The following is a 71,061-nucleotide window of genomic DNA, read 5'->3' as shown; positions in this document are numbered from 1 at the left end:
AATAATAATACATTTATTGGAAAATAAGTAGTGAAAAATAAAACTATTAAATATAATATTATTTTTTATAAAAATAAACAGTAAAAAAAATATTTGATAAAATAGATAAATAATTAAATAAATAAATAAATAATCATAATACATTTATTGGAAAATAAGTAATAATCAGATGATGATAGTAAAAAAGAGTAGTAAAAAATAGTATTCTATAAAATAGATAAATAATTAAATAAATAAACAAATAAATAATCATAATACATTTTGGAAAATAAGTAATATCAGATGATGATAGTAAAAAAGAAAGAAAATTATTTTATAAAGAAATTGGTAAATAGATAAAAAAGAAAGAAAGAAATAATTAATCATAATTGTAACACATTTATTGAAATGTATAATAATAATAATAATAATAATAATAGAGTAGTAAAAAATAAAAATAGATATTTTATTATTTTATAAACAAACAAAAAAAGATAATAAAATAAAATAAAAAAGAATAAATAGTCAGCTATTGTAGGAGGGGTAAGAACACCGCAGTTTTACTTATTTCCTGAAACCAAATTTCCTATTTCATAACTCCACTGCAGCACGACCGGCCTTATACATTCTGTTTTTAAAGAAAAAGTCAGTTTGTGTAACAGAGATTTTTACTTTGTTGTATTATGACTTTTATCCCTACTGGTAATTTAGGATTATCACTTTACTTCATTCATCACTTTGGTTTAAAAAAAAATCCATTCACTGTCTCTGAGTAGAGTCATGATAACAGCACAGACTGCTGTGTTTGTGCTGCATCATAGACTTCAATGAAACTTGTGCTATTGTCATAATGTTCAGTTATGACAGATGTGATCACAAAGGACAGAGTTTAGATGTGTCTTCTACGTCCAGTAGAAACAGTTTGAATGATGATAAAACAAAGCTCTCTCATGTATCTACAGTTCTGACATGTTCCAAACTTAACTTATTCATATCAGCTGTGCCGTGCTTCACATTTACAGTTTAACAGTGTCCCCACAGGAGCTGCCTGTATTTCTATTTTATGAACAGGCTCATCGTGACGCAGACCTAACAAACTGTCCTCCTCAGCAACTCTCCCTCTCCAGAGCTGGCTGGGTCGGTCCCTGTAGTGTCAAAGCTGAGCCCCCCTATCATTAGCATGCCAAAGGTCCCAAGGTCTACTGTAGGGCACCTAGATGAGGGCCGGTGGGGGCCGCGGGGGGGCAATTACTGTCCCCACTAATTCTTTTTATCCCTTTCAAAGGGACGGGTGATTAGAAGAGGAAAGTTTAGATTTCCTGAACTTGAAGTGGAAACGCAAAAGTGACAGACGAAGCTCGGGGCTCAATCCACATCAGGGAGGGCTCTGTGTGTGTGTGTGTGTGTGTGTGTGTGGCTGCTGGCTGTTTCTCTTGCTGCTCTTGCTTTCTGTTCTTTCCATGCTCACAATGCTACAACTATAACAACAGAGTGACATGAAACACAACACAGAGTGAACATTACTCTGTATTAAATATCTGAAGGTCAAAGGTCAGATGTATTTACATTTACTTAAGTACTGAGCTTCAGTGTAAATGTACTCTACTTGTTCTTTACTCTAAATATTTCCAGTTTATTCCACGTTATATTGCCACTGCACCACATTTCAGAGGGAGTGGTACTTTTTTTTTGCTATTATTTTATTACTTATGTACCAGAGTGAGATTCTGAATGGACTTGTGATGGAGTGTATTTACACTGCGGTATCAAATCCTTTACTTAAAGCAAGACTGTGTCACTTTTAATATAATAAAATAACACAATCTTCTTCGATGTGGAGTCGAGTCACAAATTTGTTGACTTTAGACTCTTGAAAAATTGTTCCACGATTCATTTAATTTACTTTTATTTCCTGAATCAATTAAGGTTAAAGCTGTTTCACTCCAAAAAGCTCAACATGTAATTCCCAAGACACACTGTGTTTAAAACACTGCGACAGCATCAGGTCAAGTTGAAGGACAGAACCATGAAGTACTAACACTGCCTATTTTGTTTCCATATGCAAAATGTGTGTGCAACAACCTCCAACCTTGCTCAACATTTGGAGTTGCACAAAAAAAATTAAGTTGAGACTCATATTAACATAGTTAGCGAGCTGATGCTAAGCTAACGTTAGCTGAGCAGCGAAGTAACTTTTCAATAACTTTTTTTTAACGAATAAATACTTGTTTTTTTTGTAAATTTAACACATTATTACTCTTTTGTCAGTGTGGCACATTACATTTGTTGAAGCGTGCATTATGACTTGTTCAGGATGCCAAACTCAGAGTTTAGGATTTGATAAGATAAGATATACTTTATCGGTCCCACAGAGGGAAAAATCAAATATCACAGCAGCACAAGACAAAAACAAACAGACATTAAACAGAAAAAGATAAAAGAGAAAAATAAAAATTAAAAGTAATAATAGATAAATAAAAAGATAAAATAATATGATTTGGGACTTGAGCACAAAGACTCATCACCTCTGGTTGCTAACGTGCACTAACCTTAGACACCCAAGATATGACTGTGTCACTGTTATGTTTAAATCTGGTTGCTAGACTTTATGGCTCTCCTCTATCTGTGCTACAACATTTAAGCTCAGTCAGGTCTCCCAGTAACGGTGTCTCTGAGGGGAGACACTACAGTAAAGACATTTTCCTGCATTAGTCAATTTTGAGATTTGGGGCTGTTTTCCTTCCCTAACATTTTATCTTTCAGACTAGTGGAAAGAAAATACACATTTAGGTGTTTATTTTAGGCCTAGTTCTGATTCCTGTACATGCAAAAAGCACATATCTAATTAGATAATGCCTCATTTGCTCATTTAAATTTAATATTCAAGACAATTTCTAATACAAAAAATAGAGAAGAAGTTAGTAATCTGACAAGGCTACTAGGCTACTTCAATGACTGTCTTTGAACTAGTAATGATCATAGTTGAAGGGACAGAAAAGGAGACATTAGTATTATTATTATTTTGACATTCACATCTTTTTTTATTGTGGTAGCCTTGTTGAAATCAAAAATCTCCTCAATTTAATTCAGTTTTATTTATAAAGCCCAATATCACAAATCACAGTTTGCCTCACAGGGCTTTACAGCATACGACATCCCTCTGTCCTTATGACCCTCACAGCTGATCAGGAAAAACTCCCCAAAAAAACCCCTTTAACGGGGAAAAAATGATAGAAACCTCAGGAAGAGCAACTGAGGAGGGATCCCTCTTCCAGGACGGACAGACGTGCAATAGATGTCGTACAGAACAGATCAGCATAATAAATTAACAGTAATCCGCATGACACAATGAGACAGAAAGAGAGAGAGAGAGATGCAAGACAGACGGTAATATGTCAAAAGATCAAAATTAAACAGCAGTGTGACTAAAAGATCACGAAAAAACTGCCAATAAGAATCATCTAACAGACTGTTTGTCTCTCACATTTCCCATGAATCACATTTCACATATATCATGAGCAGAGGTGGGTAGTAACTAGTTACATTTACTCAGTTACATTTACTTGAGTAACTTTTTGGATAAATTGTACTTCTCAGAGTAGTTTTAATGCAAAATACTTTTTACTTTTACTTGAGTTTTATCGTTTTAAAGCAACAATACTCTTACTTGAGTACAATATTTGGCTACTCTACCCACCTCTGAGTACATAATTACATATATATATATATATATATATATATATATATATGTACAGTATATATAAGAATACATTTGTGTTTCTTGTGCCTTGATTTATGTTGTGTTTATAAAGATTTAATTTATTTTTGTTTTAGTTAAAGGGGTATCGTTTAAAATACATGAATTTGCAGATTATTATTTCTGATTGATTGATTACGTTCATGTTCTTATTTTACGAATAAATCAGACGTTACTCAACAGTTACTCAGTACTTGAGTAGTTTTTTCACCAAATACTCTTTTACTCTTACTCAAGTAATTAAGTAATTATTTGGATGACTACTTTTTACTTTTACTTGAGTAATATTGTTCTAAAGTATCAGTACTCTTACTTGAGTACAATATTTGGCTACTCTACCCACCTCTGATCATGAGCTTTAACATCAGACACATCATTAGATGTCTGTGTCACTTTCAGCTGCTCACACCTCTGAGACTTTATCATTCTTATCAGTCTACCTGCTGCTCCAGTTGCTGTGTTGTTTTGTCCAGTGACCAGTTATGTCATAATTCATGAAAAATGACTTTGTGAGTGTGTTTGTACGTGTGTGTGTGTGTGTGTGTGTGTGTGTGTGTGTGTAAGTATTTTTTCTTCCCAGGGCTGACTCATCCGCCTACTTGTGTTTACTTATTTAGGCCGGCGAAGTCCTCTGGAAAATATGCATCGTTATAACTGTCCCTTTGTGAAGCACCAGACCTCTGCAATATTTCTCACCTAGGTGAGTGTGTGCCGATGCCAGAATAGGGCCTGCGCTGGTTAACCCTCAGCTCGCCGGGCGGCAGCGAGTGCATGAGGAGAGAAGCTGTGGGAAAACTCCACTGGCTTTTCAAGCAAACTTCATATTTGAGAGCAGACGTTCGCTCACCATGTGGGATTGAGATGTTCCTGCTGTACTTGGTTCGGCCTGTCAGTCAGACTGTGAGGATGTTTTGTGTTGTTTTGGGGCTTAAATAATTCTCACCAGGCAACACATGACGACCACAACACACAGCTGAAGTTCAGCCAAGAGAGTGTTTTGTTGCTGCAGCTACAGACGACTATCAAACAGGCATGATGATGGATTCAACCTTAATTTGGAGTTATTAGGCAGCTGAGTGTGACGGTGTGCCGGGGGTCAGCAGAGCCTATAGGCCCGGGGTGTGTGGGGGTTATTACTGTATGCAGCCACTTCTTAACACTCTCTGTCTCTTTCTCTCAGCCTCCAAAATTTAAAAAAAAAAAAAAAACACGGGGGGAAAAGGAAGAGGCTGCTGAATGATACTGGATGGAAAGGTGTGAGAGAACCCCTTTACATTTATGGCCTCTGTAGAGCTGGAGGAAGTGGTGTAGTAAAGTGGAGTCACGCTCCAGAGCCCTCACTCAATTCCAAGTACATCACAGACAGTGGAATCAGAGGCGGCGGGAAGGAGGCTCACATCTGAAGCATAAAACCTCTCTCAGGATCAGCAGGGACAATGTGAGCGTTAGAGTGAATACTGTAAGTCAGGTGACGGCTGTATGAGCTCACTGTTAATACACACAGAGGCCTGCAGGAGCTGGAGGAAGGATTTGGATGTTGTCTTTAAAATAAAGCGGCACCACTTTGTAAAAAATACTCTGTCTGACAAAGAACTCTCAACTTTATAGTTTCTGCCCCAAATAAACTCCTCTCTGTGGTGCTCCTTTCATAAACTCGCACAATTTGCACATCTGATTCTCCTGCGTTACCTCACTGATTCTTCAAACTTCAACTAATGTGCACACTTATCTAATTAGTATATTATCATATGTATAATATACAGTGCTTATGCTGCATTCCTTGTATGAAAAGTGCTCTATAAATAAAGTTTATCATTGTTATTATCATATATTTTATGCTTGAGTAGTTGTATCTTACTATATGTATTGTGTATTCTAGATGTCTTATACTAATGAATTATGCAAAGCTTTGTTTGTCTTGTATTCAGTATTACAGTAGGCTACTGTAATTTATTTTATTTGCCGTGTTTATTTTTCTGTCTCTATTTATTTCTCTCTCCGAGTGTTAAACTGTTTATTAACTGTATATTTACGGCTACCGTGAAAAGCCTGACTGACCTGTCAATGTGCAACACATGAATCTTACAGTCTGGGATCAAGAAAGTACGTCTGTCTATATTTTTCAGATAATCTGAGCAATTAAACTTTTAGATTTTGTCATGAGAAAATGATCTGAAAGTTGCACTGTAACACAGTGTCTCTGACAATTTGGAGATACGTTGTTTTATAGTTTGTATAGCTTGGTCAAACACTGACTTTTCTGCGTTCTGGTGAATTTTTATGCATCAATTTATAGTGTAAATTTCTTTAATTGTGTCAAAATAAAAGTCCTCTGCTACTTTCATATTGCTATGGGGGGAGAAATGCATATGTCCTAAATACTGAGAGGAACCCCACCCCTGAAATCTACACCTACATTTACTTTTATTTATCTCATAACATAATTAATTTGACATATGAAGAAATATGAGAAACAAATGAACTTCACTTAACAAACATGTTAAACATTCATCATGAAGCATAAATGGCCTCTTTCAATGTTATTATACTTTAGCATTAATTTGAAAGTAGCATGCTAATGTTAATTTTAACTCATTAATACTCTGCTTGATCCTTAAATCTGTAGCAATGTGCCATGTAATAATAATAATGTTCCTGTGCATCTGTTTAGCTATAGAAATAAAATGTTATTACCCTTATTTTTTACTTGATTTGTCAAATATTTGGAGTTATTTCTGTATAAATAAAAAGGCCAATATAAGATGTAAACTGTTCTCATGAGCAATACAGTTGTTAAAAGTCCAGTATTTCACTCACATCTGGAGTAGAGGAAGTATAAAGTAGCATATGTTGCAAAAAATACTGAGAAGAAGAAGCTCCAAATTGTACCTAAGGGCAAAAGAGGAATCTATAGTGCTAATGTTCCCACCACACTGCTGAAGTTCAGGGACCTCTTTCTGGTATTGTACCACTCTGAATTATATTTCACCAGCCTTCACTTCTGTCTGTCCTGAGTGAAGCCAGTAAACAGCAGCAAATTCTAAAGTTTTGCTTTAGAAACTTCCCACAGCTTTTGGTTCAGTAAAAGCCTCTATTTGAATATTAGAGCCAGCCTCTGCCGAGCACTCAGCCTCCAACTGGCTGAAATATTTAATATCAGAGTCTCAGAGGGAGTCACGCAGGCCCATTATGTAAATCCAGGCATCACTTGTGGGCCGTCCACACTTTGGCACAACAGGAACACAGAGTCTGCCCTAATGGCCCATACTCAGTAAACACAAGCCCTCTCCCATGTGGATTTGAGACAACAAAAGATTAGCACTATTTGCAAATATACAACTGAGTTCAAAGGCACGGCCCAGTTCCCTCCTTCCCTTCTTTTGTTTGAAGACGCAGCTTTGAATGTGACGGGCATCCGCTGCAATGGACTGTAATAGACTTGTATCAAAGTGTAAATCCCAAACTTCACTCTGAAATCATTTTCTTTAGCGAAGTCATTCTTTGCGCATCTAAAGAAGCTGTAAAAAAATGAGTGTAACTGAGGGAGGCAAATTTCACTCGGGTCAATTTTGATTTTATAATTCTAAAAACAATCTGTTGTGTTGCAGAAAAAGTTGCAGTCTGGTGTGGGGGCGGCGTTTGGAGACGTTGAACCCGATCAGAGATGCGAAATGTGAGCGCGCAAACCACGCCCCACATCCCCATGAGGTCCCTGGGGGCCCTTAAATGATGAGGCCTCAGGATTTTAGAAAGCAGTATCACTCGGGCCTTCTCCCGCTGTTAGTCTCACAGTCAGCAAGCCCCTACACTAAACGACTTGGAATTTGGGCCTGTCTACAATACTTGGAAATATGTCTTCCTCCAACACTGACCAGCGCCTGGAGCATCTCCTCAGCGCCGTGGAGAGCGAGTTCCAGAAGGGCAGCGAGAAGGGCGACGCGTCCGAGAGGGATATTAAACTGACGCTGGATGATGCAGACTTATGGAACAAGTTCAAAGAGTTAACCAACGAGATGATTGTCACCAAAACTGGAAGGTAGGTCCAATGAAGCAGTGGAAGCCGCGCTGGTGGCTTTTGCGCACGGGACGGGCGCATTTTACGCACGGGGTTTTCAGTGTGAGGGAACATGTTAGTTTGATTTTTATTTGGCATCAAACAGGCCACACAAGTGCTCTGTCAGAGGTGCTGCTCATGAGGCCTCAGAGGCCCTTGGGTTCATAACGGTAAAGAAACCTGGTTGTGTGATTGCTCTAAAACAAAACGGTATTTTTCCACTCACAAACGCCTTAAACAAATTCTTACAAATTCCATACTTGTTGTTTTCCAGGAGGATGTTCCCGGTGCTGCGGGCCAGCGTCAGCGGCCTGGACCCCAACGCCATGTACTCGGTGCTGCTGGATTTCGTGGCCGCGGACAACAACCGGTGGAAATACGTGAACGGGGAGTGGGTCCCCGGCGGCAAACCGGAGCCCCAGAGCCCCAGCTGCGTCTACATCCATCCGGACTCCCCAAACTTTGGAGCGCACTGGATGAAAGCGCCCGTCTCCTTCAGCAAAGTCAAACTCTCCAATAAACTCAACGGGGGCGGACAGGTGAGAAGAGTGATGCGTAAAGATTATCATCAGTTATGGTGACGTGAAAACAGATTCCGACACTTTCTATACTTCTTCTGCTGAGACCCACAAATTAATTCACTCCAAGAGAGTGAGTAATATTTTTTACTTAACCACTTGAATATCAAATGCACACTGAATTCCAAAAATCCTTTCACGTATTTTAGAAACTGTTGGATTTCACAGGTATTGTGACACATGACAAAATAAGACCTTTCACTTAAGGAAACACTGGATTACATCACTTTAGAGCTGTTCCTTCATTTGATCTAAGAAAAATATAAAATCCAAATAGCAGTCATGCTCTTTTTATAATATAAAAAAGTAACATTAACCGGATTTTTCCCACAGATTATGCTGAATTCTTTGCACAAATACGAACCAAGGATACACATTGTGAAGGTCGGAGGCATCCAGAAGATGATCAGCAGCCAGTCTTTCCCTGAAACACAATTCATCGCCGTCACCGCTTACCAGAACGAAGAGGTCAGAGAGCAGGAAACCTCATTAACACTCACTTGTCTTCAATATTGAATGAAATGCTCACAGCTGTCACGTCCTCCTCACAGATCACTGCCCTGAAGATAAAGCACAATCCCTTTGCCAAGGCCTTCTTGGATGCCAAAGAAAGGTACAGTCTTAAGCCTGAAGTTATTCCTCAAATTATGAAGTGAGTGTTCTGACTGTGTGATGTTAAATAATATTGTTTTTGATTGCAGGAGTGACCATAAAGACGTCCCTGATCACAGCGCAGACAACCAACAGTCTGGCTACTCTCAGCGTGAGTTTCATTAATTTAATACATTTTTGACGTGGAATAATGGTGTTTAAAATAATGGTAAAATTGTATGTTTAATTTTGTTCCTTTAACTCCTCAGTTGGAGGTTGGTTCCTCCCAGGCCAGAGTCCTATCTGCCCCAGCAGCAGCCCTCCTCAGTTCAGTGGCACAGCAGGCCACTCCTCTGGCTCCTACTGCGAGCGCTACTCCAGCCTGAGGAGCCACAGAGCGGCCCCATACCCCAGCCACTACCCCCACCGCACCTCCAGCACGAGTAAGACCCTCAGACCATACACATATAGCACACTGATCATGTTAGGAATCCAGATTAATGGGAGAATCGACATTTATTTGTGGTCTATGCTTGATTTTCAGACAACTACATGGACAATGCTTCGGGGACTCTGCCCACTCATGACAGCTGGTCTGCTCTTCAGATCCCCAACTCCACCGGCATGGGCACCCTGTCCCACTCCACCAACTCCACATCTAATTCCAGGTACGTGTCTTAACCATATACAGAAAGCAGATATTCGTGCACGTTGTTTGATTTAAAGTTCATCAAAAAAAAAAAAAAAACGCGATGAGCTGGGGTGACACCAAATGATCACCATCACGTTAATAAAATCCTCTTGTCCCTTTCGTCCACAGTCAGTACCCCAGCCTATGGTCAGTAGCCGGCACCACCCTCACCCCTTCAGGCTCAGCCTCAGGCTCCATACCCGGAGGTCTGACCTCCCAGTTCCTGAGAGGCTCCTCCTACACGGGCCTGACCTCCTCACTGCCCGTCTCCTCGCCATCCTCCATGTATGACCCCAGCCTGAACGAGGTCGGCGTCGGAGAGGCCCAGTTTGAGAGCTCCATTGCCAGGCTGACCGCGTCCTGGGCGCCTGTGGCTCAGAGCTACTGAACAGGAGGCATCTGTGGAAGCTTTAGGAGCACGATAAAGACATATATAAAAGATCCCGAAGAAGACGAAGTGTGACGAGACCTGCGAGGATCTGTTCTGGTTCCTGTTTCTGAAAAATGTTTCATTCCAGAGTCTCTAATTTAAATAAAAGTGTAAAGTTAGGCAGGAGTCACGCTGAACAAAGTCGATGTGTGTAAAGACAGAACTTGAAAGACAATCATCTCCATCCATGTCGGAGAACTCCGCAGTAGAATAATAAGCCTTAGAATAGCTGCGTGGTCAGAACTCTTCTCTGCTCTTAGCAATTCCCTCAATGCCTGTTGCACATTTATGTTTATGAGGTGTCGACATGATTATCACACTTTTAAAACCTCCCTTTGCTCCACACGATGAACTGATCACTCCCTGATCTTTTTGTTTTTATTCTTAAATATATAAGACGAAAGAATTCTGCTAACAAAAAGGTGTATATGTGTGTAAATAGAATAAATTAACGTCCAGTGTTTTCCATATAAATGTGCCTTTTCTGATTGCAATAAATGTTCCACACAAGTGCCTTCTGCATCCCCCCTCCTGCACAAACAAGTGTACATAACTATCTATTTGTATTTGAACTCACTGTGAGTTTTATTTATGTCATTTAATAATAAATTAAAGATTGTTTTCTCAAACATGGGTTTCATTTTGTGTGTGGTGCGCGTTTAGTACATCGGCAAATGATTTTAACCCCAGGAATGTGTTGTATCTCTGCTTTAAGTACTGAAACACAAAGCTTTTAATATACAGCAGGAAAAATTAAGCACACAGCACCATCTATATTAACACTTCAGTCCGGTAATCTGTGAGGTCAAAGGGCAAACAAGGGCCGTTGTGGGTTAATCAATGAGAAAAACATCAAGGGTCACGCAGCAGACAGCTTTAAATATTCTCATTTTGAACCCACGAGTTTCGAGTCGAGGTGTAACTCTCAAGTTGCCCTCGTGCATCAAACCACAATCATCAAACTTTTGTCCCCGCAGTATGAGCTTTCTTTTAATAACAGCGTCCGCACGGCTACGCTAAGTGAACGCGGCGTCTCGGGCGTGTAATTGAAATGACGAGGTGGTGGAGAAGTGTCCAGTTTAAGAAATCTGTCGGGGTACTTTTCCATCACTGGCACCCTTTTGTTACAATCTGCGTTATGGTGCGACATACGGCTAACACATTCAGATCTGCATGTGAGGAGAGTCAAAGGTACAGAATATGGACCCAAAAAGCTAACACGATAAACTGTGGCTCCAAAGTCAGCTTTGCAGTATTAGAAGGAACAGAGAGGACCCAAACCGAACACAGTGCAGGTCATCAACCTTTTTATTTGCACAACTTAACCTTAAACACATAGTTATAAGAAGATAATTTAAATGTAGAAAGAATCTTTAAAGGAAACAAAAGGTTTTTAAATTAGAAATTATTCATAAAAAGTAAAGTATTTGGAGCCTATAAATGTATTTGGCATTACAGAAGGAGGCACAAACCCCACACACAATTAAAAATATAAAATTAAATACAAATCATAATTTGCAGTACTAAGGCAAAAGACACTAAAACAAAAACAAACAAGCAAACAAAAATAGTCTTCTGGATGACTCCGCTTCAGGCCTGGCTCATACCTGCGGCCAGTGGCATGGCCGTGCACTCATGATGTCAGTGGTGTGATGTGTGTGTCAGGCCCACGGAGGCTCGGCCCCCGAGCAGTGATGGAGTGGTCCTCACCCAGGTGCAAATGAAGGCAGGCGGGTTACGGGGCCACGGGCAAACAGTAATGAAGCAGCAATGTGACCTGCAGCTGGCGGGGCCGATCACAGCGGAGCAAAGGTCCCCTCATGAAACGCTGACATCTCTGAAAACCTTCACTTTACTGCCTCTTCAAAATGTAGGAATTTAAATCCATTAGCTTGGAAGAAATACAGAAGTTGTTTTTGTAAACTATAATACACCACTTTCACTTACTGAAGGAAAAGTAAAACGCAGCCGAGTAAAGTATCAAAAGTATCAAAAGTCACTATACCTACTTGGAGAGTTAATGTATATTTTATAGGCTGATTATATGTTTCACATATAAAACGTTAATTTGCAAAGTGACTGAGAGGCTCTATGTGAACAAAGTTGAGAGTGCGTTAATTGGGTGGAATCAGTTTTCCACGTGGTTGAGATGGTGGCTAGCAGCTAACGGTGCTAACTCCATAAACAGCCCTAAACAACAGCAACAGTGCTGAATGAGGTAATGGTGTTAACCCGGCCTCACTCCAAAGTTATCAAAATCCAGCGCTTGGTCGGTGACTTCCAGCATCGGACACCGACAAAAAAGCTGTCCTTTCATGTCAGCATGATACACAGCCGGCACCTGGTGGCGTCAGGGGGAATGCGGTGGGACAACAACGAAAGTTAAAGCGGTGGAAGTCCAAGTAGGGTGGGCAGGAGAGGTGGTGGATGGGTCCAACAACCACCAACTTTCACCCGCGAGGTCGGTATTTACTTCCTGTAGGACTGTAAAGCCAAACCGTGTTCTTTTTTCCTAAACCCAACCATATGCGTGTATTTTGAAAACACATAATGCATGTAACAGGCTCAAGTTGACACAGTGTCCCAGAACGCCAACAACCAATGCACCCAGGGTACCTTGCACGTCATATGTCGTCATGCAAAGTCAATGACCAAGCAACGATATGTGACAAGGTTGGATTGAGAATGTGTTAGGGAACCAAAGGGTGGGCACTACACTTCCATGACAACGCCATCCCAATATCAGCACATGTGAGCACAGTGCAAAGTGGAGGCGATGTGCTAGCCTGTGGCATATACACACGCAAGCGTTCGGACCAGCTACCACAAGAAACCACAGAGAGGCAGCGTAACTTCATTCTCTGTTGAGGATACCATGACTATAGAGTGCTGAAGTCACGCCCCTTCCGGTGAAGCTCATGGGACCTTAGATCGGAAAAAATATGAATGGCAGTGAATGGGGAGAGCAATATTATCTTTTGGTCCCGTTTGAGTTGCGACATGAAATCCAAATATGTTGTTAATGAATTTAAAACATAAGTTTTAAGGTCAAGAAAGTCAAACTTTGTGGTAAAACTGTTGAGATATAAGTTTTTTAATTAGAAAGACTCAAGAGTACACAGGAGGAGGTCGCGTATGTGACGTCATAGCTTTCGCTCGCTTCCTGCAGCTTGGCCTCCCCGCTGAAATTCCACTGTTTTATGATTAATCGATTTATGATTGAAGATGTCTGTGTGTTTTGTGCCAGGTTGCAGTCACTCCAAGCTGCAGGAAGCGAAATCTGATAACTTGCATCACGTGATGTCATTTGATGTCACCTGAGTCAGCGTCAGTAAGGTACAAAGTCTATGTCAGTGTCCGAAATCACTCACCAGATAGTCATCTACATAGAAGTCCCTCGCTAGTAGCTAGAGGCTAACAAAACAGGATGTTTGACTGAATTGTTAGCAGTCAATAGGTAATGTAGGCACCAGGTTTTTGACGAGAATAAAAAGGACGACATCTCTGGTTCTGCTGCATCAGTTTTGGATTTTGACTTTCCATCACGAGTCCAACAATGTTTTCTTATGAGGAAAACACTTTTGGCATTTTGTGCATCTGATGCTTTTAATCTGAGCGTCATCAATGTTGTAAACATCCTGTAGCAGTGAGGTCAAAGGTCAGAGTGGTATTACCTCATTTGTGTGATCGTATAATTGTTGACAATTTTTTGTAAAGAAAATGAGGAAAGTTAGTTTTTGAAATGTTTACATTCACATACAGTTTCTGCACATTATTCTAACTTATTTGTATTTAATGTCTCCCTGTTTCTCACATGACATATTCTTAATATATGAGTCAGCAGACCAATGAGCAGCTGACATTATTTTGATATTAGCCAGTATTTGTGAATCACGCTGGGCGATCACTAGTATGTGACGCTACTGTGTCTACAATCTACCAAATATAGTCCAGTGAGTTCAGCCTGTTCATTACAGCTATTATTCATAGAGAGTTGGGAAGTGGAATAAATAGCCAAAATTAAGAGTACTGAACCCTTGTGTTTCATCTCCAGTGTGTGTGTGTGTGTGTGTGTGTGTGTGTGAGTATGAGTGCCTGTTTATGAGCAGTTGCCCAGACTTAGTGGGGAGGATGTTTGCTGATGGTCTTTGCTCAGTCTGGAGCGATAAACAGGTCCTGCTGGGCCCAGAGTCATCTCTGCTGGCTCACTTGCAGTGTGTGTGTGTGTGTGTGTGTGTGTGTTGATCTGAGGGCCCTGAGCTCACTGAAGCTTTTGTTCTCCAAGATGGCTGATCTGCTCTGTACACCACAGCCTGCAGCCTGTGTTGGCCCTCACTAATTGACAATTACAGCTTGACTTTGCACACCGCCTTCCTCTCCACCCCTGGAAGTGTGTGTTCCAAATACGCTTTACAGAGTGTGCCCAGCACCCAGGTGTGGAGGATGGAGGACTCTAAACAACAGATGCAGATGTTGGGTTGGGTCACTGGTGCCTTATGTGACTATAGGTATTATTTTTTTGTTGTAGCAGAGGTGTAGTGGTGGGTACAACACACCGGAACTACATTTTCTATCTGACAAAAATTGGAGGTTATTAATTACAGAAACTACGAGTGTATCAATTGTTTAAGGAAAGGATGGACACACCAACAGGGACTGAAGTAAAACTCATCCAATGGGACTGATCTGAACCTGACAGATGAGACAGATGCCAGTCTCCTGTCTCATCTCTGTCCTGGTGTCCCCTCACGTATCCCTCCTCCACTTCCAGGAATAAGCCACCGAGCAGCCTTACGGAACAAGACAGAAGGGCGAAGTGGCCTCCGCAAACACCACGATTATGATGGTGAGTCACATTGTGCAGGGCCTTGCGGCTGATTTACGAGGGGCCGCTGCCAAAAAACAAGTTGTCAAGTCTGGAACAGCGAGTCAGCGCTGCGGACGGGAGGTGTGTTTGCAGACCGCCCCCTCGTCCGCCCCCAAACCCCAACCCCGTCCCTCTGATGTCTGTGTGTCTTCGTTAATGAAGAAATTCTGGTACCTTGGTGAGACATTGCTCTCAGCTGAGCAGACTCTGCCTCCTCCGTGCCCTCAACCTCTGCGCAGTCACACAGCCGCCCCACCATTCCACAGTCCCATCAGGCCTCTGGCTGCACCTCCCTTGCAGTTAGTAGAGATACTGGACGTCGGGCTGCTACAGTGATCCCAAATCTGTCGCAGAATCCTTGAATTTTGGATGTTTTACCACGATGGTTTCAAACGTTTTCGAGGTCTGGTACTGAATTACTAGCAAATTCCAATGAATCCACTGCGATGATGTCTGCTACAAGAAAAAAAATTGATGATATCTTTCTGTCTAATTCTTACTAGAGTTCTGCAGTGGCATCAAACATAGAGCCAGGCGAACTGGATACTACACACCAAGAAAGAAAAACACACCTACACAGAAAGGCATACTCATCTGCTGCAGAGCCATACACACAGCTGTGGTCTACTGGCAATGGCAAAGTAGTCTAATGCTTACTTTTAGTGGGTTTACCCATGTTTTAAAAAAACTCTCGTACACATGCTAATTGTGGTAGAAAAGGGGCAAGCCTAAGATACCCATTTTCCAAAAAAATTAGCGTGTGTACAAGGGTTTTAAAACACAAGTAAACCCACTAAAAGTGTAAAGTTGACGTCACAGACAGGCTGGAGAACAGGTATACTCACACTTTAAAAACCCCAAACTGACTGAAATCTATATATTTTCTTTACTTAGTCCATTTTTTGTCTGTTAGCTTGCCAGGCTAACGCAAGACATTAGCTCTCTGTCTCATTCTAGCCCCTTTTACACTGCCAGATTTTCACCGAATGTTGGGCCGTTTTTTGGAGTGTTTAGACACACAGAGCCGAATTGGCGAGTTGATCCAAGGTGCCCAATTTTCTGCCTCGTAGGGTAGACATATTGGTGGAAACCTTTTAGTTTAAAAAGACCGAAGCGGCCTTCCACAACGGGAGGAGCTGTTGATGACTTGTGGGAGGAGCTGTTGATGACGCTGCACGTGCGACCCACTGGCGGTGGATTAACAGGAAACAGCTGATAGCAGAAATTAGCGAGCAGCTAGTAGCAAGAGGGAAACGCAAACCTGACAGACACTGTAAAGATGAGCAACTGAGGAGACAAGGAATTGCGCGCCCTCCTTGTTCTCGCAAACCTAAGAGGCCATTAACTGTCAGATGACGGGAACGGTGAAGGACGGGCCGACTTACGAGAGAATCGCCGAAGAACTGACCAGCCGCGGCTTCCCTCCCACGTCACTGTTTACGTCACACGCTGAGCTACACGTTTTGTTACTTGCTCACGCCCCCCATTGTCCTGAAAAAGGCGCATTCTGTATAAACAAAAGTAGGTAGGCAGCATTTTGCTGCACTCCCCGATTTAGTGTTTATACTGCCAATGCTGAAAGAAGACTGATTGGGCTTTCCTGCAAATTTGCACAATTCCTATCTAAAAAGGGCTATTGTGTTTTATCCTTATTAGCCTGCATGGGAACACTTAAGGAAGGCTCAAAAACAGCTTTTTTGGTGTTTTTATTTCCGGTGTGTAAAGGTGATGTCACAGACAGGCTGGAGAACCGGCATACTCACACGTTAAAAACCCCAAACTGACTGAAATCTATACATTTTCTTTACATCATCCATTTATTGTTTTTTTTTTTTATCAATTAAGGCAACGCATTAGCTCTCTGTCTCATTCTGTCCCTTCTCCTCTCCCTCTGGACTTTGCAAATCTCCTTTGACACATGATAACCACAGATGCAAATGACTGGCACAGTCAGTGAGAAATGGAGAAATGTCCTAAAAAACTACATTTGAAAATAACACCTCAACTCAAACACAACAACTGACGTGAAATCTGAGTCTTTTTGGGACCTGGCGTGTTCAGAGAAGGTTGGCAGAATTCTTGCAGGCTGCAGGTTAAAGAATTTAAAGTATCTACATTATTTAATGAATGGTCGGATTAGAAAGTCGTGTAATTTGTACTAAGTCTGCTGAATGCAGAAAATTTAAGACAAATTCAGTGTATTTGTAAACATATTTGGCCAATCCCAGGTTAAAAGGACACTTCACCTGCAAAATGACCATTTGTATGTCTATAACAAACTGCCTGTCACCTTAAAGTCGTGTTTTGTTTTTATTGCATGCCTCCACAGTGAAGGGAGAATCCAAAAAAGGAAAAAAATCTTCAAGAACTGAAGTAAACAGGGACAAACACTCACACAACTCATGCAGTATAATCCAAGTCTCATTTATCCAGTCATATGCTCAGTAGAGAACCACTGCTTTAACTATAAAGTCTGGTGTTCTCCTTTTTGGCTCTTGAATAAAATCAAACTTGAGTCCGTTCAGTTTACAGCCGTCACATCTGCCCTGTGATATTCTCTAATCACATTTCAAACACAGCTCTGTAATCAGCAGGTCAGCCTTTGCAATAACACTATTGTCCCGATTAGACAGATGTCTGAGGAGTGTTTTTGAACTACATGAGCAATTTCACACATTAGGAGGACTTGCTAGCCAGCATAAGCTAATGTATGTTTCCTCCGGTCACCACAGTGATGGTGACAGCCTCTCACCATCCTGACAGGCCAGTCCAGTTAGCTGTGGACAGTCACACAAGCGGGGAAGACTTGTAAGCAAACTGGTCCTCACTGAAGTAACATTTAGCAGAGGTGCATGATATCCAGTGTGGTCTGAGTGAGAAACCGTGTCTTTCACTCATTGGTAGCTGCGTGCTGATTATCCCCGGGGTTCAGACAGCGTGTCGATCACTGCGCTCACACACAGTGGTCCTTTCTGTCAGTTTGGATTAAAGATAATAGTAACATTCCTTACATTTTACTCCCAGTCAAAAGGTAAATTACACATTAAAGTCTGTATACAGGTGTTGAGGAGGACAACAACATGTGGAAAAAGTTGTGTACAGACTTTCATATCGTGGGAGCTGTGTGAAGTTTAATAAGTTGCCTCCAGTGATGTCACTTGAGTCAGTGTTGGTTGGGACTGACACTGAGGGCGCATTCACACCAGGATAGTCTGGGGGACTCGGTTCGATTGGGCGGGGAATGCCGATAAATTTCATACCTTCATTTGGTTCGGTTCACTTTCACACTGCACTTTTTAAAGTGGACCAAACCGCCTGGACAACGTCACGCAGTTACAACAGCTGCTCGTCTGGGGGCGGTATTGCCTGAAACGACCACTGACCACGAAGAAATAAAGCATGAGGAAGAAGAAAACCCGGCTCATTGAGTGGCCAGGACCAAAGACGGATATATTATAAAATATATTGCTGTCGCAGTTTTTTTTTTTTTTACCTTGGTGCGATACTGATCCACCAACCAATTAAATCCACGTGCTGTGATCCTCTCGCTAAACAATTTAAAAACTTCTTCTCCCTGTTCGCGCTGTTCCATTTGTTTTTTCTACCCAAAATGCACTGCACTCTTTGTCATTTCCTCTCTTTGGTTCACTGAATAGTCAGTTTGCATTTCCCACTGTAAGCGAACCGCACCAGGATTCACTTGCAAGTGAACCGACACCCCCAGTTTTCAAGAGGACCAAGGTTCGCTCATTTGGTCCACACCAGAGTTCAAATGAGCGCTCACACCACTCCAAACGAACCGAACTATCCGTGGAAGCGGACCAGGGTTCGTTTAAAGCAGACCAAATAGCGCCAGTGTGAATGCGTCGTAAGTTTCATTAACATCGAAAGTCAGAAGCCGTTGAAGCTTGGAATGACATCACACCCGAGGTGACCGCGTTCCAGTATATTAGTACAGCTTCCCACTACTGTTGGTGCACAGAGCAGCCATCTTGGTTACTGACGCCAGAGTTGGTGAGGTTCCTCCCACTGTCTGTCTGTCTGTCTGTCTGTCTACCTATCTATCTTCCCACTCGCATAACACAGCCAAATGTCCAACTGATCATGTGGAGTTGCATTGTGGGTAAGGTTGGTAGGCTGCTAGGTTGTTGTTGTGTAGTATTGACTTTTAACTTTAAAATTTAATTCAATTTCAAAGTTAATTTATAATCCTTAAATTTTTCTTTTATGAAATCAAACCCTGTTTTAGATACTAGCCTATTTACGGTCAGTATTTTTGTATTACCTAATGTGCTCACATTCAATAATTACCGCTCTATATTTTCATTGTTGCTTCACATGTTAGAGTAACTGCAAAATACTTGAGTCATACCCTGACACCAAGTATGTTTCCTTAAAGCTGTCGGCTCAAACCCACATTTGATGGGACGTTACACAATTTCTTTGATCAGCAGTGGGTGCAAACAAGAATAATCCCATGGTATTGACGTTCCACACATATTAACTTGTCATTGTGTCACTACAATCAGCACTTTGTTCCCTGCTCTAGTTTTCCCATCATTGTTGCCAAAATCAGTGGCTTCATCATTGTATAGAGACTATTGGAAAGTTTACTGGAGATAATGAATTCACACAAATAAAATGAGCGACAAACATCATATGATTCTGCAGAATCACGTCACTGGGAAAATGTAATTAAGTTTTTAGTTGGGAACCTTTTTTACTCCTGAATTAGCTCTCTTCAGCATTATTGTGTAATTATAGACTTAAATTTTTACAAACCAAAAGGAGAAAAGGCTACCCTGACTTTAACTTACTCACTTATTTAAAATATGGGATAAATATTCACTTCTTCAATTTCCTATCCACCAGATTTACAGGATTCATGTGGTTACTGATTGTACATTAACAGATATCAAACTTCTAACAGCACTCTTCTTTCTTTCAGGAAAACACTGCCCCCTTGTGGTCCAAATTAAAAAACTTTCCAATGTGTGCATGGTGCATCTCTACCTTTCCCATTGATTCATACACACACAATGTAAAACAGCAGCAAATATTTCTACAATATGTGACCATTTCAAAGGTTTGTGTGTAATAGATTATACATATAAACCTCTAACGTTTAGAAATCTGTGCCGGCTAAACAGACTTCCAGTATTATGCAATCCACCTGCATGGTGACAGCTCTGGGAAAACAGGTTCTCATTGTAGGCCAGTAGCCTTTGGATGTGCCCCAATCATAACACACGGCTGAGTTCAGTGACTCTGACGGTTGGTTAATCCACTTGTCTTGGGCTTGAACTCTTCAAGGTTGTGAACAAACAAACACAGGCGGTGAAAAGCTTAAACTTGAGCCGCTGATACTGACCTACCAAAATACACCCACTCGTTCATCACTGATTTTAAATCAATTTATTAAAAAAAAAAAAAAAAAATCCAGACAAACCTTTAAATATTGACGCAACATGCAAAGGGATGACGCAAACAACATTTCAGTCGTCAAGCTTGTCGTCATGACAACAAAACTTGACCCTATGCACTGGAAACATGTTAGTCAACAAAACCAGTTCCGGTATGAAGAGAAGAGATGAATGGGGAGTTGGTTGGTGCCTGACGTTAGCTCTGATATGATGCACATGGATCGTGATGTGGAATCAGTGAGTCTCAGCTGAATTTGGCTTTAGAGAAATCCATCTCTGGGTGCTGAGCCATGAACCTGCAGAGACAGAAGGTGTCGGAGTGAGAAACAAGACGCAGTCAGTCTTTTATTCATTCACATTTCCAACTGCTTTTAGATAGACATTTTTTAAATGACACATCACATGCTATAGCATTTCTCTCTCCCTGTGTCTCCATTTGTTTATTCATTTTTACGTCTCAGACACAACTCCATACTCTCTTCTCTGTAGTGCGGAATAGTTGATATTTTCCCACTGGGCACAGACAGGGAACATTTTCTTTCCTTTACACGTCCATCTGGCCAAGGAGTGAGTTTTTTAAATGCGTGAACATACCCCTCTGAGATCACACCATAGGGCAACACATTTGATTGGTAAGACCCGATGTGAACTTTGTTTCAATAAAAAAACCTCTGAGAGCAGCTATCTTGGCTACAGTCACCTCCACTGTATTGTTTTAGCCTTATAAAACTATACAGGATCGTTAGAGGCAGCTTTAATGAGCTTAAAGAGGAAGTGGAGGTCATCGCAGCAGCAGACATGTCTCCTCTTGTCTGCGCTGAAAGCAGTAGAGGAGGAAGAGGGGTCATTCACTGCCAACAATGATAAGAGAGCGTCCTTCACATGGGTCTCACAGCTCCGACTCTGGCCCACATCCACCTCTTATCTCAGTTAACTAGTGCTCTGTGTAATATTTGACATGATACGGCACATAATGGATGGACCACTGACCCAGTGGAGAGAGGCGGCTACTGTTTGAACCATCATGATGCAGTGTTGCCCATACAATGATTATTTGGAGGTGGCTCCCCCCAATATCAACATCTACTGCCACATACTGATGTTCTATATATGTATATTTTTTAACTATTTGAAATCTGATTGCAGATAAAATAACTGAATTGAAAAATGTTCTACTTTGGCTCTGATGCAGCCGCCTGTCTCTGTCTGCAGTCACCACTCTGATGGGTTCATCAGGGGTCACAGCCTAGCAGTGCCTCTGATGGCAAAGATGAATGCAAATTGGAGTGGCTGCGTTCAGTGGGTGGAGCCGTGTCTCAGATGCAAGGCAGCAGATATTACTGAAATTGCGCTAAACATATTTCTGCTGGTAATGTTCCACCATAGTAACAGTAGTTACTGAATGTAACTTCATTTGTAGGAGTATGAGAGCTGCAAGGAGAGGAAGAGCAAGTGAGACTGCATCTGGACGCTGTGAGATGTGACCAGATTACGTCACAGACCAAACAAAGGTCTAACAAGTTAGCTACGGTGAGCTTACGGCAAACTGGGACCACGGTGGACAACTTTACAGCTCATTTCGTCAGTCCAAAAATATGCGATTCTGAATGTAGATTTTGTTACCAGCTTCTTCTTCTGTTACGCATTTCACGCATTCAATTTCCAGGTCGAAGCCCAGGGGGACACTGTGGAGCATGCGCAGAGCGCCTCCGCCGGTTTGGATCCAATTGACTGTATACATGCAGGAGGTCTCCGGGGTTTTTCGGACCTAATTGTATTGCAGAGTTTTGCACAGCGGCGACCGGATCTTTGCTCTCAAACCACAAAAAAATGTGATGGCACAACCTTCAGTACATTATTCTATGCTTTCTTTTGATTTTCACATTGGCTAGTCATCCTGTTTAATTTGTCTTCTGATTAAATTGGAACCATTGAAACAAGTTGTAGGAAGCCTCTGCAAGTAATTGGTTGCTGGCAGACACTCTGTGCTGCAATGAAATGGTTAATCAGCAGTGCCGTGCACTGTAGAGCCGCTGCGCTGCTGGTTCTGCCGGCCTGAATAGAATATAATGCCTATAGCCTTACTGTTGTGTACAGCCTTATCCACCTTATTTTTCACGGAAACACGGAGGCAAAACAGAACGCAGCCAGCTTCCGTTTTTTTGTGCAACACTTCCGGTCCAACACTCTTACCACTGTGTAAATAGGAATCGCCTTGTTGTTTACCTTGCTGAGTTTAGCTATATATATGTATATATCACATTTTTCACATCACTATATCACCGTTTAGACTAATCTGATGTTTGTAAAGTCTATAAACACAATGACTGAACAAACATTAGTATTTTCTCTGTGTGTAATTAATAACATGGTTATCGTAGATTAGCTGGGCTAACCGTTAGCTGTTAGCCGTTAGCCGTGTCTGTAATAACTCACTAAACTCACAAAGTGGCCCGTGAAAAAAATATTTTCTCCAGCAGATGTCTTAGTTACAACATGATTGAGCTAACTGGAGTAGTTTCATGTTGTATCCGACAACGGGAGGCTTTTAACGGATGATGATCCTGATGTTAGCTTTGCTGCTAGTGTTAACGTTAGCTGTCCCTGTCAGCTGCAGCCACTGATGCTTTCTAGACATCGTGATTTCCCAAAACTGAATAAATACCACACATAGCAACACAAAGCTCAATCATGTTGTAACGGCTGGATGGTTGATGCGTACATGCTGATTCAGGTGCTATCAGAGCCGATCCGCGCATCACTATGGCTTAATGATCAACTCAGTCAATAAAAACAACCCGTCCAGTGTTAGGAGTGTATGTCGCTGACAGAAAGAAAGAAAGAAAGAAAAGGGGAAAAAAAGATAGAAAAGCAGTGTACACCTCACATATTTATTTCTCACAGTTGCGCACACGTTTGGCTGGCATGCAGAAGCACCGTCTGTGTGTCGAGGGTGCGAGCCGCAGCTTCAGCTGCTCAGGTAGAGAGGCTGTGTAGCCCGGTGTGTTTTTTCGCTGATTCGGTTCTGCAGGTTCTCTGCTGGTACACTGGAGACGGGATCAAGCAGTTTGTCTCACTCGGGATAGATTGTGCTTTTTTGGTTCATAGTTTATGACTGACGTGCGATTTATTCGTGTTTAGAGGGAATAAATTTCTGTTATAATGGAAACGTGGGCACAGTTATCTAACGTTATACAAAATACACAGACTAACTAACTAACTAACTAACTAACTGATTGACTAACATAAACAACTGAAAATTGAAAAAAAAATTAGCTTGCACCGTTAGCTCCGGTAAGGGAAAGCATGAGGGAAAGCGGCTGACCAGAAGTCACGCACAAAAAAACGGAAGTTGATCACTATTTACTTCCGTGTTTGAAAATAAGGTGGATAGACTGAGCTGAGTAGTGATGCGCGGGTCAACCCGTAACCCACGGGACCCGCAAATGGACCTGCGGGTCGGGCAGCAGTGATCGTCTGTTAAATCGGTCTGTAAATGATATTTTGACATTATTGGCTATTACTGTCATGGCATCCGAAGGTACTGATGCGTTGAGCAGGTGACAGTCCGCGGCCATTTTCAAAACACACTTGTGTCACGCACTCCAAAAGAAACTTGTTGAAACTTTGAACAATAATTTATTGTACAAAACGGGGGTAACAAACGTTTACAAAAACGGTTCCATAATTCATATTAAATTCAAAAGATAACGAAAAAACAGCAACAAGTTAGAGGGAATAGTGATAAAGTGGTAAAACTTGGCATTGATCCACAGCCTCAGACGGGAGCGCTTAAGCCTGCCGTGCACACAAGCTCAGTAGGCTAGAGGACCCATAGAAACGAATATTCGAATATCCGAATATTTGGGTACAGCCCTAAAAACTTCACCCCTCTGTCAGACAACTCTCACCTTTCAACCATGGAAACAAATTCAAAGAGTACTCCACCAATTTACCTCTGCAGCCCTACAACGTTTTTGGACAATCGACAGTTGAAAAAAAAAGAAACGATCACAACTGATGCAGCAGATTCAGAGAAATCATATTTTTTCTCTTATGCAGTCTTCTTTCTTGGCAAAACCTGGCACCTACAATACCCACAATGCAACTCAACCACTGACAGTTCAGTCGGAAATCCAGGTGCATTACGGCAGCAGCAGAATATTGAAGCCTCAAGCAGAGATGAGTGGTAGGTAAGAGGTTTGGTAAACTTTCTATCACCACACCGCCAGATAATTTTTCATTTTCAAACCATGCAACTTGCAGACACTACAATAAACAGAAAGGGTGAGGGTGGAACATCAACTACAAATTTTAAGCAAAGCAAAAAAAAAATAGCTACGAGTAATTTACACAGTTTATAGTTAAGAGGCTAAAACCTGCAAAGTAATACTGTTAAAGTGCTGTGGTGCACTTAAAAAGTATTACTCTGGGGTTTCTATCAGGTATTGTACTTGAGTTACCAAGTACCACCATAACAACAAGGATTTGAAAAGAGCTGGTTTCGGCACTGCTTGTGCTGTGAGACAGCAACACAAATGGTGTAGAGTGAAAGACTCCAACTCATTTCTGCTCAGATCAATGTGTCTCCTTGAACTGGGTCACGTCTGTGGATGGCAGAGACTGGTACAAACACCACACTATCTTTTATTACCTGCAGTTACAGCAGGCGAGCCTGGCCTTGAGCAGAAATACGCAACACAGAGAGCAAAACTAGAAAGGGAGCCTTCAAATTCACTTCTTATAAAATCTTTATACATCATAAAGCTTCTGTTAAACTGACCCTGAGTACAGTATGTGCTTTGGAGACAGTAAAAACACTAAAGGTGTCAGCTGACAGAATAAAAAGGTCTTCATGATAACAACTGAGCTCACGTCAACAGGTGGATTATTTGGCAGTGATGCAACACTGGAAACGTACTTTTTAAGAATGTCCTGTTTCTTCTGCTCTTCAGATGTCGGCAGGCCCATTGATTTCTGCCTTTGGTCGTACATCATCTTCTCTACCATACCACGTGTCTCCCCGTCCAGGTCCGACAGCTGCTCAGCAGCAGAAGAACACACAGTTAGGATGGGCAGGAAGTTGGTGCTGCAGATGTATGACAGGTAGAACAAATCTAAAGCCTTAAGCTTGACATCCTTTACCTTTGAATTCTCTGGACAGACTTTCTTGGTGTTAATTTCTGGGTCTGTGGTGACGATCCTGCTCCACCACTCCATTTTATTAATCTAAGAAATCAAAGAATACATTACAGCTCAACAACTCAGCAGTTCTTTCATTTGCTTTCCCACTGATGAAGAGACAGGAGGTCTGTTCTTACCTTTTCCAGGTGGACTGTAACAACTTTGCCATCGTCGATGAGCCAGGAGCTTTCTTCTACCTTCACCTCATTGTAAAGCGGGCCATCAATAACAGGAGGGTGTCCCTTCAGGCCCACCTTGATGGAGCGCCGCTGGAGGTCCACCACGACATCTCTACTCTTAATGCGGAACTTTACATCGAAAGGCACTACCAGCTGTAGGAAGATGTTTTAATGTATACTTAAATCCAGTTTTATTCACGGCTATCAAAACTACAATGACACAGAGTTCATGTCATGTGTAAAAATGTTTGATAGACACAAATACAAAGGAGCTGCAAGTTTAACAGAGACTGACTGAGGTGAATTCGGCCTGTAAAAGTTTAGGGGATGGACATGAGGGGGAATTTTAACAGTGACAGAAGCTTTTAGTCCCAGACTTTCTGCACGATAAGTAAAGTCCAAAGCACAAGTCAACTGATGTCACACCCTTAGCACACACTGAACATGACACACAGACAGGAGACGTAATTGAGATACAGCAGCCAGGATGTAGAGTGGATGAGAGAAAAGGTTGCTTTTCTCAATTGTGGATGCGTGTCAGCACTCTCCCCTGGAATTTACGTTATTTGGGTCCCACTGCCTGCCCTGACCTGAGCCTGATTGTGACCTTGCTTCCATGTATGTGGTGTCCACACAGACAACACTGCTGCTGCTGGCTCCTATCTTTCTACACTGAGTTTGCCTCATTTAAAAGCCTTGTGTTAACAAGTGAAAGGATTCTGTCCACAGAAACACTAGAGGGCTTTAATTTGAAACAGAAACAGGAGTGTTAAGTTAAAAACAAACATTTATTTTACAATATCATGATGTTGAGACTGTAATGGAAGGTTTAAAGTTGCTGAAATGATGCCAATCTGACAGGCGAGACTCTGAATCTCTAGATGAGCCGACACTGACCTAATGCAGGCTGTGTGAAATAAAAAGCAGGAGGTCCTGCGACACCGGACTGTGGTCCTGGCGTTAGAGGCTGGGGAGAAACTATACAGAAGTGTTAGGTCTTTGGCACTCACATCAACTTCAGACAGGGATTGTGTCCACTTGTAGTTTGGCAGGTCGGCTCCGTTTCCTGCATTGGGCTTCAGTTTATCTTTGTCCTTCTCATCCTCCTCTCCTTCTGAGTCAGACTGGGGATATAGAAATTAAGATGAGTGTCAGACACAGATTAGATTAGACTCTAGACTCAACATTTCACTCGAGAACTATCCAACTGTTCACTCACCCCCTTCTCTTTTTCTGCTTTGTCAGGCGCCTTTTCTGCATTTGCTGCTGCTTTCTCCTTTCTCTCCTCTTCTTTCTTTTTCTAAAACAGACAACACAAATAAATCAAGTAATATTCATAACAGAATGATTCAACATGTGACTGAGTATCAAGGCTCCCAGATTCCACCTTGTCAAGTTCAGACTGAAGTTTCTCTGCTTCTTCATCAGTCAGCTCCTGAATTCTGGGACCGTCGTCCATCTTCTTCTTCCTCTCTTTTTCTGCTGCTAGCTTGGCAGCTCGTTCGGCTTTTTCTTTCTTTTCCCGCTCCTGTTTCTTCAGCTTCTCGTTCTGAGACTTCAGCGCTAGCTGGCTGTGGTGGGCGAGAGCATCTTTGACTAGCTGAAAGAAAAAAGAGATTGACAGAAATGAGTCATAAATGAAAGTATACTTCTTTCAGAACATAGTATGGTACGCAAACCCAAATGTCCCAGAAGCTGCAGCAGCATTGCTCACCTTCTCTGCAGCACCAGGTTCACCACCAGTGAAGAAATCAGTTTTGCGGCGGAGGAAACTGAAAAATGTGTTTACTAACTGTTGAGAGAGAAAGAGGCCGTCACAAATTCCATCCAACAAATCAATTTGGACTTGGGCATTATTGGCACGACTGGACTATATCACAGTCCCTCTATATTTACCAGATTCATGGCTAGCTTGCAGAACATTAAATCCTCAATTTCTTCTGCCCATCCTCCGTAACTTCCTGTTATTAGCGTAACTGTCTCATCTGATTAAATATAAATATGGCAAACTACTGCATTGGATAATGCAGTAGTTTGCCATATTCTCATCTGTCTAAACCCTCTAATAATCCAAACTGTCTACTTTTATTAAAAAAGGTGGCAGAACAATTCCTAAAATAAACCCTATAAAATGAGGTTAGCAGGTACAAAAACGACATTTATTTAATATGTTGTACCCATGTAAACCAAATTCAACCGTGTAACCTACTGAATGGAGACGCAAGGTTATGGCCTGTATAGTTAAAGAGCCTATTGAACATTATATAATTACCTGTACAATAATTTATAACACCTCCTTTATCTTACTGCGAATGCTTGTAAGCGAGGTGCGCCTGCTAGCACACATGCTAGCTACATTAGCTTAATCATTAGCACGGTAGCTCAGACACGTTAGCGACACACTAACATACCTCTTGTATTCCTCCTTCGTGTTGCTGCGCCATCACAAGCAACATGCCGTCATACTTTTCCTCGTCGTCGCCCATTTTGATGGATTAATAAACGGCTGAGTAAAATGTTTGCTGAGCGAATGACAAGCAAAAAGTTCAGTTAGCCACAGTGTGAGGCCCGTAGTCACGCTGCTCACTTCCTGGAAACAAACCCCGCCCACGCTACAGTTGCCCAATCGGACGAAGAGATTTTAAATGACAGCTACAATATCCAATTAGCTGAGAGCTTTCGCTCGGGGACCAACTGAGGCGCCCAGGAAGAATTTTCTAGAGAGGAAACGAAACAAGTTTGATTTTACTGCAAATATCATCTTAAATTACTATATAATAATTTTAAAACTTAACAAAAACGTGTGCAATTCCCACAATACAATAAAAAATTATATTACCTAGGTACTTGGTGCTATGATTATTGTAATAAATATATTGTTTTTTCCTTATTAATCTAATTTTATTTCTCGCCAAATTTCACAATCACAAACGTAAATTTAGGAAATTAATTTATTTTAATTAATTCATTTTTGTATTTATGAAGAGATGGACCAATCCTTGTTGACAGTTTCTCCCTCACAAAATAAAAACGCTGTCAAAACAATAAATGCATGCAAGATCTTCAAAATTCTCAAATGACCCTTCTGTAACTCACGTCTTTATTTTAATTTTAATTTAATTTTATTGTCCTTTTTCTGTACTGGCACTGTTTTTTGTTTTCTCAGTTTTTCTGTTCAGATACATTTCAGCCCATACTGTATCTTAAAAGCTCAAAATAAGTTAACTTATAATTCAGAGTTGTATTTTTTTGGTTTAAGTCAATCAGTGTGCAACCAAAGAGACCAAACTATTCTATTTTAAACTTGAAATGATTAGCTCATTTATCAATTAGTCCACTGGCAGAAAATTAACCTGCAACAATTTTGATAATAGGTTAAAAAATTAATGTGTTTTTTCAATCAAAAAAAGTGAAACATATATGAGGATTTGCTGCTTTCTCTGTTTTATAATTCAATTATTATTATTTCAATTAATATCTTTGAGTTTTGAACTGTTGGTCAGATAAAACAAGACAACTGAAAATGTCACCTTGGGTTTTCAGAGCTCGTGATCAGCATTTTTCACTCCCTTATTTGACACACATCCATCATAATCCACATTAAATCTAAAGAAGTAGCTGAAGACATTATGAGTCACAGTATTATTAACAGTATGCTGTAAATTACAATTAGCTTTAGTGCTACTATAGATCAGTGATAAGAAACAAAGTGATAACCCCAGGTGCTACTGAATTAAATGACATAGAAAATCAAGGCATTTTAAAAAGAAGCAGCACAGTTGTAAACATAAAGACCTATAAAAAAAATCATTGTATCCTTTCATGATGCAGCTCCAAGGTGTAACTGGAGCACTGGTCAGGTGGCAGACTGTGCATTGACCTTGTCAGTCCTTGATAGACTGGTACTGGCTGAGTTAATGACTGAGGTAAACATGATAAATGTCATTCACCCCACCTGCTTTGTATTTCCCTTCCCTGTGCAGCTGCTGAGTTTAACTAGCCTTATCGCCTCCACGTGGAGGGAACCAAGAACAGTCTGCATGGGAAGTCCAGGGTCACTTTTTTTTCTTCTTAAATGCAGAGTCTTAAAAAGGCGGGTCAGTGCTAAGTTTGGTGCAAGCAGGTGACACCCTGGATGAATACAGCAGGGCCTGAGCTTGTGGAGTGAACTGGAGAGACACGTTTGTGCTTTCTGCAGCTCACAGGTCTGTTTTTTCTTTACAAAACCATTTTGTGGATACTTTTTTTCTTCATGATGTTTCCTCTGGAAGAAACATGCTCCGGTCACCGAGATCAGCATCCTCACACTATCCTTTATAACATCTTGAGCGGGAGAGAGAGTGGCTATCTCAACAACAAACTGAACCCTAGCACGGCAGCATACAGCTGCCCCTGTGAGCACAGGAGGACAGTTTGCCTGAAGGACCCAAAGGCCACCTGCCAAGTGGCCTCCAGTGTGCTGGTCAAAACCATCCGCTTTGTGAGGAGTTTACCATCCTTCAGTCAGCTTCCATCAGGAGATCAGTCATCACTGTTAAGACACTGCTGGGTTCCTTTATTTGTTCTGGGGCTTGCCCAAGACAAGATAGTGTTTGAAGTGACTGATGTGCCAAATTCAAGTATCCTTAGACAGATTCTGCTCGGACCAGGACTCACCGCAAAGGAGGCTGACCAACCAACTTTTGCTGGAGTCCACAAGTTGCAAGCGTGCCTGCATCAGCTTTGGAATCTGGACCTCAGTCCAAAGGAATATGCGTACCTGAAGGGCGCTTTGTTGTTTAACCCAGGTAAAAATCATTTTTATTCATTGTATTTCATTGGCTTATGGTTTTGTTGGATATGTGATAAAGTGATAAAGTATTTCTGATTCTGATTCTGATGAGCTTATAAAGAAACTTCTCTTTATCTGCTTCAGCTGTGCAGGGATTGAGCGCCTCGTTGTTCGTCGACAGCCTCCAACAGGAAGCTCAGACAGCTCTTCAAGAAGTCATCTACCTCTTGCACCCAGAGGACACTGCTCGCTTCAGCCTCGTCCTTCGAGCAGCCTCCACTGTTCAGACTGTCGGCCACAGCCTGGTCACAGAGCTCTTCTTCAAACCAGTCATTGGCAACACAAACATGTTACATTTATTAACAGAGATGTTGTTCATGCACTGAACATGCAAAGAGAAAGCATTACATGAGTGAGTGTTGTAAGTTTTATACACATTAAAACATTACATAAACCTTTAGATGTCCTCTTCAGCTTGGTGAAGTTCTGGTTTTGAGAACAGTGAGTGCATGACTTCTGTGAAAGCATCAACATCAGCACTTGTGGATAAATGATCTTATCACTCCCAAGTGTCCTAATGAAGGAGGAATATAAAAGCAGCATGGCCTGATCTTTGCATGACTCTTGAAATACATACACAGAATACAGCCAAGGTCGTAGCCATAGAGTCAACATCGGGGTGGACAAAATCTGACGGGAGTTCCCTTTTAATCTGACACATAAAATGCAAAGAAGACATTAACGTTTGTTGAATACACCTGTGAGCACCACTGTTAAAGGAACAAGTATGCAAGACCACTGGAATTCTTGTGCGCATAGTTGGTATGTCAATGTGTAGTTTATTAACTGAAGGTAACTTAGCTACAATAGCTAACATTAGTGACGGCAAATTGATTAGCAGCCACAAATTAACCTGTCTTTAGCAAAGATGGGTTGGGAAGGTTACTTTTGAAATGTGATACACTCTAAAAATGCTCTGTGAGGTTATTCGATAATGCCTAAAATAAAATAAGTTTTTCAGCATAAAAAATTACTTTTCTTTCATTAACAGGTTTTTAGTCAGTTGAAAACGTATTTTAAGAAGTCAAAATCAAAACATTTTTGACATTTTTAAGTAGAATGGAATTGAATTACTTTAAGTTAAGAGTTTGACCACTAAAAATTGCCATAAATTTTACATAAATATTAAGTTGATTCAACTTAATTAAGTTTTTCAAGGTCAAAACAAATCATGTTGGTTGAACTAAACCAACTGTCAGATTCTTAAAGACACATAAGATTTACTCTGTAATGCCAGACTTGGAACTAATAAAAAACTTATAACCTTAATTATTTTTTAAGTTGAACTAGTGGATTATTTTTAGAGTGTAGATTACAGATTAGTTACCCTGACAAAAATGTAATGTAGGTTATCTTACAGGTAAATTACGTCATCAAACGAATTTGATTTTCCTTCTAACAAAATTTAACTGGGCAATAAAGCTGAAAAATGTCCAGATATTAAAACATTTTATTTAACATATAAACTTTTTACTGAAAAGAATATATTTGAACGTAACCCCTGTGTAATCACCAACATTTTGATGAGTAACTGTAATTTAATTATATATTTTTCTCAGTATATAAAAACGTATATATATTTGTATACACAAAATATGTGTCAACAACAGCAACGGTGCTGGACTAAATATAGAATGATAAATGTAACAGGCTGCTTATTAACTTAGATGGATAGATGAAGCTTGAATCTCGTTTGACAGATACCTTTGGAGTTTTAATTTAAATTATAAAATATATACTGTTTTTTTTTTTTTAATTTTATTTGTTTATTTTTAAAAAATGGGACAGAACATATTAATGAACATTATCAATGTAAATATGTAAGAGATTGTAGCCAAGCGGCTAATTTCCATCCCTTGTCCCATTGGCAGGTAGGTGTTCAGGGAGAGAAAGAGAAGAGAAAGGGAAGGACATCAAAGCAAGTAGAAGTATAACAGAGGAGAATAAGGCATGGCATAACAACAACAAGACATGATAATGACAGAGCTGACAGTGTAGCTGAGCTGGGGACAACATTATATAGTTAGTGAAATTCTATTGCACCAATGCCTGTACAGTTATAAAGTGCATGTGCTGAAAATTCATATTAGGAAGTCCATAAAAAATCCACAAAAATTCATATCAGAAGGTCCATAAAGTGGGTGTTTGGTGTTAAAGGGTTTTTGCACAGGGATTATTTCTGACATCATAGTGACGGCCTGTGGAAAGAAACTGGGGTCTGCAGTGATGCCTGTTTCCTGACTCTGGAGGTGGAGGTGATAAAAAAAAGATGCATACTCTGACTCCCTCGTGTGGCCAAACGTTGCAAACAAGAAACAGACACTTCCTTTTTGTTTCACTTCATTTATTTATTGCTTTTACAGTGAGACATCAACTTAAAGATGCGTTACGGTCAAGATAAGAACCTGCCAACATATTGCAGAGTACCACACCATGGTGAGAGGCCCAAGCATTACGCTTTGGAATTTAGGAAACCTTCAGAGAAAATCTAATGTGCAAATGAAAACAATAGCTTCAGCATTCAATTAAACCAGTTTAGTGAAATAAGTAGTATAATAGGAAAGGTACAGTTTTAATGACACTGATACGTTAATCACTTTATAGTCTAGATGCACTTTCTGCCTTTTGATTAAAAACCACAGCAGCCAGTTTCACACCATTTTATCAGAACCACCTGATGCTCCTTACACACTACTGCGTCATTTACCTACTTAGAATTAAAATAAGGCACAACAGGACAGATCCTGGGTGACAAGATTGTACTCTGGGCAATTAAACCATATTAAACCAGCTGATCAAATTCCCATCAGCACCCAGGAGCAAACACAGCCTGCATGTTGGGGTTAGAAAACAGACATTTACTTCATTCGTACGCTTTGGATAATGACACGAATAAATTAATAGTTATAGTGCATGATATAACCCGAAGACTAGCTTCACACCAGCTCTCATAACGTCTCGCAATCTGAGATGTGAGTAGCAGACAGAACGGCCACAAACAGCAACTATCAAACACCAAAGCTTTCTGCTTCATATCAGCTTCATGTTATTACACTAACAATTATCTGCTTCAAAGAAAAAGTGAGATTACACTCCACACTGTATGAACATCACAAACGTCACAACAGAAAAAAACAACAACAAAATTTTGACACGCAAGAAAAATCTTAACTCAAGGTCCACTTATGTTTACTGTAGCCTCCTGCTCACCTTTCTCAGGGGACAAAAACAGATTTACTTTCTTTCTTTCCATAAGAACCCAACTTTCATATCTGTGTGTTAAATATGAAGCTACTGCCACCAGCTGATTAGCTTATCTTAGCTTAGCTTAGCTTAGCTTAGCATAAAGACTGGAAACAGCTAGCATGACCCTGTCTACAGGTAACAACATACTCCCATCAAGACCTTCAAAGCTCATGTATTAACATATTATATAGAATTTATAATAAGCAAGGGTGGGACCAAGTCATTGTTTTGTAAGTCTCAAGTCATATTACTCAAGTCCCAAGTCAGGACAGACAAGTCCAGAATCAAGTCTGTGCGGAGTTTGCATGTTCTCCCCGTGTCAGCGTGGGTTTTTCTCCAGGTACTCCGGCTTCCTCCTACTGTCCAAAGACATGCAGGTTAATTGGTGACTCTATAGCCCTTTTAAACAGGAATTGTGCAAATTTGCAGGAAAGCCCAATCAGTCTTCTTTCAGCATTGGCAGTATAAAAACAAAATCAGGGCGTGCAGCAAAATGCCGCCTGCCTACTTTTGTTCATACATAATGTGCCTTTTTCGGGGCAATGGGGGGCGTGAGCAAGTAACAAAACGTGTCGCTCAGCTTGTGACGTAAACAGTGACATGGTAGGGAAGCCATGGCTGGTCAGTCCTTCGGCGATTCTCTTGTAAGTCGGCCCGTTCTTCGTCCCTGTCATCTGACGGTTAATGGCCTCTTCGTTTGCGAGGACAAGGAGGGCGCGCAATTCCTTGTCTCCCCAGTTGCTCATCTTTACAGTGTCTGTCAGGTTTGTGTTTCCCTCTTGCTACTAGCTGCTCGCTAATTCCTGCTATCAGCTGTTTCCTGTTAATCCACCGCCAGTGGCTCACATGTGTGGCGTCATCAACAGCTCCTCCCACAAATCATCAACAGCCCCTCCCGTTGTGGAAGGCTGCTTCAGTCTTTTTAAATTAACAGGGTTCCGCCAATATGTGTACCCTACGAGGTGGAAAATTGGGCACCTCGGATCAACTCGCCAATCCCGCTCTGTGTGTCTAAACACTCGCAGCTTGCTGGCAAAACGGCCCAACATTCGCAGAAAATCTGGAAGTGTAAAAGGGGCGTTTGTGTCAGCCCTGTGATAGTCTGGTGACCTGTCCAGGGTGTACCCCGCCTCTCGCTCAGTGTCAGCTGGGATAGGCTCCAGCCCCCCACGACCCCTAACTGGATAAACTGTTACAGAAAATGAATTAATTATTTGTTTAAACAAGTTGCATCTCAACTCTCTAGATGATGTCATATTGGTTTAAACAATTGATGACTTTGAGTATTTTTAAGTCAGAAGGCTCAACACCAAGTCAAGTCACGAGTCGAGTCTAAAGTAATGAAATTTGTGACTCAAGTCTTGCTCGAGTCCAAGTTATGTGACTTGAGTCCACACCTCTGCTGATAGAAACCAAACTGTAAAACTGACAAATTGTGGCCGAAAGACAGTCCAGTGAATAACTCTCTGAAAAACCCACAGCTTGTAGTTTTTACCCTTTGGTTTCTGAGTCGAATAAACAAACAAAACATAACGTGTTGAGCTTCGCATAGCAACAGGAACAGGCTAGCTGTTTCCTCGTGTTTCCAGTCTTTATGCTGAGCTGCAGTGTTTAACTCTCCGCAAATAAGCGAATATTCCAAAATGTCAAACTGTTCTTTGGACAGACTTCATTCTTATTTCTAGTATACTACCAGGCACACGTACAAACTCAGGATTTTCTTCTAGCCAAATATAGTTACTTCATCCTTTCACACTGATGCCACTATGCCTCTTACATAAATGAGACATTTCTGATCATTCATCAAGAATCACTGACTGTCAATATGATACATAGCGTTCTATACAGTTTTAAATCACACAAATCAGTTTAAAATCAAATCTATGACAATGACATTATGAAATGTGCCAAAAAAACCTAACTAACCTAATCCACACATCCTTTGCATAAAAACAGCAGAATCACCTGACCAGCCAAAAATAAATCAGGTTTCATGAACACAACTCAGTTCTCCTTCAAGGACGAGGGGACGGTTAATCGAGATACAATAAGAGCCATAAAGAGCTGCTGTTGATATCTGCCTGCAGGGTAAGCTCTCCACCAAGCCATCCTTCCAATACACACACAATATTCATCAAGCATAAATATCTACACACAGAGCCCTGAGTTCACTGAAGTCCTTCAGACAATGTGAATTTTCACATTTTCTTTTTCCACGGCAAAGCCATGGTCTCTACAAAGAGCTTGGCTCAGCCAGAGACTCCTGTGCAAGTAGTGTCGCCTTTCACCGTCCCATATGTGACCTTGTGGACACAGCATGACAAATAATTCAAGCATAGATCACCAGCGTGGAGCAGGATTCATGTTCTCACAGAGGTGCGAATCAGTGGGACACCTGAAGAATTAGTCTCTGAGTGAGAGGGCAAGTAGGCTGTCTGAGAACTGGAAGTGTGACCTTTAAAAAAGACAAGGAAAAACAAGGTCATTCCTCAGCGTTGATCTGGAGAGGGAACTAAGCATTAATTCTGCTCACCCTATTTACAGTGCCAGAGAACCAGAAATCATTAAGCACTCATGTCTAGGATATTCTAATTTCAAGAGGTAAAAATACGTTGGAAAGATTATGAAAATCAGGAGATCATTTTCAGACTTGGGCCAAACATGTACGCTGCTAGCACTCCCCTCTTGCAACTTCACTCCCATACAGTTGTCATGAACGGGTAAATTAGCTACAGAGACCAAAACTGTTTTTTGGACCAGGCTGTACACATGTTAATTTCTGCTAAAAAGTTGGGCATTTTAACACGGGGGTGTGTGGTGACTGACTGACTGTTTGAGGCGGCCTCAAGTGCAGTTTTTGGTAAATATTCATGTAAGTTAATGTTAGCTAGCTAATGATGGAGGAGGTAAAACAAAACATTTCATCACCTAATGTTACCTGAAGTTTGGTGTACCTGCTCGGGACATTCTGGCCTCTCCAGCTAGCAGCAGCAGCAGTAGACGCAGCAAATGGGACTTAAGCAATACTGGGAATACCTTCCTCCACAATAACTCCAAATAAACCATGATGGTTTAGTTAACAGCGTTTACAGTTCAAGAAGAGTCTGTGGAGATGAAGACTTGACACACGGCAATAGGGCTGCAACGAATAATCAATGACTAATTGACTATTAAAATAATCTATGACTATTTTAGTAGACGATTAATCGGTTTGAGTCATTTTTCATAAAAAAGTACTATACTTTTTTACATTCAAATATTGGCAGCTTTACACACTCTCCCATGACGGCGAACTAAAACCCTTTGGCGTGAGTACGAAACAAGACATTAGATGACATAATTTTTGGGTTTGGGAGAGACAGACCGACATTTAACAACATTTTAACACATTATTCGATAAAATGATTAGTCGACTTATCGAAGAAATAATCGACAGATTAGTCGACAATGAAAATAATCGTTAGTTGCAGCCCTACACAGCAATAGTAAGACTCAATATCTAAGGTGGTATTAGATATATACCTACCTATATTAGGTAATATAGATATTTAAGGCATACAGGCAAGCTGAACATTGTAATAACAACATTGTGACAGGGACAAACTCAGTGCTTCAATTACAACACATTAACTGCATCAGGCTTGGGTATGGTTCGAACATAAGAAGTAGAACGTGTGTCAGACTTGGTCCAGGCCCGGTTACTACTCTCTCGGGCTCGGGTTCTGACACAAATATGCAGACCAAGCCACCATCTAGTGCACACATGACTAAAGGATAAAAAAGTGGCCAAAAAAAACCAACTGATTCCTGAGGAAACAAAAACCATACAAGGTTACTCTGATGCTTGACGGGCAATCAAAAACCAGGTATGCAAATGTTTGACAGGGAAGAAGAACAGGGGATGTCCAGCAAAGATTTCAGTCATACCTGAAACATGACAAAGCCAATCCTTCTCTCATGTTCCCTATAGTCACTATAGCGAGAGAGATTTCTGTATTCTGTGTCTAAAACCTCTGACAGCTTGGGCCAGTTTAATTTGATGTATGTGCAGAGAGTAAGACTTTTATTTCTTTTCTGGTTTGACAGAAAAAGTTTGAGGACCACTGACTCAGACCTTTGTTTGGGGTCATGGAGTTTTAAAAGAATTTTATGTGATATACTGAATAAATTAAATATGAAAATAAAAAAAAAACAAATCTAGACATCAGGGTGCATTTGGGAGACTCAGTACTTTATTATTGGTTTTAAAATTCAGGCTACAGCCCTGCATATAGAGACATGCTATCTAACACGTTTATTATACTGCGACATCGGACAAATATTTTTGATATATCTTTGTCTCACCAGAAATAAATGGATGTTAAAAACTGAAACAGAATTTATCAGGAAGTCAAACTCTGGTACACAATGCTCGGTCAGCACTATGTGGGCAGCCACTGTTGGCACACACATGCATGTCAGACTTCCCCTGCTGTAACAGCAAAGGTTATGGAAAACAAAACTTTGTTCAAGGTCACTGACAAAATTACTGGAAATAAAATAAGTGTATGACCCACTATTCAATCTACCATTGCACATGCCATTTTCATTAAAAACAAGAGTATGAAGTACATGAGTGTACCAGTAATAAAGACAGATTTCTTACCTCCATTGGTCCTCCACATCTCTCTGGCACACTTGTCAGAGGAGGTCAGTTCTGATATTTGGATGTTTGGATTTGATTTGTAGTCATCTTTAGGAAACAAAAGAGAGTGATGGTTACTTGTTGGCTGAAAAGCAATTCTGGGATCAAAGGCAATGCTGAAATATTTGGAGTTAAGATGAGAAAAACAACTTACTGTTGTTGCTAAATGAAAAGGTATCGCTATCCCTCATTGTCTCATTCCCGCTGTCCGACAGCGTCCTGTCCATCCTGGAGACGTGCGGCCTCTTCTTTGTACTCTTCCGAGTGCTGATGCGGATGATGCCTCGCACCAGCCGACACTCTGCCTCCTGCTCGTCCATTTTGTGCTCCTCTGCCAGTGAGTTGATGAGCTGGTTGATGGCCTTGCTCTTCTTCAGAAACACAGAGTCTGAGGTGCACCTGACCAACTCTTCAATCTGATATTCAGAGTAGAGCTCCAGCAGCTTCTTAGTGATCAGAGAGTCCACGTCCTCCTCGCCATCCTCCCAGTCATCAAACCCCATAGACTCATGCAGGGATGGATGGCTGGGCTGTGTTCGAGACACAGATGGGGGCACATATGGTGTAGATTTGGGTTCAGCAACTAAACACTCTCTTGGACTGTCAACTATGACTCCAGCAATGCGGACATCCCCGAGCCAGTCTGTGCCGTCCTCTTCTTTGTTGTCTCCTGGGGTCACAGATTGGAGGCTCACCTTCTCTGGTTCGTCTGGGGAGCTCTCGTTTGGCGCCAGGCATGGGGCAAGGATGGAACGCTGGCAGACCCTATACAGGCCACAGGTGAGCACGCTGCACACAAAGGTCCTACAGCTGCTTGGAGGAGCACAGGGATTGCAGGTTTGTGTCGTTGAGGGAGGGTCAGCTGAGCCAGGAATGAAGCCAATGGTCTCAGACTCCTTTCCATTAGCATCTTTCAGGTTAGCTTTGTGGACTGGTTTTGGCTCTGGGGTCGGGAGCCTGTCTTCCACTGGGTCCACACAGCGCTCCTCATATGACGACCTCTGGCTGCTGCTCTGGCTGGGTGCATGCCTGTTGCTGCCATGCCCTGAGCTGCGTCTCAGACTGCCAGTGCCGCCGGCGGACATGACTTCCTGCCTCCAAGGTCTGAACAAGCATGAAGGAAAATACAGTTAAATGAGGTATAACTGAACGGTAAGATGGTGTTACAGTGGCATCATTAAAAACCAGTTATCAAATCTAAAATAACTTAAATCCACCTGAGGGCATTTTTCTCCAAAACAAATGTGAAACTACTATCCCCAGGTGGCAGGTAAAGTAGCCCAACTGGTTCTCTGGAGACGCACAATTAACTATTCACTGTATGATGCCATGGGGGATTTCTAAAACTGAACCTGTATGTTTCATATTCCCAAACTCAAACTGATCCTCCCGTTTGATGACCTGAAGACAGTCACGAATACCCGGATTTCCTCTCGTGTGGATTACTGTAATGCTCTGTACAAAGGCAAAGGCGGAAGGGCGATTGTGCATTAGCAGCAGCCTCCCCAAAGCTTTGGAACAGGTGACCCTTTTCAATAAAGTGCTCCCGCTCTGTGGACACGTTTAAATCTAAGCTGACGACCAACATGTTTTCTAAGGCCTTTGATTGTCCTTAAGGTTTCTGTTTTATCCTTTTCACTCATTTGTTTGTGCATGTTCTGGAGGTTTGTTATGTTGTTTCTCTTATGTTTTGCATATATATTCAGTTATGTTTTTACCAGGTATAAATCCAAAGCATAAAAAGCTTTAAAGGGGAAGTTCCGTTTTTTACAACCTGGACCTTATTTCTGGCATTAAATATGGTTGTTTACTCACCCAGATAAGTTTGGTGTCATCTGGAGTCCTTCGGAAGATATTTAGATCCGTGAGAGCCGCGTACATCCATATAGTGGGAATGATCGGGGCACCGACAATGAGGCTCTAAAGAACACATTATCTGCCGCGAAACTCGTTCATTTCACCAATATGTTTTTATGAATCGCTAGAGTTGCTTGTCATCATCATCCGGGTCATTTATACTGACCTACTAACGTCTGACCTGGATGTGGTCATCCACGTGGGCCGCGCGCGCCGCCGCACACCCACAGCACGGCTCTGTTTACAGCTGGAATTTGCTACTGTTAGTTTTTTGAAACATGGCTGAATATTTGTCAGATTTTGAGGTTGTGGATGACGACTTTGAATATGATGGACGTCCTTACCATTTTGAGCCAGAGTATACGGATGAGGAGCTCTTTGAAAGGAGGATGCGGAGGCAGAGAGAGGAACAGCTGGCCAGAGAACAACAAACCGCTGCACGTCCGAGAATAGATGCTAACTGGTGGCGTTCTTGTGGACAATGTTCCACTAAGCCAACAGAGGAGGAATGCCTTTGTTACTCCGAGTGGGATTTGAGGCCAGGAGATACACGTCTGGATGTCTCCAGAAATTACTGTTCCACAACTACAGAGAATTTCACTTCTATGATCAACCGTGCTGTTGTAGAGACTTTTTTTCGTGTCCTGAAAGTAAACTGGAAGACCCAGCCAAAGCCTGCAGGACCGAACGGGCAACTTTCGATTGAGTAAGTAGCCTACACACACACATAAATTGTTTATTTTCCTTGAATTTGTTTGCTTGATAAGTAAATAACTATGAGAATTTACATTTCTTTAGTTTCTTCTCATCACTTGTGTAGAACGGCCCGCACACTGCACAAAAAGCAGAGGCACTTCTTATGCAAAACGTCAATTTATTATTACATAGTGATCAGTGACAAAAAGTGAGAAACAGAAAGGTGAACATTTCGGTGGTAAAGAGGATTGTCTTTACGAATTGCCTGCCTCTGATGACATCATCCAGGTCAGACATTAGTAGGTCAGTATAAATGACCCGGATGATGATGACGATAAGCAACTCTAGCGATTCATAAAAACATATTGGTGAAATGAACGAGTTTCGCAGCAGATGATGTGTTATTCAGAGCCTCATTATCGGTGCCCCGATCATTCCCACTATATGGATGTACGCGGCTCTCGCGGATCTAAATATCTTCCGAAGGGCTCCAAATGACACCAAACTAATCTGGGTGAGTAAACAACCGTATTTAATGCCAGAAATAAGGTCCAGGTTGTAAAAAACGGAACTTCCCCTTTAAGTGGCCATATTCTCAAATAGTTCCTGGTGTGACAGGACGGCGTGTGATGAGGAATGAGGAATGCTTACAGTAATCATATCATGCTGTTATTATTACATGTATTTCCTCTCCACTGCTGTTACCATATTATGTTAGTTGACTTGTTTTACTGTAATTTGAATTGATTTGAATTGATTCATTACAACTATTAAATGAGGACAAAAATATTACACTGAAATGTTATATATATTATAAAAACAGCAAACTGCTGCATTCAAACTCCTGTGTTTACACTGTGAATCTGAATCAAGGCACACCAAATTCAATTTAAAAATCTTGGCATTTAATGTCACCCTTGATTGCTTGACTATATTACAGCAGCCCTGCATATTTTGTTTTTCTTTTTTGATACAGGCTGATCATGCACCTGTTTGAAGGTCGCACGCATGCCGTATTGGAGACAAATCTCATATGACTCTTAAGTTAACTTCAGTTATGTTTTTACCAGGTACAAATATTAATCCAGACCATAAAAATCTTAAAATGGCCACATTCTCAAATAGAGTCTGGCGTATGTGTTGAGACGGATGTTTACAGTAATCATGCAGTTATTAGCCACAGCTAATGAACAAACAACTGAACTGAAAGCAATATTTTACAGTTTTTTCCCCACATGTATTTCATCTACAATTAATTATTCTTAACTTCAATGTCAGGCTGCCGTTTGACACACATGAAGCCACAAGCTCTGTCGTGTATAAAAAAATATTTTCACTTTCATGGCGACTTGTCATCGCGGCTCTTTCCTCCATTAGAGGACTTAGTAAACATTACTCACAGTGTACACGGTGCGTCCGCCAACCTACTTCCGAATTAATGTTGTTTTCGTCCCCTTACATCAAACATGACAGTTTTTAATCCATTTTCAACGTCCCATATATTATCTCCGCTCGAAAATGTCAGTTTCAGTAAAGTTTTCGACTAAACCCGTACCTGAGCGTCAAGGTGGAGGAAAAGCTCCAGGTAGCTACAACGGGAGGCTGGACTTCCGGTTAATGCTTACAAAATAAAAAGCGAGTTAAATGTTACTCCGATTTTACCGTGTAATTGTGTATTTTACGTATTTACAACGGTGAAATTAAATCGCAAAGGCATGTAAATCATGTAGCAATCAACCAAGGGGGTCACCATCATATAAAACATTTACACGGTGAGATAAATCTCCTGCACCTAAAACCAACGGTTAACATTTACAGACCTTTATTTTGGCATTATTTCCGGTGCAATGCCGAGTTCTGTCTGCATGAAGAAGAGCAAACAATGCAATGATTTCTAAGGCAAAGTACTGTTTAAAAACTACATAACCATGATACTAACTTATGTATTTAATGTCCAGAGTGTAGGATTATTTAGTTTAGTTTAGTTTTTGTAAATAGAGCCTACAATAAACAATATTTTTTGGTATAGCGCTTGTCTAAACAAGGTTAGAAAGTGCTGCACAAAGAGCATGAAATTAAGACGACACTAATATTACAATATATTAAAAAAAAAGTTAAGCGCTGAGAAAAGAAGTGTGTACGAGGCAAAAATAGAACAAAAGGAAATAAAACACAAAAGTTGCAAATCAAAAGTACAAATCAGGCATTAAAAGGGAAATCTTCCCTATAAAAATGTTTAAGGCAATGATTTAAAAATGGGTAATGTGCTAGCCAGCCTAATCTACTCAGGCAGAGAATTCCAGAGTCTCAGGCCTTGATGGCAAAAGCCTGGTCACCTTTAGTGACTAGTGAGGGTAGGCTTGAGGATCTCAGGTCACGACTTGGAGCACTGGACGTCAGAAACTCAGCTACATAACTGGGGCTAAACCATGTTGAGCTTTAAGATATTAAAATAATCTTGGAATCAATTCTGAAGTTAAGTGGCAGCCAGTGGAGCGAGGATAGAATTGGGGTGATATGTGACCTTCGATTTGTCCCAGTTAAAATTGGAGCTGCAGCATTCTGTACTAGTTGAAGCCGAGCTACTGAAGATTTACTGATAACAGTAGTCGAGGCACGAGAATACAAAAGCATTAATAACCTTTTCTAGGTCAGTGTGTATAGAAAAGACAGAAAGAAAATATTAAAAAGTTTAAACATATTACAGGAGAGGTTAGAAGCCAAAAATGGCTTATGGAGATACCTCCCCTATTAAATAACAATAATTGCATCCATCCATCCTCTCTCCAGCAACACTTTCCAGCTCCTCCTGGGGCACCCCAAGGTGTTCCCAGGCCAGATGAAATATGTAATCCTTCCAGCGTGTTCCACATCTGCCCCGGGGCCTCCTACCAGTGGGACGTGCCTGAAACACCTCCAGCAGGAAGCACCCAGGAGGCATCCTGTTCAGATGCCCGAACCACCTCAACTGACCCCTTTTGATGCGAAGGAACAGCGGCTCTACTCTGAGCTTCCTCCAGATGAGCTTTGCCTTCCAGCTCAGTTCCCTCTTCACCACAACTGCAGAAGCTGCACCAAACCATCGATCCATCTCACGCTCCATTCTTCCCTCATTTGTGAACAAGACCCCGAGATATTTGAACTCCCTTGCTTGAGGCAGTAACTCTCTCCCAACCCAGAGGGGGCAATCCACAAGTTTCCTGCAGAGAACCACAACCTCAGATTTGGAGGTGCTGACTCTCATCCCAACTGCTTCACACTTGGCTGCAAACTGCCCCAAATCATGCTGGAGGTCATAACAATAATTATAAATTTAATTTTGTATTTACATGCTGAAATGTGTTACAAATGAATCACTGATATGCATTTTCACTAAAACCAAAACGTTATGAGGCTCCTGTTTATTAAATGAATAAATCGTTAAATTGCCAATAGGCCTATGTCTTGTTTCTTCAGACTTCAATCGTCCAATCCATCAAACAACACCAAACAAGAGTCACCAGCAACAAAAAAAACGCTGTTTGGCATCAGCAGAGCAGATTTGGCAAATTTTTCATGGGTGCAACCCACATACTCAGCTCTGCTGCTCATCCCACAAATCCATGTTCTGTAGCCTACAAATGTGGCACCATTTAAAAGGGAAATACACAGACTTTCCAACAGTATAAGATTCATTGCCAAGAAGCATTGTTACAACAAAGAAATAGTCTACCAAACACAAATTCCCTTACTTTTTGTGCTTAGTTTAGTAATGTGTAATAACGACATTTTGAGAGTAACTTGTCCAACACTGCAAACGGTCATATTGTGGATGAAGGATGCCCTTAGAGATGCTTTCATTTGATGTTGCTCCTCAGTGTATGAAGCTCGGAGACTTGTCATATAAGACCTGAACATTAGTTTGACGTGTTTTCCCAGATGCACTGGGAGGGATGGGTCCGACTTGCAACGGATCTGAGCTCCGCAGCTTTTCCTTGCTTGCTTAACATTAGTCAAGTCACCCAAAATGGCCGCCAATTTACCGGATGTAGTAGGTCTACGCTTTGGCAATTTTTGACATTTATGGGGAAAAATTAAACAAGGAAAGCGCGTGGAATATTTCCATAACTTCTGTGGATATGTATTTTCTTATGACTGCCTTTATCATAATCATAGGCTGCCTAAAATTGAATGCTTTCATACAATATATATTTTGAAAGGACTTTAACCGGAAATGCACCTTTCCTTTGTGTTAACGTTGACAACCGTTTGACCGGACGACTCGGTGTATGACAGCGTAGCTAACTAACACTAGTCACGAAGGTGTGGGGACTCTTGTTATGAGATTAATATTCATTCAGTAATTACGAAGTTTTATCGCTCTTGTTAATTTACGCATATAGCAGCTTTGGAGATAATCTTAAAGGTATGCTAACATGTGGAAGACGAGCGAGCTAACAAGCTAGCAGCGGTAACGGTATTTTGGGTTTACTGATGTTAAACAGTCCGCAGCTGGCTCAGTTGGCTCGTGTGAATGGCTCAGCTAACAAGCTAACGATGACCAGTGGGTCAAAGCCGAAGACTTTCTGGAAATAGACTTAAAGAGGAATAAGCGAAGAAGCATGGGGAGTTACAGGGATGTGATTTCAAGCACGGGCTGTTCTTTACAACAGGACATCCACGGTGTAGGATTAGCTTGTTGTCTCCGTGGATTGACGACATTTGCATCCTCCAACCGCCTCAAACACGGGCGTCGGTGATGCTGTCCACCGCTGGCCAAATGGGACAGAGCACCCAAACTTCATTATAAACCATGAAAAGCTGCGAGTATCAACAAATCGACCCCCAGGCACTTCCGACGCCCACCCCGACCCCTCCGCCTCACCAGGGACACGACGGTGACAGGAGAGAGGAGCCGAAGAGACCCAGGAGGAAATGGGAAGTTTTCCCCGGGAAGAATCGCTTCTACTGCGATGGACGGATCATAGCGGCCCGACAGACTGGGGTCCTACCCCTAACCCTGGGCCTTATTCTCATCACAAGTGGATTATTCTTTATATTTGAGTGAGTTCATGTTTCATATCAGGTCCACGATCTGTGACGTCTAAAGGACAAACATCAGTACATCTCAGATTCCCCAACAGCACAGAAATATGAGATAAACTAGCTCTATAAATAGTCACTTAATTGAATTAACTCCTGTCTGGTGTGATAGATATTCGCCGAACAGTGGAGCAGGCTCTTATGATTCATAAAATGTCATTACTTTTCCCTTAAACTAGCAATTTAGGTACTTACAGGCAATTCAAATTAAAAATGGCAGATTTCTTAATGCAGTCTGGTAAGGGTTTCCATTTACTTTGGCCTTACAATGTGTGAATATCATATGTATATTTTCATTTATCTTTGCAGCTGTTAATGAGACATGATAGTGCTCATATGCAGTTGACCCTCTTTCTCACATTACAGTGAGAAGTGTGCTCCATCTCTGTGGATTTCAGACGGTGATTAAAGCCACCGAATGTTAATTACAACTAGGTCCCCCGCTGGGTGAAAAAGTAGGCCCAGTATATGAGACAGGGCTTTGTGTCTATCTTTTCGCAGCCTCTGATCTGGTCAGCATGTCTTAGTAATTTACTCTCTTTCTGTCACTGCCCCATTTCACAGCTGTCCCTTCCTGGTCCAACACCTGACCAGCTGCATACCTGTTATTGGAGGAGGCCTCTTTGTGTTCGTGCTCATCACCCTGCTCCAGACCAGCTTCACTGACCCTGGCATTCTGCCCAGAGCGACGCCAGATGAGGCAGCAGACACTGAAAAGCAGATTGGTAAGGGCCAACTCAGTCAGAACTATATGGTTGCATAAAGTGCTTTTGACTTTGATATCCAATATCATATGATTATTACAGTTTTTAGAGGTGTGCTATGCAGAATTTTCCTAAAAAAACAATGTATAGACTCATACAAAAGTCATTTATAACCCACAAGAAGTATGTGGCGGTGTATTAATCTACAGAGACCCTGCCTCCTGCCGGTATTTTCTTATTTTCCTCCTATTTCGCTATGTTCAGGACTTTCAGGACTTTCAGGATGCAACATGCAGGTGAAATCACGACTTTAATAAAAAAGGAAGCAACCAGGTGCCAGATGGTAAGCGGCACGCATCCAAAAGGAAGCAATGAAAATCTTGGATGCACCAGTCTGGGGTTAGCTTTCACGTTTGCTGGCAATACTGTTTCACTTGACAATTCCTGCATTGTATCACTATTTTCTCCCCGAGGGGTTATCCTGCCACTTTACGGGACTGAATTTAGACCACCATTGGCACTAGGACTCTCCATATGTCCCTCATACCTTCAAAAGGAAATGCTATCTCTAACCTCAAATAGCTTAAGCTCCACTCTCTTTATGAGCTACTCTCTCTGCTCAGTGGCATTCAATTATGTCACACTTCACTCTCATTAGAGCTTACACATGGTTTAGCATCAGAGCACAATCCATGTCTCAAATTGAAGGCATTGTTCTGCTAGTGTCAGCTATTTAACTCTGAAACATAAGGCACATTGTAATGAACACTCATTCTGTTGCCAGATCGTTTTAATGATGACAAATCCTAAGAAGATTTCTTGAAAAGACTCAGTTGCCATGACTCGGTGTAATGAATGTCACATTGGCAGCCATTAGTGCAGTTTTTGTAGGATAATGTGTCCTGTTGACTTCTAAAGTTTAGCCTGGAGGATTTACTTTCTCTCAATCTGTCCATTTTCCCACCACAGTTCTGTCCATCAGTTATGTTCACTGACAGTTTTAAGTCTTGCCAACAGTATCTTTCCTGTTCATATGGTGTACCTCAGTATAATGACCTCCGTGTCTAAAGTTGGCTCATGTGCACCTAGTTAACTCCTACTCATGACCAAAGCTTAGGCTGTGATGATGTAAGATGTTCATATTACCCAACTGTGCTGCTGTTGTTCCAGCTATTTTTGAAACAGAAATTCTGACATTTATTTACCTATCAGCCCGTCTTTTAGGAAATGCTCAGTCCTCTCTTATTCTTCGGCTGAATGTAATCACTGATCAGTCTGCAGTATAAACTAGAGCTCTGTCCCAATTTCATTCTAATTTAAAGCAGGTTTTGAGTAGGTATGATGTTGACAATGGAGAAGTGAGAAAGTAAAGTGCATAAATAAAACTAAAAATAGTTAAAAAAAAGCTTTGAAAGTGCTGCTGAATCAGTTTGTTCCGCAATGTGGACACTACACAGTAGCTGCTTAATGTGCATGTGTCAATTCACCTGTCACTTCCTGTTGCTTTAAAGGGACAGTTCACCCCAAAATCAAATATACATATTTTTCCTCTTACCTTTAGTGCTGTTTATCAGTCTAGATTATTTTGGTGTGAGTTGTTTAGCGTTGGAGATATCTGCTGTAGAGATGTCTGCCTTTTCTCAAATATAATAGAACTAGCTGGCCCTCAGCTCAAAGTGCCAAAAAATACATTTGAAAAACTCAACAACAATGCCTCTTTACAGAAATCATGACCCGGTTACTCAAGATAATCCACAGACCTTGTTGTGAGCAGTTTCATGTAGGAACTATTTTCTTTCTACCAAACTGTATCACCCAACAGAAGAAAGCATTCATCTACTTACGGACTAGAGGCTCGTGCTCATGACAACGAAAGATGACAACATTAATGTGGTCCTCCCAGGCTGAGCTTTAACGTTAGCTAGCTCATTTGTGCTAGGTGAGCTAGCAGTAGATGCACTCTTCCTTCTGCGTCGTTATACAGTTGGCAGTGATAGTTTGGTAGAAAGAAAAAGGCAGACGTCTCTACGGCATCTCTCGGCAACCAAGAACAATGTAGATTCTGCACATAACTAGTATGTAGGAAGACTTATTACACAGTGTAACCCTTTTTACAGCAGATATTTTGGCATTTCATAGCAGGAGAAGATATTAATATGTACCATAACAAAAGTCAAGACTCGATCTGAGATTGATTGATCAGTGAATCAGATTAATGTTGTGCTGTTGTTTCTCTTTCCTGTCCGCTCCTCTGCAGACAACACTGGAAACACCAGCTATCGGCCTCCACCACGCACCAAGGAAGTCCTCATCAACCAGCAGGTGGTGAAGCTGAAATACTGCTTCACCTGCAAGATGTTCCGGCCTCCGCGCACCTCTCACTGCAGCCTGTGTGACAACTGTGTGGGTGAGCTGTGGACGCACACTGACACGCTGACATTTACACATGATAAATAATGGATCGAGGCCTTATGGGGCCACAGTGAACACGGTCCCGTTACTCTCACTCAGGCTGGACTCACTAGAATGACATATCAGCTTACTTCCTAAACTGTAGTATTCCTAAAATTACATTTAAATCAAAATGCCAGTGGTTGCACTCTCATTTATTTATGTATGTGTTTCTCTCTCAGAGCGATTCGACCATCACTGCCCTTGGGTGGGGAACTGTGTGGGAAAACGCAACTACCGTTTCTTCTACACCTTCATCGTGTCGCTCTCCTTCCTGACGGCGTTCATCTTCGGCTGTGTGACCACACATCTGGCACTAAGTACGTGTTTTTGCTCTGGTTCACAGGTGTTTTATGGTTGAAAAACAGTCAGAATCTTACTGATAATAACTGCCAACACACCTGGCTCAAACAGCACCTGTCAGTAAACTCTAAGTGTTTGTTTTGTCTCGCTTTGTCTCGCCAGACGGGCGGGGTTTACCACATTAGAGCAGGTTACTACTACAGGAACTTCTTCTCTTTAAAGGCCTTGTGTCAGTGTTGTTTTTTACCTCTCTTTCAGGGGCTCAGGGTGGCAAAGGCCTGGTGTTTGCTCTACAAGAGAGTCCAGGCAGATATCCTTTAAATCACAAATGCGTTAAGATTTCTGTCAGTGAGTCTGCTTTGTTTCTCTCTCTACAAATATACTGACGCTCTCCTTGACTCAACCTTTCACCGCAGTGGAGCTGGTGATATGTTTCTTCTCAGTTTGGTCCATCTTGGGCCTCTCAGGCTTCCATACATACCTGGTTGCTTCCAACCTGACCACCAATGAAGATGTGAGTGCTGGAAGTTGTTACACTACAATTGCAGAGTTGTGACAGGGATTTGCTTGGTGTCTTGTGGGACAGAATTAAGACAATTTGTAATAGTTGTTTCATGAAATGCACATGAAAACTGTGTCAAGTAATAATGGATAAGCCTTTCTTTGCAAGTATAAAAAGTTGCAGAACGTAGTTGCATATTTCAGCTCATCTCATCGCGAATCTTTGGTCTGAACTCAGATCATCTTGCAGAAATTCTCAATCAAAAATCTAAACAAATGTATATCTTGTCTGTATCAGATCAAAGGCTCCTGGTCGGGGAAGAGTGGAGAAGGAGTCACCAACCCGTACAGTCATAGAAACATCTTTATCAACTGTTGTTCTGTGCTCTGTGGACCATTGCCACCCAGGTTAGTCTTAAATCTCACATACTTACCCAAAACCAGGTTCTCAAATTGTGAAAAATGCCTTTTTTCCATCAGCTTTCATCATTAAGGACACATGAAATAGAAGAGGAACATGCACGCCAGACGACTCAAATCTTCCTTGCTTCTGTCTTTTTCAGCTTGATTGACAGACGAGGTTTTCTGCCCGCAGACGAATCTGCCCAGACAGCCGGTGCGGACATCGAACTGCCCACTGTGGCCACTAAAAGCGAGATAAACGTGGTAGGAGGACCTTCCAAGCTGGCTTATGGCTTGCAGGAATCCCACTCTCCTGTGCCTGCCCTCCCCTACTCCCACCAAAACTCTTCCTCTGCCTGACAGAAGCCTTGTTGCCTGCTGTAGCTCCAACCCAGCATCTGTCTGCTGCCTGTTGTTGACTGTTATGTATGGGTTAATTTCTACTTATACTGTATTTACACAACAGTCAGAGGAAGGGTTGGGTATGAGATTTTTATTGTAACTGTCTGAGAAAATAACCCAGTATACAGTTTTTACACAGTGATTATCAGTTAGGATGAACCTCAAAGGAATGAAAACAGAGGGCTTTTTGTTATTTTTGTTGACGTAGAAGATTTATGGTGCACGCTGGCATCATTTGAATTAGTTCTTCGTTCTGTCCTTTCAGAGAGTGAGATGAGAAGATCAATATCAATCTCATGTCTCTCTGTTAAAGCTAGCCTGTTAACTTTTGCTCAACAGCAGCCATAGGGCCTGCAGGGTTCACACTAGACTCAGAAGTGCCTCGGAGCACAGCGATTTGTCTTTTGGCGTCCCTGTTTACCAATTAGGCTGTTCACTCTGGCCACAGTGTTGAGCTCTGGGACCTGCTTGCAATCTGCAGAAATAGTTATGACACTTGGTGTACTTTTAATGTGAGCACGAGCAAATCTGCAAAGAAAACACTGACAATCTTTTATGAACAATATCAAGGATATAATAAATTGGAGAATATGTCTCCCATGCTTACTTATTCCACACATTTGTAAATTGTGTCTCAGAGAGTGAGAAAGACGAGCAGACACACACATTCACACACATGAGCAGACAGACCTCTATGTGTGATTACAAAAAAGCAAAGCAGCAGAATAGTTTCTGACCAGCGCAGAGACATGTGCGTCTGGTGTGAACAGTTAGGGTGACTGCTCGTGTGACATATCAGGGTGCTTCCACATCCAGTGAGAGCATGGCATTAATATGCTGTAATAGCAAAGCAGTGTAACAGTTGCTTAAATTGAGAAGGCAGACTGACTCAGTAATGTTAATTCTGCAGCAATATCCCTTATGATCTGCTAACATTAGCCTCCATAGGCTCCTGGTCTTACTCGACAAAGTAAGGCTGTAGCAGCAAAACCTCTGAGTGTGCTGAATTGAGCTTGAGTGCATTTTATTGCCTGTGATTTCATTTTCCTTTTGGACAGAGCCAGGATAGCTCCCTATTGCAAGTCTTTATGCTAGGCTAAGCTAACCGGCTGCTGGCTACAGCTTTATTAAGGTGCAGAAATGAGAGTGGTATCTATTCTTTCATCTCACACGGGGGCAAAAAAAGCACATAAGCTTGTTTTAAACAAAGCTATACTATTAGTATTGTGTGGTTGGCTGTTGGCTTTGTTAGTCTGATGAGTTTAGACACCTGCTGCGGGCGGTTCATGCACTTGTGCACAGTTCAGTTATGTTTATGTCATGGAAATGAACAAGTCAAGCTTATGGAATTCTTTGTTCCTTTAAAATAAGCAACAGGGATACCGTTTACTATATGTTTGTTATTTTTATCACGTTTGTCACATGCAGTATGTTGACTCAGGGTGGTTTATGAGGGACGAGGAGAGCAGGAGCTGTTTCCAGAGCGTCCTTCTTTCTTGTTCTCTCTGGCGGCGTGCATTATAAAAGAAACCTGGAAAGTTGTACAGCAACTTTTGTTTACAAGACTGTGGTTCAGATAGAGTTGCAGTCTGAACCACAGTACTCTCATATCGAGCGGCAGAGCAGCTGCTGTTTGGCATTTTGGAAGACAAACAGCTCTTTTATGTTTACACCAAAATAACAGGACAGCCATAAAACAAAATGTTATGACTATAACTTCTGTTCGCTGAAGGAGAGGAACAAGGTACAACACATGTACTATGAATAGCGGTATCTTTAGGTAGGTCAGGAGGGGCGTGATATCCTATAGTATCTGTGTTGTACCGAGTGAATCGACTCAAAGTGAACCTTTTTTTTATTTGTGTATGGAGCAAACTGAGAGCCAGTTGAAGCCGTAGTGTGTCTAGTCTGAAATGAATTTTGTTGTCGGGTTTGATGAGTGTTTAAAAATAGTCTTTTGAATTCAGTTGATACACCGGCGAAGCTGTGAGGAAGCTTTTTCTGCGCCAACACTTTGTTTTTTATTCTGTGTTGGTTCACTTTCTCCCGTCTCATATTTACAGTCTTATTTGTTTGCATATAGAAGGTCAAAGTGCCAAATTGTGACACATCAAGCCGATCCGCATTGTTTCCCTCCATGCCTTTATGTCTTGATTTATTCATCCTGATTTTTTACATCTATTTTTAAATGTAAATATAATAAAACATGCATTTTTGTTCATGCAATTCATCATCTGTGTGTTCTCATTTTTCATTGTATTGTTTGTCCACCCTCCCAATTTCCATACTGGAGTATAAGTGTATTTTCCAAGGGAAGGAAAGCTCGCAGCAAACAGTCCCAGCGTCAGTATGCTCCCCGTGTGTCTCTTCATCCAGTCCTAACCTGGTGTTCTGTGTGGTCTGTCTCTGTGCCTGTGTCCCGCCACCAACACAAGGAGGAGAAATGTCTGGACTTTGCTCTGGTCTGCACTGGCTGATTAGCCACAGTTAGTGCAGGAAAAAGTGAAGCTTGAGCTTGGTAAGCCTGTTTAGAGAAGGGAAAACAAGCGCAGAATCTCCACGCCCACTGCTGTCTGCATGTGCTCTTCGGCTGGCTGCTGAACTCCTGCATGGCTTTAGTAATACGATGCCATGACGAATGCAGAGTGCATAATTTAACACAAGACAGTGTACTGTATGTAAAATGTATTCATAATGCATAGGTACGACTTAAGCCACTATAGTGTCAGCAGTATCTATTTTGACCTTTTTCATGCCACAGAACTGCCAGGAAATAAAAATCCTCAAAGGTGCACTGCACTTAAGTTTTTTCCGGTTGGACATGAAAAGGATATTTTAACTAGGAGGACGCTCCCGACTAATATTTTATTGAAGGGACAGTTATATATATCGTCTTACTTGCAGTGCCATTTATCAGTCTAGATTATTTTGCTTTGATTTGCTGAGTGTTGGAGATATCGGCTGTAGAGATGTCTGCCCTCTCTAAAATATAATGGAACTCAATGGCGTTCAGCTCAAAGTGCCAAAAACATTTAAAAATTCAACAGTAATGTCTCTTTGCAGAAATCATGACCTGGTTACTGAAGATAATCCACAGATCTTGTTGTGAGTAGTTTCATCTAGGAACCATTTTCTTTCCACCAAACTACACTCGCCAACTGTAGGTGACAGAAGCTAGTGATGGGCTAGTGGTGTTCTTTAGATGTGACTGAATCACTAGAATCAGTTCATTAAAAAAATTCGTTCACTGCTTGGCGGGAGAAGCCCTGACTGTGTACACCGTAGTCCGACTCAGTCTCTCTCCGTTGCTGCTGTTGCGTCTCATTACTGGCCAGCCTAACGTTTTAAGTTTGTTTATCTGGAGACTAAGTCTGTTAAAACAACGGGGAGGTGTGTGATTGTGTTCATGTGGCTTGACTCCTGGCTACATTAGCCGTTAGCTTGGAGAAAACGGTCCCTATGAAAGTGTATCGCTGAGAAGAAATGATTTGAATCACTCAGGGATCGGGGTTACGTCGTTCACTGAGTGATTTGTTCACCAAGTGATTCGTTCACCGAGTGATTCATCACGCAGTAGGCAGTCCCTCCCTGCACCCTGGCTGCCTCGTGACTCGCGAGTAATTCATCGTTCGCACGGACCGAATCGGCAGTTCCACTCCCGGCCTGCACGCTCGCTGCTAAACTCAACTGAACAGAGAATTGAATGAATCAGTTCCGGAAGTGATTCAGTTCAGTATGTTCACTCAACAGATTTGTTCTTGTGAACGATTCGTTTGTGAACAACACAACACTAACGGAAGCGTGCATGTACTGCTAGCTCACCTAACACCACTGAGCTTTTGAGGGCCATGTCGTCGACTCACAGTCTAGACTGATAAATAGCGCTACAGATAATGTTGTGTTCACACCAAAGACAATGGGAATTTTTCGTGTTGCATTTGTGTTGAATATTTTGTGATGACTCACTTCATAGGTGCGAATAGCTCGCATTGTACAGGCGTGAAACTGCTGAATCGATTAATGAACTTCTGCCGGTATGTCCTCAGCATCATGAGTCACTGGCGCGAATCAATCGCTTAAGTTCAGATTTTTCAAACTTCTGTGAATAAGTGTATGATGTGAAATCACGCTACTTGGTTCATTTGTGCCGCTTCACGTCGTGCCATTTCGCCAATTCGTCTACGTCGATTACATGTAATGCAAATTGTTTTATTTGCGCCTGGTGTGACTGCAACATAAGATTAAATGTGCATTTTTTATTTTGTGGTGAACTGTTTCTCTAAGATGATGAACTGAACTGTGAGGAATAAACCATTACATTTTAAGCAGCACTATATAAGGTAATACGGGGAAGCATAAATTAGAAAGTGCTGATGAAATGTGTCCTTATCTTTGGGGACATGCTGACAGCCCGCCTGGACTGACCTGGAATCAAAGCTTCTTTGTCTTCTAAAGTGGGGTGTTACAGAGCTTTCTACACGGGGCATAGTGAACCTTGATTAACAGTTAATGTTTTAAATTTGAATAAGAAATGCCCCCAAGGCTTTTTGCTCTTGACGTTCATCCATTATTCACACTCTGACTCTATTGTGGCTTCAAGGCTGAGGACATTTTAAATGTAGGTGTTTAAAGCAGCAGTAATCCTGATTTTTATGTTAACAATGAAACAAAAAACGTTGCGCGGCTCATAGTGACAAACCTGTAGAGAATTATCACCAACTCTGCAGTTCCCCTCGGCCCTATGCAGCATTTTAACCTCTTTTAGATCATTGTTTTGGATTTATGGACCACATCCTTACTGCCATCACATCAACTCACAGCAGGCAGTTGTCTTCTGTCAAAAAGCTCTGATAAACCCGCTGTGTACACTATCTACCCAGAGCCGACCGGCACTAAAACAAAGTTAGTGACTAGCTAGTGAACATAGTGGAGCATTAAGCAATGACAGGCCAAAACAAAGCTAGAAAGAGACAAGACTACAACTCTCAGCTCTTTTTTTTTTTAACTGATTGCAATGACTCGTTTTTCAGATGTTCTTCATATGATTCCCTAGGTCTAATGTCCATCCCCATGCAGATCTCTGGCATGAAACATTTGCAATCTCCTGCTTCCGACCCCTCATGTGGCCTGCTTGCACTCCTAGCTTGTCTGTGATTCATCTTGCACAGCTGTTGCTGCGTTCACTCAAGTGTTATAACACCCTGCTGTTCACCCTGCTAACTTCACCGGCTCATCTCATCACGTCTCGTCTCTCTTCTCTTTCTCGTGCCTCCCCAGTGCACACAAGGAACTAAAGGTCTGCTGGAGTCGGCCACCCTCCCTCCGATCCTGTCCACCTCGTGTCCTCAGGGGAAACCCCAGACAGCTCATACCTGCCCGGAGGTGGTGAACCCTGACCCCTCACCGGAGCTCTCCACAAGCTGCGGGGCGCGCCACACGACTAGCTCCCAAGGCGATACCTCTCCACCGCGTCACACCAAGACTCGATCAAAGAAAAGCAAACGAGTGGCTTTGCATATTACCAACCCTTCCTTTGATGTCCCTCTTTCCCCTACCTCTCCGGACGCTGGCCCCAGCTCCAAAGCCAGGGGCCACAAAAGTGCCAGCTTCACCCCTTTGCGCTGACTGAAATGACAGCTTTCTCAAGTGAAAACACACATTGTTTGAAGCTTGCATGCTGTAACACAGTCAGATACAAGTGGTTTGAATTCAAAATCTTTATTATTTGTCGGTTGTCTGGAAGCTCGGGGTGTGTGTGAGGACGACAATCACAAAGATGTGTATTTGTTCAGTTTGTGGTGGAAATAGGAACACTAGAGATTGGGTGCATCCTCACTGTAAAGGACGCAGACTTTGTTGTAGAATGAAAAGCACATGAAGAGATGTTATTTGTCAGATAGAGGACCTGATGTGCTGACAGCGCCGTATGCCTTTCTGATGATTCTCATGTACAATCATGATTTTACCAGCATGTCAGATCCATCGGATATTGTGAAATAGTGGCTTTGATGTATCAGGTGGACGAAGTCTGGGAGCTTGAACAGCTTCGTATGGTCTTAAAGGGAAAGTCCATCCCAAACATAGAATTCACATATGTTATTTCTATAACATCATGCAGCTCTGGTTCTAGTGTGAATTTGAGCCAATTTCCCCTTAAGCTGAACAGCAGAGAGACAGTTTGTACTGGTGATGTCATCTTGAGACATGCTGGCAGTCACAGGACTCTGACAGCAGTCGTGGAGTGTTTTTTAGACTATGAGGACATTTTGCCATTCATAGCTAAAAGCTCTGCGTTCAAATCAAGCTGCTTTGGATGTACAGATGGGTGACAAATTAAAGCTCATACAGCTGGGCCTCTTTAGCAGGTTAATCTGGCGCCTGGTGGGGAGCACTGTCTAACAAGCTCCAGTAAGAGATCCAGTAACTGTGAGGGCCACAATGCCCTCCAAAGCAAAAGTGTAATTACATAGGCTATTAGGTAGAATCTGAGCTGAGACTGGAGTCCTACTTTTTGATATCCACCTTAACATATAAAACATTTTTATGTCATAAAACTGTCCACAAACATTTCTGTTGACTCCTTTTGCTACACTCTAAACAGACGACGGGCAAAAATAATTGGAGGCTGATACTACTATATTATATGTGAAACTAGACAACCTAAGGCATCCATTGCTACCAACCATGTTGGCATAGCTTGTTAGAAAAGGGGCTAACTAATGCTCCAAATTTCTGCCATGTTGTTTCTACAGTAGCCCAGAACAGACAAATCAAACACTGGCTCTAAATAGGGCCATTCGCACTTTCCTGTCAACCACCATAGCTCTCCTAGACACTTGACACATGAGATAAGTCTCAGTATCATAATATCAGTAAGCTTTTGACTCTCAACCACTTTTGTGTGACTCTTATGGCCTTTGCTTTCATCTGGCTCACTTCTATAGTGAATTACAAAGTGAAAATAAACTATTTCCCATTTTTCTGGGGACCCACTACAACTCCCTGAGGGACCTCTTGGGGTCCCTGGATTCCTGTTTGAGAACCACTGCTCTAGTGGAATTCATGGGATTTGGAGTTGTTAAGATACTGATAAACCTCGTATTTAAATCTGATTACAGATTAATGTTTATATCGTTCAAATGTAGGCCTACGTATTAATAGAAGACAGACAGACAGACACCGTGCAAAATAGAGATACATTTAATCCGTATGAAATACTCCTACATACTTCTGTAGTGACTGCTGTCTGCCTTTGTAGGTCAGTGTAGCCTCTGCATTCAAGTTTTCCTTTGTCCAGTATTGGTAATATCTCAAACAAATGTATATGAGTCCATCGAGCCAACCCCAAAAATGCTCATGTGATGTCACAGCTTCCTTTGTTTAAAGTCTTTACCGTCCAGTATTTTGAAACTGCACATGTGAGTTCTCTTTTGATGGATTTTCCCTTTAACTTTGCACAAACAGCACAGTGTGTATCAGTTGTATCGGTGTGTACTGTTGTTAAGATTTTCGTGCTGTATAAATGGCAGTGAATGCAACTGCATGATTTTGACTAAAGACCTATTTTTTGTTTATTCACATCCATTCAAACATCACTTTATACATGAGAGATCCTGTACCACTTCTTGTAGGACAGCTGCGATTTGGACTCCTGAACATACTGTAGTTGTGTTCCTGAGCTAAAGCAGCACCGTTCATCACCTGTGCTGCACTGCCTCCTGCTTGTGCTGTCATTAATATCACACAGCGATTTAAAGCTTCCACTTTCTGCTCACTAACTTTGTACCTGCAGCAGCAATACCTGTGCTCTCCTCCTTCAAACAGTTTTACTTTGTGCGCTTTGACAAATCTAGGAAGATCTACATGAACACTGAGTGTGTTGATTTGTTCTCAGGTGGAAATCTGTAGGGGTTAGGTGTCCAATATGCAAGTTCCATGTGACATATATCATGTTTATCCACATTGTAACCTGATGGCAATAGCTGCACCAAAATGCAACGATCCAAACAATCCATGCACTAAAACGTAGGCATGCACACACACACACACACACACACACACACACACACACACACACACACACACTGTCTGTAGCCCACCTAAAGCGTGTTAACACTGAGTAGAGCATCATCACTTCCTGTGCAGTATTCGCCGTGTCAAAAGTCATTCCAACACCTTCTGGATGTCGATTTGAGTGACTGCAAATTACGCACTTCTGAGGAGGAAAACATTGTATTTGTACAAACTGTGAGGTTATTTCAGACGATGGAAAAGGAAAATAAAGTTCAGTGAAATAAAGAGGCTCAGTTTGTTTTTATGCCGCTGAGGTGCTGCAGTCGGCCACTAGATGACAGTGATGGCCTACAGTATAAACACGGAGCTGCAGTCAGATAATCCAGTGTTGTAAATACTGTGTACAAATTGAGTTGCAGCCATTTTTAGCACTTTCCCCCTCCAGCTCAGCCTCATGTACTTTGCTTCTCCTTGTCTCCTCTCCTTTTTAATGACTTTAATAAGTAAGTTAATATGTTAAACAACAGAATTCAGTTATAATGTAGAGCAGTTTCTTGTTATTGTAAAAGCACCTGAAAAATAAAGAGTTTGAAATCACTTCTCCCCTTCAGAACAGTGGAAAAAATAAGAACATTATTGAGAAAAAAAACACCTAACTAATCTTCTTCATGAGAACTGTGTGTGTTGTTTTATGTCTATAATAATAAAAACAAGAAATACAATGATAATAAACAATAAAAAAAAACACATTACAGCTACAGTTGTAAACTTTTATGAAAATAACTTTTTGTCATATTTGCTAAAGCTGTCACTATTTGCTTTCGGCGCACCGAAAACAACCAATCAGAGCCGAGGAGTCTCTAATGCGGCTATCCAATCATCTCGATCACAGCTCATGAATCAAGATTCTGTTACTGCATTGCCTTTTTCTCACCTTTCTCTCACCGTCTTAAGAAACATATGTTAGTGTACTGTTTAGCTGTAAAATGAGAACATTTGCAACCTGGCCGCCATGTTGGAAATAGTCCACCAAAGTACAAAGCACCATCCACCAGTCGAGCCAAATTTCCCATGTAACACAGTAACAGAATCTTGATTCATATTTGACAGTCTGACCATAGTTCATGAGCAGTGATTGACAGCTGCGTTAGAGTTTCCTCGGCTCTGATTGGTAGTTTTCATTCACATGTGGTAAGGCTATAGAAGCGCAACAGGGCAACAGAGAGTGTAGAGGAGTATGAGTGTTTTCACAGATTATGTCTCATTTAGTGCAGTGGGAATAAAGTGACAGTTTCAGCAAATATGACAAACCTTTTTTTAAACAAAAGTAACCCACTACAGCCTTAATGCAAAATTATAAATAATAAAATGCAATCCATTGTTGAGGCTGTCATCAGATTCTCAGTCTGATTCTAACGCTGCAAAATCCTAACAGACCATTTGCTAAGCCCCGCCCCTTTGTGATGGAGCCCACACTGTAACTAACTGCACTCCCTGAAGAAATATTATCATATTTTTGGAGAAATGAAAGAGTGATGGCAGAGAGAAGCAGACAGAGGGGTCTACAGTCTGTGTTTGAAGGATATATCCAGGATGTCAAACTGACTCAGCAGCAACAACAGGTTAAAAAGACAAAGATAGTTAGACGCTAAAGCCAAACTATAGGCTACAGATCACAGTGTAAAAGTGAACCACCACATCACTGCTGATCGCCACACAAGACAATGAATATAAAGGGAAACTTCACTGATATTGAACCAGCTGTGTGGCATCGCAGTGTGTGCAGGTGTTCTGGATGTTCTGAGTGGATTGTTGACTTTTCTTTAAGGCTCACCTCTTCGTGATCTGTATCATTAGCCACATTTATTGACCTCCCCTCAAGACCTGCTTGCAGGAGCACTGCTTCATCCTTTTTTGTTGTCTGTGGCCTCCAGACTACAGTGGTGGGAGACATCATTATTAGTGAAAATCTAAATATCAAAGACTGATTTGATTTTTTTAAAAATTTGAAATAAATGTATTTTGTATTTTATTTTTTTTTTCAGTTTTTCTAGACACACAGTTTATTGATGCAACAAGTACAATGCCATCCTTCACTGACACACATGCTGCAGACCACTTAGCCTGGAAAAGTTGGGATGTAACAAGCAAAGGAAATGCACGGATTTAATTCCAAAACACTGGGTTTAGCTAACGCTGAGCATGATCATTAAGAAGAAGCTGCGTCTTGTAAAACAATTCATGAAGGAATGTTTTGAGATCGAGATTAAAAAAAGGCTTTGAGCTGTTGAGGTGGAAAGCCGTCAGCACACTGTTGCTTATTTTTATTCATTATTTTTATTATTATTTCCAATTTCAGAATATATTTTATATAATTGGATCATACTGAGTGATACATTTGTTTGTACATCACTTTAATATTGCAGCTGGTAAAGATGGAGCTCAGCTCATCTTTATTATTTTACTGCTGAGTAACTTAACCTTTTATAATACGTCATAATTTATTAGTTAATCAATATTTTATATTCATAATAAAAACAGCAACAAAAAAACCCCAAAACAATAGCATTTGTGACTTGTGGCAGATTCAAGCAGCTGTAGACATTGACTTGTATTAAGAGAAAATAAACTTTGAAAAACATGGCATCCTAAACAGAGCAAATCTCAAAGCTACAGTGTCCTACCAGGGACAAACAGTGTGAACAGCCACATTTGCTGCGAAGTAGACATAAGCTGTGTTCGAAATCGCTCCCTATCACGGATATAGTGCACTATATAGTGTGTTCGCCATTTAGTAGTGTTGTTCGAATTCTCCGCGGTTAATTTCATTCACTATATAGTGGACTATAAAATACCCACAATGCACAGCAAATGTGAGTGAACAAATGATGTACCCTACATTTTACTCCTGTATACCACAATGCAATGTGGTCGTCTTTTGCCAGAGGAGAAGAAGAAAGGCGCAACATGCCAATAGTTTGCTTATATCAGCTAGCATGTTAGCTTAGATTTTTTTTTAGGCTAATTACCAGTTGACGTCGGCGAATCAACAAAAGGCGCCTTAAACACCTAAGATACGTTTGCCTTCGCCTCCGTCTTTGCCCGAGGAGCAGGACTTGGGTCAGCAGCATCCAAACAATCACCGGAATCATTATTTTAATACACAAAAAGAAAAGAAACAAATAGGATGCTAGCCGGTAACGTTAGCTCACGAGCTAACAATAGCCACTTAGCTCGCACGAGCCAGGTAGCTTGTAGCTCGTGCACTATCGTGGGCTATTACAGCTCACAATGCAGACACACAACCGTAGCTGACAAAACCAAACATCCACACCATTGACATTTCAACAATTTATTGACAAAAAGTACAACCACCATACAGTTCAATCATCCTCAAAGCGCCCGGTTTGTTTACATGATGCTCAGCGTGTCCACTTGCGTCACAGGTGTATGCGGCGCAGCTACTGACGCAACGACGTTCAGAAAATTTCAGTTAGTCTCACTATATAGTAAACATGAAATAGGGAATAGTGAGTGAGTGAGTGGACGGTTTCGAACACAGCTATTGCAACAGTGCCTCCTACTGGCTTAAACGGGTAGCTACCTTACAGTAACATTAGCTCGTCACTTACAGTACATTCTCGGAACCCATCGGCTGTATTCGGCGTCCGACTTCCGGCAGACGGCGGTACAGCCTCTGGGGGCAGACCCCCGATTTTTTGGCATTCCGGTTTGATTTGGGCGGAGGAGGCAAATTTTCCCGTTCCTGACTTCCGTTTATATATAAGTAAATATGCTGAACCATTGTGATGGATTCAGAGTTTGCAGTGACGCCAAATATGTTCTGCCTCGTTAGTTTACCGCACGGACTGTTTAACCTGGCAACAACTGCAGCCGGCTCAAACGTGATTGGTCAATATCACGCGGACTACAAACAGCCTACAACCGGAAACCAGGGCTCTTCCGCTCTTCTTCCGGAGGCAAGATCTCCGGGGTTTGCCTACAGACTCTACATTCACTGAATGTAGAGTCTGTATATAGAGACTACTTACAGTATAGTAGTAAGCAGAGTACAGGCAATGGAGACACTGCATTTGTCAATTCTTGATCCAAGTTAAGTCGAATTCATTGAAAGGGCCAGTGTGTAATATTTGGCATGGTTTATTGTCAATCTGAATCTGAATCTGAATATTCTACCCATTAATATGTTTATACAAGTGTATGATTGCTATAAAATAAAATTCGTTTGGTTTTCGTAGCCTTATAATTATGCTTTTATATATATATATATATAGTAAGGGCCTTGCTTTAGAGAGATCGCCATCTTGTGCCGCCATGTATGTACGGCAGACCAAGTGGACAATCCAGCCAGTCAGAGAACGCGTTTCGCGTGTATAAATGAACCAACGAAGACAGCGGAAGGAAGGAAGAAGGAGGAGGAAACAGCAGAGAGTGTTAGTAGTTCGTAGATAGAGAGTAGTGAAAAGTTTTTTTAGTTATAAAGTTTGCGAATGCACCACACTTACCACGCAACAGGAGAGAATGAACCCGAACCGTCATCTGCGAGGAAAAGAAGACGCAACTTCACTCCTTGTGATGCACTCTCTGCGGCGCTTTTCCTCCTGATGATATATCTCCCCAACGATGGCAGCAGTAGCACCGAATCCCATTCTGTGCATTCAGCCTCTCTTCTCACCCGCTCAGCATCAAACACATGGAGTTCCTCATCTGTATGCTCCGGCTCAAACAGGTATGGCTCTGGGTCTGTGTCCGCTACAAGAAACTCTTCAAAATCGCGTTCAAAGTTGTCCATTGCAGCTACTATAGTCCGGAGATATTGCTAGGCTAAATAAACAGCTGAGCTCTGTTTACAGGCTACGCTGTCAGTCAGTGTGCGGGCTGGAGATTGGCGGAGCAGAGAGGGGAGGGGGGTCCCCACTCTGTATCGTAAACGAGTATGTGTGTAAAGTTAGAAGTGTGTCTGTTACGCTAGAGGAGTCAGAGTTTGGGACGGAGTGGTGTGTTACCGGAGTTTTTGGAGTGCTCAAATAAAGAGGCCTTTTTCCCGAACGCTCCTCTGGTCTCCTGCTCGTGAGGGATTCATTACAATATCGTAACATGGTTTAGATTTCTAAATAAACATTCACCTCGTCACTAGATAGACCTACTCCTGAAAAACTCGTGCGCAAGGCTTTTTGTCCCTACGAGGCCACCGTCATTTACCCGACGGGAGGGGTGAGCGAGTGAGCCCTGCAATCTAGAATTTGACCACTGATGTCACTGTTTCCAACGGTTTTCAACCCATTTTACACATTGGCCCTTTAAACAAACGACATGTCTTTAAAAAAAGAGGCAGCATAGTCAACAATTTAGGTTCAGGGATGTTTGTAGCCTTACAGCTGTAAAAATACAGATTAAAAGGGATGAAACCAGCCAATGTTTCATGACCTATTCACATGTTAGTATTAGTAATACATGACGCTTCAGGTAAAGTTGAACATATGTCAATGTAAAGTGCTGAATGTTCTAAATGTTAATTCTATAGTGCACACCCTGTAATTGCTCAGTACATATTGTATGGGTTCATGTCATTATGTCACTTATTGTGTGGCTGCCTTACTCATGTATGTCATTGCTTTTTTTCCTGCTTTGCATGTTGACTCCACAGAAAGAATGAGGCATGGCAGGATTAAACAACCCGCCTGCCCTTCAGGTTGCCCTGAAAAATTTCTCTCTTTGATATCACAAAAGCTTTATCACCAATTTTCTCCATTTCTGTTGCACAAACTACAACCAGGAGCTCTCCAGTCATCCACATCAGTCCTCCTTGAGTTGTATCTTGCATGTGCTCAGTGATCTGAAATAATGTTGTGTGTTTTGTGGCATAGCTTTAAAGCTGCACTTACCAGTTTGTGTCACTCTGCAGTTACACCTCCAAAACACACATTAAACACACATTAAACATGGCTTAATAGCGATAATTTCAAACACAAGTACACAAATCTGCTTTACTATAACTCACACAGACAAAGCATTTGTCCTTTGCTGAATGCATTTTCCCCACAAACACACCATGCTAACGTTATTAGCACAAGCCGATGACATTTTACATTGTATAAATTAGCTTAGTGATGAGTGGAGATTTCCTCAGCTCATATGAAGCCAGGATAAATCCCGAGGTATAAATCCACAAAGGATAAATCACACACAAGACTTTAAATGGTATTTTGTGGAGTCTTGACAATTTATTGTTTCTTATCTGTGAAATTAAAATTAATACTAGCTTCCTTTTTCACTAAGGGGAAATGGTTTCAATGTACAAAAACAGACAGGAGGTCTGCGTCACGTGTAGTTACATTTCTGGGGAGGTGCACGTCAGGTTATGGCGTGGTGTATACCATAGGCTCTACATTAACGCAGAGCCCACGCCATAGGTACAGATTCAATGCAGAAGTATAAATCCCACATAACATAACTTTATTCTTACCACTAACATCAATGCTGGTCATCAAGCACTTTCTCCAGCTGCAGCAGGTGGCTGTTTTCAATGTAAAAGGGGGAACAATGCCAGCACACATCAGAAAGACACAGTTATGTGGTGATTAAAGTAGAACATTAAGCTTTTTAAGAGACAGATATTTGATGGAGAACGAATAGAGTTAAGGGAGAGTGAATATTGGGCAAACATGACACCACATGAATGTTAATGGTCCTGCATGTTTGTCCATCCATCCATCCATCCATCCATCCATCCATCCATCCAACCACTTATCTAGGGTTGGGTCATGGGGGCAGCAGTGCTCTAGACATCCTTCTCCCCAGCAACACTTTCCAGCTCCTCCTGGAGGACCCCGAGGTGTTCCCATGAGATATGTAATCCCTCCAGCATGTTCTGGGTCTGCCCCGGGGGCTCCTACCAGTGTGACGTGCCCGGAACACCTCCAACAGGAGGTGCCAGGAGGCATCCTGATCAGATGCTCGAGCCACCTCAACTGACTCCTTTCGATGCAAACTAGCAGCGGTTCTACTCCGAGCTCCCTCCAGATGTCCAAGCTCCTCACCCTATCTCTAAGGCTGAGCCCGTTTGGCTGCTTGTATCCACAACCTCATTCTCTCGGTCACTACCCAAAGCTCATGACCATAGGTGAGCGTTGGGATGTAGATGGACCAGTAAATAGAGGGCTTTGCATATTTGTCAGACATATAAAGGTAAGTGGATGCTAACATCTAGTTGTAACAACTTCATGAGGATATGATGATAGTCCACCAGATGTTACGATTAAAAGGTGTTCTGCTGCCTTCCAAGTGGCCCAAAAAATAATTTAATGCCACTTTAAATGGTCACCGTCTATTTTTCTAATGGCTAATTTAAAATCTGGCCATGGGACTATACATTTGAAAATTTGCCTTCTGGCTAACACTAGCATGTACAGTGATGCTGATTTAATGTGCTTTTTTCTGACACTAATTAACTGACCTTTGATCTCTGGTAAAGTTTGTGTCTGACTCTGGCAAGAAGTTTAAAAAATGTTGTCATTAATATGAAATGTGACACTGGTGAACACGTGTTTAAGCATTAGAGAGGCTCTGCTGTTTTTGTAATCATCCTCATATTGGTCAATGGCTCATAATCCCTCATTAAAACAAACACACAGTTTAGGCCTCCATGATGTATCCCTGTGTTTACAGCTTAAAACATTGACCTCATATGATGTCATGTATTATGCTTTGTTTGTCTAAACAGCCCGTGACTAAAGCTTCTAGAATTCTGGAAACTCTTGCCCAAACCGTATGAAACACTGCACATCAGCAGTATAATATCTTAACAAGTTTTTTTTTTCAGCTGTCTAACTGGTAGTTTACCTGTCTGTCTTACATGTGAGCAGCTTACGAGGGAAGCGGGGCTCCCCTCTCGCCATGTGCGCTCAGGAATGTCAAGACAAATTAGGTTGCCCTGGGCCAAAAGAGTCTGCCATGTTTAATGAGTTCCTCGGAAGAACAAATAAATGTTTATGGAGAACCGCCGCTTAACATCACTGATCTCCCCCTTGTCTGCTGTGTATGGCTGTGTCATGAAAACACAGCACAGTTGCCAAGGAGATCCTCCCTCTCTGCTTAATGAGTGGGGTCTTTGTGTGCGCCTTAGGCCTCAGGTTAAAAAATTTTCATCACCCTTTACTATGCATTGACTTCTTGGCACTGATAACATGTCATCAGACGCTGGGACCAACCCTCATTTAGAAGTATAGGCCTCCTGCAGCATCCAAAGTCAAGATCAAGGGCAGGAATGGGAACATTTCCCGAACTTAATCACTTCATCATTACTGGCTTCAGCTAAAGTTCAACTGACATGGTTTTTAAGGGCTGACTGTTGACTGTTGGTCTATGATCAATGTTTTAATCTATAGTATATGTGATGCGTTCACAAGAATAGATTCTTTGAGGGAATAAAAGTTGCTTGTGGAGTAAGTTAAGATCTTCTAAAAATCCAGTTTTTCTGACCTCCAGTGGTTGAACTTCTCAGTCTTCTGAGGTAGTAGTGTTCTCCAGGATGTGGTCGTACAATGTGACATCTTTGTTGGGTGGTGGTAAAAGCAAGTGGCAGCCTCCGCAGCTGAAGAATGAAGCCAACTTAAAAGTGCCAAAAATGGCAGCTCCCTGAATGGCCACTTGGGGCTGGCTCCGAGAGCCAGTCAGTTCCCATAGTATGTTAAAACGTCAAACTTTACAGCAGAAATAAGCATAAAACAGTTCTGGTCTCTACAGCTCATCTGCCTCTTTGTGACAACTGTAAGGAAGGGGGAGTGGATTTTTTTTTTACAACTCACCTCCTTAAATCATGGATGTATAGAGTGCGCCAGGGCTGACGTCAAAACCCAGAAGTTTAGCATCGCGCTGGTTCCTGGAAGAGAAAGTGAATGTGATTTTTGCATTGCGTTTTGGATTATGTCAGAAAATAAGCTCTGTGGCTAACACAAGTTTATGATACTTACAGGTTTTGTTCAGCGAGATAATCTTCACATATGAACACCTTTCATACTGCATTTGAAGCTTAAATGCGATCGCCAGAAGTAAAAAGCTAACGTTAGGCTTTAACGGACTACATGACTACTCCACGGTCGCATGACTCTTGACGTCACTGCCACTAAGCTTTCAACTGATTTCGGCCGCTTCATTTTAAAAACATTGTGTAATGGGGAAATCGGACTGTTTAAGCTAAATAAGAAGCTGTAATGGCGGACTGCCAGCACTCTCGCCTGTTTGGCGGTGATGACGTTTAATGTCCCCGACAGGGTTTGTAGTCGTATTGAGCAACTTGTTAGCAACCACCTTTTTTACGACATGTAAAAGCTTCAAAATTCACAAGTATGGTATTTACTGACGTGTTTTATGTCATAGAACAAAACTTGAAACATGCTTAAGCTTTTGTTAATCACAGACCTTATTTGAGGCATTTTACCAAAATCCCATTCAAAAAACGTATTGACTTTTAGACGAGAGAACCGGAAGTGCTAAAAGCGCTAACGGAGTTCCGGGTTTACTGGCACACTCTATTAAAAGACCTGGATACACCTGGATATACTTCCACCAGCTGAGCCAGCTACTTCCAGTAAAGTGCCATGCTAACTTGAATGGGGACAAAATGATCTAGTCTGTGGTTCTTCTAGACTTTCCAAATGTTATCGGACTGAAGGATCAAATCCTGATAGTGAAACAAGTCTCTTTGTGGTGGTTGTGACACTCAAAAAAATGTCTCCACTGATTCTCTTTCCCAATGTAAGTCTTTTTGGGCCTAATGGCAACATATGAGGGACTCGGGAGTTATAATTCCACTGTTTGGCCACTATGGAAATTGGTTTGAAAGCGTGGCACACTTCTTGGGGGCTGGTTTAAATACTATTACAGCCTAAAGTTATGCATATTTAAGAGTGCTTTGAGTGACAGGTGGGTGTGGTCCATTGACAAGTTGCTACCATGGCAACAGTGTTGATTTAGTAATCATGATGTAATCCCAAATTTATGTTTTGAGTTCATGAAGATTAAGCTGACCCCTCAAGGAGTTGGATATTCAGTTATTCCAGTAAGTACATTTTGTGCTAATTAGTTTTATGCTAACAAACAAGTGGACCATTTTTCCTGCATCTTTTGGAGACAGGATATGCCCAATTTTTGCAATATTGCACAAATGAAAGAACACAGTCCTTGAAGTTTGTTTTATATGAGAGTTAAAAGACAAATCTTGATCAAATATTACTCTGAGGTTTTTTTTTACGGTTGTGCTAGAGGCCAGAGCAATGCCATCTAGAGAAACTACATCTTAAGATAGATATATTGTTTCTGAGGTGTTTGGGGGCCAAGAACAATAACTTCAGTTTTGTCTGAATTTAACATAAGAAAATTGGAGCTCATCTAGGTTTTTATGTCCTTAAGACATGTCTTAAGTTTAATTAACTGAACCATTTCTTCTGGCTTGATGGATAGATATAATTATATATCATCTGCATAACAATGGCAGTTTACAGAGTGATTTCTAATAATGTTACCTAAGAGAAGCATATATAAAGTGAACAGAACTGGTCCGAGCACAGAATCTTGTGGAACTCCGAAATAAACTTTAGTATGCAAAGATTAATATTATCACAGTTAACCATAGCTGTAAATGCGTAAATAAGCTAGCAGCTAGCATTAGGATTAGCTCCCCCCTCTCGTCCAAATACGTTCACCTCTGGCTCCAAAAATCCAAGATGGCTTCAAAATGGAGCTGTCTTTTTGTTCTTTCAGAGACTCAAACTCTTAAATGAGCTATGAGAGCAATGTGGCTACTATAAAGTTATATGATAATATTAAATCCTCCAAGTAGGCTATGGCTGTATGGCCAAAGAAAAAAGAAAAGAGGGCTGATTTATGTTCCAGTTCTCACCTATGGTTTGCAGGTTTGGGTAGTGACCAAAAAATGAGACTGTGGATACAAGCAGCTTCAGATGAATTTCCTTCACAGGGTGCCAAGGCTCACTGTTAGGATGAAGGTGAAGCTTGGAGTGCTGCTCCTTTGTGTGGAAAGTATCCAATTGAGGTGGTTAAAGAATTTGATTAGGTTGCCAACTGGATGCCTCCTTGACGAGGTAGTTTGGGCACATTCACAAGCACATCCCTCAAACCCAAGTTTTACATCCCATCTGGCCTCAGGATTCCCCAGGAAGTGCTGGAAGAAGTGCCAGGGGGACAAGACATCTGGGCTGCCTGCTGCCACCATGACGCAAAACTGTATAAGTAGAAAGAACAAAATGGAATGGAAAAATCCGTCTAAGTGTGTGATAACTCAGAATCTTCTTCTGTGGTGTCTTCATTTTCCAAGTTGCTGTTGTTGTCTACTTGTGCTGCCACCCATGGTGAAAATGCTTGATCCATCCATGGTGATTGTGGCATGTGGGAACAGACTCAACGTATTTCTGTGTGGAGGCCCAACACGGTCTCCTACAGTACAAATTACAATCATATGCAACTAATTTGCTTTGTTTTCTGGAGGACTTTTGTTTTGGTGCACAAACCCCAAGACTGACACTTTAGACTCTCATTCTTCTCGCACGCCTCAGGTCACTGTTGGCTTTTTCGATATGTAACAAGTGTACACTGCCCCTTTGTGACCCCAGTGTTTCCTTGCCTTAACTGTGTGTTTTGATTTGGCTAAATATAAAAATATATATATATATTCCAAAGGACATCTTGCCATTGTGTTGATAAAATAGGTAATCAAGTTGGCAAAAATGTTTTACAGTGTGGTTTGTTGTCAGCATTGAAGTACTGCTGGAAAGGCCATTTTAAGCTTATAAGTGGAAAGCAGTACAGTGGATAAAATAGGAAAATGTGACCTGTCAGACTGACCTGCCAGATTTCTGTCTATTATGTTTTCCATTTCCATCAGAAAAGACTAATTGAAAGAAGAGTTTAGAGAGTCATAATGAAAATAATGTCTTTGATGGGGCACAGTAAGGAATAAGCTAAAGAGATGCAGAGCAGCCCATCTCACAACACAACACAGACGGCTACAAAGTACTTTGTAATGTTATTTATTAATGTGGGGAAAATACGCTCAGTCCAATTTCATGTTTGTGTCAGTAGTTGTTAAGGATGGTTTTCCAGCTGACATTGATATGA

General features: G+C 41.5%; 5 protein-coding genes across 6 annotated transcripts; 3 read left to right on the top strand and 2 right to left on the bottom strand.

Moving 5' to 3' along the window:
• Positions 1-7,505: 7,505 nt before the first annotated feature.
• On the top strand, positions 7,506-10,709 carry tbxta (T-box transcription factor Ta). Its single transcript, XM_033637633.1, has 8 exons — positions 7,506-7,772; positions 8,065-8,329; positions 8,702-8,836; positions 8,920-8,981; positions 9,070-9,131; positions 9,229-9,402; positions 9,504-9,627; positions 9,780-10,709. The coding sequence occupies exons 1-8, from the start codon at positions 7,588-7,590 to the stop codon at positions 10,036-10,038; spliced, it is 1,266 nt and encodes a 421-aa protein (XP_033493524.1). The 5' UTR covers positions 7,506-7,587; the 3' UTR covers positions 10,039-10,709.
• A 9,638-nt stretch (positions 10,710-20,347) lies between these two features.
• nudc (nudC nuclear distribution protein) lies at positions 20,348-28,346 on the bottom strand. Its single transcript, XM_033636410.2, has 9 exons — positions 28,145-28,346; positions 27,448-27,525; positions 27,121-27,333; positions 26,953-27,033; positions 26,744-26,857; positions 25,692-25,886; positions 25,516-25,599; positions 25,292-25,410; positions 20,348-20,666 (listed from the first exon to the last, which is right to left on the bottom strand). The coding sequence occupies exons 1-9, from the start codon at positions 28,217-28,219 to the stop codon at positions 20,615-20,617; spliced, it is 1,011 nt and encodes a 336-aa protein (XP_033492301.1). The 5' UTR covers positions 28,220-28,346; the 3' UTR covers positions 20,348-20,614.
• A 1,319-nt stretch (positions 28,347-29,665) lies between these two features.
• On the top strand, positions 29,666-31,525 carry LOC117264075 (nuclear receptor subfamily 0 group B member 2-like). The gene is made up of 2 exons (XM_033637885.2): positions 29,666-30,520; positions 30,649-31,525. Exons 1-2 carry the CDS (start codon positions 29,986-29,988, stop codon positions 30,888-30,890), a joined length of 777 nt encoding a protein of 258 aa, XP_033493776.1. The 5' UTR covers positions 29,666-29,985; the 3' UTR covers positions 30,891-31,525.
• A 1,366-nt stretch (positions 31,526-32,891) lies between these two features.
• Positions 32,892-42,656, bottom strand: kdf1b (keratinocyte differentiation factor 1b). Of its 2 annotated transcripts, none has more exons than XM_033636558.2 (4): positions 42,448-42,656; positions 38,649-39,598; positions 38,456-38,542; positions 32,892-36,265 (listed from the first exon to the last, which is right to left on the bottom strand). In XM_033636558.2, the coding sequence occupies exons 2-4, from the start codon at positions 39,577-39,579 to the stop codon at positions 36,171-36,173; spliced, it is 1,113 nt and encodes a 370-aa protein (XP_033492449.2). In that variant the 5' UTR covers positions 39,580-39,598; positions 42,448-42,656; the 3' UTR covers positions 32,892-36,170. The 2 variants fall into 2 exon arrangements, with proteins under 2 accessions (XP_033492449.2, XP_033492450.2); XM_033636559.2 differs by having other exon boundaries at positions 42,603-42,649.
• Positions 42,657-45,310: 2,654 nt separating this feature from the next.
• Positions 45,311-59,190, top strand: zdhhc18b (zDHHC palmitoyltransferase 18b). Its single transcript, XM_033637542.2, has 9 exons — positions 45,311-46,090; positions 46,694-46,854; positions 49,091-49,240; positions 49,467-49,604; positions 49,846-49,897; positions 49,999-50,101; positions 50,387-50,496; positions 50,652-50,754; positions 56,170-59,190. The coding sequence occupies exons 1-9, from the start codon at positions 45,840-45,842 to the stop codon at positions 56,515-56,517; spliced, it is 1,416 nt and encodes a 471-aa protein (XP_033493433.1). The 5' UTR covers positions 45,311-45,839; the 3' UTR covers positions 56,518-59,190.
• The last annotated feature ends 11,871 nt before the right edge of the window (positions 59,191-71,061 follow it).

Source organism: Epinephelus lanceolatus, chromosome 16 (genome assembly GCF_041903045.1).
Source record: "Epinephelus lanceolatus isolate andai-2023 chromosome 16, ASM4190304v1, whole genome shotgun sequence".
Classification (NCBI taxonomy): Eukaryota; Metazoa; Chordata; class Actinopteri; order Perciformes; family Serranidae; genus Epinephelus; species Epinephelus lanceolatus.
Note: the sequence above shows the minus strand (reverse complement) of the source record. Positions and strands in the feature narration are given on the sequence as shown.

Coding starts and splice junctions, on each gene's coding strand:
- tbxta (XM_033637633.1), top strand. CDS start 7,588: ATGTCTTCCTCCAACACTGACCAGCGCCTGGAGCATCTCCTCAGCGCC. Junction 9,132..9,228: donor ACAGTCTGGCTACTCTCAGC/GTGAGTTTCATT, acceptor TTAACTCCTCAG/TTGGAGGTTGGTTCCTCCCA. Junction 9,628..9,779: donor AACTCCACATCTAATTCCAG/GTACGTGTCTTA, acceptor TTTCGTCCACAG/TCAGTACCCCAGCCTATGGT.
- nudc (XM_033636410.2), bottom strand. CDS start 28,219: ATGGGCGACGACGAGGAAAAGTATGACGGCATGTTGCTTGTGATGGCG. Junction 26,858..26,952: donor AAGCAGAAAAAGAGAAGGGG/GTGAGTGAACAG, acceptor CTATATCCCCAG/TCTGACTCAGAAGGAGAGGA. Junction 20,667..25,291: donor AAACAGGACATTCTTAAAAA/GTACGTTTCCAG, acceptor CTGTCTCTGCAG/GTTCATGGCTCAGCACCCAG.
- LOC117264075 (XM_033637885.2), top strand. CDS start 29,986: ATGATGTTTCCTCTGGAAGAAACATGCTCCGGTCACCGAGATCAGCAT. Junction 30,521..30,648: donor CGCTTTGTTGTTTAACCCAG/GTAAAAATCATT, acceptor TATCTGCTTCAG/CTGTGCAGGGATTGAGCGCC.
- kdf1b (XM_033636558.2), bottom strand. CDS start 39,579: ATGTCCGCCGGCGGCACTGGCAGTCTGAGACGCAGCTCAGGGCATGGC. Junction 38,543..38,648: donor CTTTTCATTTAGCAACAACA/GTAAGTTGTTTT, acceptor TGTTTCCTAAAG/ATGACTACAAATCAAATCCA. Junction 36,266..38,455: donor GATGTGGAGGACCAATGGAG/GTAAGAAATCTG, acceptor TCTTTTTTAAAG/GTCACACTTCCAGTTCTCAG.
- zdhhc18b (XM_033637542.2), top strand. CDS start 45,840: ATGAAAAGCTGCGAGTATCAACAAATCGACCCCCAGGCACTTCCGACG. Junction 49,898..49,998: donor CTACAAGAGAGTCCAGGCAG/ATATCCTTTAAA, acceptor TCAACCTTTCAC/CGCAGTGGAGCTGGTGATAT. Junction 50,755..56,169: donor CTAAAAGCGAGATAAACGTG/GTAGGAGGACCT, acceptor GTGCCTCCCCAG/TGCACACAAGGAACTAAAGG.